Below are 68,048 nucleotides of genomic sequence, written 5' to 3'. Positions count from 1 at the left end.
CACAGAGACACCCCCCCACCACCACCGCCGCACGGGGAGAGGAAGGGGTAATGCAGACGCACGCTGGGCAATACGACGCAGTTGCCATCACTTCTGCAAGCGAGGAGGGCAGGGGGGATAAAGTGACTAGAAGCTACAGCTCCCGTGCTAGGCCTGCCCCCCAGGGCTGAACAGAGGGAGTGGCACTAAAGGCTCGTGCTGAACCTCCCCCCAGCCTCCCCCCTGTCCTCATTCCCACGTGCAAGCGCAAGCCTTCCCAGGCAGGGCCCACGCCTCTTCTGGCTAGTACCCAGCCCTGCAAGCGCGGCCTATAAACACGAGCAGCTTCTAGGAGACAAGAGATTTCCTTCAATAAAATGCAGCGTGATCCGGGCGCCCTGACAGCTCCGCGCCGCTGCCCCAGCCCAGGGCACAAGCTGCTGCCACTGGCCCCCCAATTGCTGAAGACCGGCAAGTTCCTCAGCCTTCCTCCCGCCTGGCAGGGCGTGTCCTGGGACAGACACAAGGACGTCTGAGGGACTACGAACGGCCATGGGGGAGAAAAGGGCTTCCGGCTGCGGCAACAACAGGCTGTTTCCCTCTGCTACTTGGCCAGGGAAAGGGAAAGGGCAAGCGCCCGCGGACACCCGCAGGGGCCGGGCTAGCGAGAGACAGGGCAGCGAGAGCCGCTCCCAGCCTCACGAGGGGAGGTCAGCGCAGCGCCAAGGGAGCAGGAGCTCCCCGTGCCGATTGAGGGAGCGTGGAGTCGAGTGCTGCCCTGAACCCTCGCCAGAGAGAGAAGGGGCCAACGTCCAGCAACGGGCAACCCAGTGAGCCTGGCCTTTAGCAGCCTTGCTCCAACGCTGTCCTGGTTTAACGGGCCTGCGATGAGGGAGGGAGGGGAAGGAAACGGGGTTGAGGGACAGTATCTCTGCAGAACCTGTCTGGCAGAAAAGAGGTAGTGAACAAAGGCACTTCTAGCCTTCCCTCCCGCCCACCACGGCCACAAGACTCCAGGGCTGGCTGGCACAAGACACAGCCTCTTCCATGTCTGCACTGACCTCCCCTCTAGTCCAGCCCAGGGCGCCTCTCGCCCCCTAACCTGCAGCTGCCCCCGGGCCAGATTCCCAAACCAACTCTTCCTCGCAACCCAGAACTAGAGACGCGAGTGGCAAGGGTGGCCCAGACGCCAGGCAGCCCGACCAACCAGCTCCAGCGGCGTTCCAGGCTTCGAGTCACTTTCGCAGCCTTCTTCCAAATGGATGGTCCCTCGGTTTCCTTCCTGGGGGTCACAGGTTCAAACCCCGGCCCAGATGAGCAGAGGCTCGATCGTTACCACACGCTGTTTGGTGGCCCCCGTGGGAGGGGTTCAGGTGCTCACAGGCAAGCTCCCCGGGGACAGCTGTTCACATCACAGCGCCCTTGGCCCGTTCAGTCCTTGGCCTCTGCCACCAAGCAGGAGCCCCCCCTTGCTGAGCAGGGCTAAGGGGTGCTGCCAGGGCAGTATCATGGAATAGAATCTCAGGGTTGGAAGGGACCTCAGGAGGTATCTAGTCCAACCCCCTGCTCAAAGCAGGACCAATCCCCAGACAGATTTTTACCCCAGTTCCCTAAATGGCCCCCTCAAGGATTGAACTCACAACCCTGGGTTTAGCAGGCCAATGCTCAAACCAGTATAGGGAAGCTAGCACTGACCAGCTGCGGCTAAGTACAGCTCAGTGACGATGGGTGTCACTTCACCTGCATTTCGAGTCACTGACTAGTCCCTGCTCACATGCACTGACTGGGTTAACCCGGGTCTCTTGCAACAAATTCAAGTCACATCCTGCTGCAAAGCAGGGTCACTCTGCACTGGCTCTAGAAGTTTGCAGTGGCTCCCACACCTCCTTCGAGCAGAGTCTGCAGGCCAGGCCAGGCCCCATCCAGCTGGGCTCTGCGCGGTTCCTCACCTCAGCACTTACCAACCCAGCCAACCTGCCATCTCTCTTCTCCCCCAGCTCCGTACTGCTCGGAGACTTACTGGAACTGCTCTGATCTCCTGCACAAGGCAGCAGAGCCAGGCTGCCTCATTCAGCACCTGCGATTGAAGAGGCCCCTCGGGGGCACAATACCAGGACTGCCCTGCCTTTCCCAATGAGCGCTTACGCTGCCAAGACCTGCACAAGCCGGGGATGAGCCAGCTGCATTGCGTTCTGCCGCCTCGGCCGCAGAGCGCCAGCGGAATTCCAAGCGGAGAGTTTGCTAGGACAGCGTCCGGCCCAAAACTCTCAGCAGCAAAACACTCTCCCCACTGCTATGTCAACTCAGCCGACATGCTAGGAAACCCCCCGACAGACTGTAGCCCAACGTGGCAGGAACCGTCGCCACCTCGGCTGTACACAACACTTGACTACGATCCCTTTGTGGCTCGCTTCCTGTTTGGTGTCAGGAGAGAGGCCAGCATGACAGGGCAGTGTGTCAGCCGGAGGCTGAGCTCATCATGGGGCCCTGGAAAACGGAAAGGAACATCCACAGCAAGCCAGATAAGAACAGAGCCAGCACGAATCGGGTCACCCAGGCTTTTAAGTACCTTAAGAGGCTTCCCCCTAAGTTTGCATTAGAGCTACTGGCTGCGGGCCGGGTGACTGCCCAGCAGGCCAAGAGAAGGACAGCTGGACCGCCGGCACAGGACGCGATGCTAGCCAGGAGTGGTATCAGTGCGCTGGCAACAGAGACAAGATCAGGAGCCTGCCCCTAACCCTGTCCCTGCTACTTTTGTCCACGGAACTGAGTCTCGAGGCTTGTAAATAGGGTCGATGATTTCATAGGAGACTATTACACTGAAGGGAAACCGAGGCACAGATGTGCAGTGACATGCACTTGGGATGTGACGGTCAGTTCCTGGCAAAGCCAGCAATACAGCCCAGGGGCCCCGAATCCCAGACCCATGCTCTAAGCAGACTCCCCCACCCCTCTAGTGTGGGAACAGAACCCGCTGGGAGGATTTTGCTGAGTGAGGACAGGTCTGGCTGGAGGGGGATCTGCCAGACTGGGTCAGACCAAAGGTCCATCTAGCCCAGTATCCTGTCTGCCGACAGTGGCCAATGCCAGGTGTCCCAGAGGGAATAAACAGAACAGGGAATCATCAAGTGATCCATCCTGTCGCCCATTCCCAGCTTCTGGCAAACGGAGGCTAGAGACACCGTCCCTGCCCAGCCTGGCTAATAGCCATTGATGGACATATCCTCCATGAACTTATCTAGTGCTTTTGGAACCCTGTTGGTCCCGCTCGGGCAGGAGACAGGACACCAGCAGGGGAAGAGTCCAGGGCAATTCGGACAGTTCTGAGGTGTGGATCAGACGCAGGGTGATCAGGGCCCCCGGGGCAGCGTGGTGGGGAGACTAGGTCCCAGTATGCTCGCCCCGAAGACAAAGGGGGACCGGATAACATCTCTGGAGACGGCTAAGGGCTGTTATAAAGAGGATGGTGATCAACTGTGCACCATGTCCACTGAAGGTAGGATGGGAGGTAATGAGCTTAATCTGCAGCAAGGGAGATTTAGGTTAGATATTGGGAAAAACTCTAAGTAAAGGATAATTAAGCTCCGGAATAGGCTTAATTAGGCGCACAGAGTCAGAGCATCTATGGTATTTGCTGCATTTCCTAGACACCGGGACCCGGTGACACATGCTGACGCCTCAGCTGACCCCCCGCCCCTGGCTGAGTAACATCCTTCTCCAATTCGGGTTTGAAAACGAAAGGTCAGAAGGGGTCACAGCCCAACTCCCTCCAGTCACTGGCTCCAGAACACTCCCGATGAGTCAGCTCGAAGACAACAGGATCAGATGCCCCTGCTACCCACAGACAGCTTTATCCCAGGGCTTCCGAACTCCTGACGCTCGCCGAGCGGCTCCTCGGGGAAAGGAAGCCATCCGCGTTCCCCCTCGCACAGCTTCCCCTGCGAGTTCGATGAACCTTGGTTTATAGCTGCACACTCCCTGTCCCAGACGGCTGGTGGAAATCTTCACAATGACACTTCTGCCCCCTTCCTTACAGCTTTAACTGTCGACGGCCTCGGAGTCAGCCCCCGGCGAAATGAACACTCCCCAGCTACTGCTTCACGTTCTCCCCAAGCTCCGATACACTTCACATGCTGATGGTTTCTTTGCAGCCGTAACGGCCCGAGGTTCAGTCTCCGCTCTCGTGTGAGAAGCCTGTCCATGTGCCCCCACTCGTCCTTCGCAGCTTCCCACACATCTGGGCAGCCACCTCCTAGGGAGAACAGAGCCACTCTGCAGGCCTGGCTGGGACATGCCTGCCTCATACGGGATGTTAACGGAGGGGGGTCAGGAGCGTCTTTAAAGGCAGCACCAAAGACGTGCCTTCAGGTTCCAAACACGTTACAGGTTCCTTGATGTTCACCACTTAAGACAGGTGCACGCTTGCTTCCCCTGGAGGCACGCACCTTGCGGGAGTGACTCAGCCGCGCCAGGCTCAGCCAGACAAAAGAGCGTTCCCTCCAGCTACGGGAGCGCAGCCACCTTCTCGAGCTGCTCTTCAAGAGGCAGCACATACAGCCATCAGCTGCATTAGAAGCGCTGTTCCGAAAGCGAACGACAGCCGCTGCGTCTCTCTGCTTTCTGCCTCCCCAGTTACCATACGCCCTTATACAGCAGCCATCTGTTCATTCCTGTCCCACGCTGGCCAGTCACACTAGCCAACCGGGCTCCTCTCCCCACTCCAGGAGAGTGGGTTTGCTCCCCGAGGCCACTAATGCGTCAGGAATCCTAACGCCAGCTCATCAACAAACCCCAGGCCACAGTACAGCCACTGTGTGGGGATTACAGAGACGCAGCCTGTTTCACTCCCGTCACGTCTAGTGATTTACAAACCAGCTTAGCAGGCCGGCCTCATGCCCATCATAGGGAACGAATCCATCGGTATTTTTCCTCCACCATCCCCCAGTCTGTGGAACGGTTAACGATCTTCCAACCAAAGGGAGATGGTGCAAGATTAGGGTATTAGAAGCGATGGGGGGGGGAGAAAATGCAGAGTTGCACAAACCTTGCTCAACGTAACAGTTTTAGCCTTCTCAGACGGCTTACTCAGTTCACGCATGGTGGATGAATGTTTTTTTTAAAGATCACTTCCAAATTTGTGCCCCTTCCAGGCCGTGAAAGCACCTCCGGCAGAAGGAGACACTAGCTCAGTGCTCACAGCACCTCTAGCCCCCAGCATTAATACAGTGTATGCCAGTGCCAGGCTAAGAACACGGAACCCCCGCAGCCAGCCAACGTTCAGACATCCCGCTCCAGGCGACAGTTTCAATCACTGGCTCGGGAACAGTAAATGCAGATCCACAGCAAGTCCTTGGAGGAAGCTCTGAAGCAGGGTTCATTACAACTCAGCCCGTCCTAGTTTCAGCTAGCAGTTTCCTCAAACCACGCTGACCCACTAAGCCCAGACACACCCTGACAGACCAGCGCTCCAGAGCACTTCCCGATGCCAGACAAGCTTCTCCAGGCAGACGGCTCTCCCGAGGCCCAGCACGGCCAGCTGCCCCATCCATCATGTCGGATGCTCCCCCGCCCCGCTCTAATTTCTTGAGTTGCAAACAGGTCCCAGCCCATCCCAGCGTTAACAAAGCAACCCCCAACCTTTGTCTGCTGCTGCTACGCTCCGCACCGTGGGCCTCCATGCACAGGGTGCCCAGGTGCAACCAGAAGTCGAGAGGGGGAAATGGGATGGAATGACACCTAGGCAAAGGGAGCACTAAGCAATACAGGAGTCCAGGATTCACGCAGCTGGGGACAGCCCTGCTGTCACCCCCACCCCTGTTAAAAGCACCATAAACTGCCCCCCCCCATAGAAGAGACTCCCTTTAAACATAAGCAATAATTGGGGGGAGGGCTGCACTAGACCACCACAACTGGACTTTGCATACCCTTCCCCCACCTAGTCTGAAGTATCAACGCCTCCCACAGGCGCCTGCACAGGGGAGCCCCGGGAAAGCCGGGGGGGGGGGGGGAAGAGAGAGATGCCCCGGACACAGGAGCTGCATGCACCGGTGCACTGGGTGCAAGCAGGGCGATGAATGGGGCCCGCAGCGCCTCGGCCCGTGCTGCCTGGGGCTGCAGCGGCACTCGGCCGAGGGGTGCACGGCGCTGCACGGGCCCGGCGGGGAGGGCCCTGCTCACCTCTCTCCAGCGCGGCCAGCACGGCGCCCAGCAGGCCGGGCCGGTGGCAGCCGCCGCCCACGATCACCAGCAGCGAGTAGCGGCGGGGCCCGGCGGGCTCGCGGGGCGGCGGCGCCTCCCCCCGGCTCGCGCGCTCGGCGGCTCCCGCCGCCGCCATCTTCCGGCTCGGGCTCCAGCACGACGTGCGGTGGCTGGCCCCGCCCCTCCCCGCTTTTACGTCACCGCGGCGAAAACCCCGCCCCGCTGATGTCATCGCCGGCCAATCAGGGGACACGAAGGGGAGCCCGGCTAGGCGGGGCTCTTAAAGGGGCCGGCCACTAGGAGGGGACAATGGGGGTGGGGGGTGTCAGAGGGGAAAGCCCAGGGACCAGAGGGGATGGGGATGGGGGCAGCATAGATTGGGGGCTGGGGGGCTTCAGGGCGGGGGGCATCAGGGGGGCATTGGGATGGGGTATGGGAGGCATCAGGACTTATGGAGACTGGGGGGCATCGGGGCTGGGAGATCAGGGGGCATTGGCGCTAGGGGGCATCAGGGCTTGGGGGACCTGGGGGGTATGGGGGGCATCAGGACTTATGGAGACTGGGGGGCATTTGGGACTGGGGGGCATCAGGGCTGGAGTTTGGGGACTATCAGGGCTGGGAACTGGGGAGGAAGCGGGGCTGCTCCTGCAGTGTTGCCATAAAAAGCACTTAAGTCTAGGTGCCAAGTACACCGTTATAGAAGTACATCGGAGTACAAGTACGTTGTGGAGAGAGTACTTATGTATTTAAAAGTACATGTGCAAGTGTTTTCAACTCCCGTATTCCCTGCGATTGTCTGGTCAATATATGGACAATTACGTAAATAATAAAAGCACATAGTGGAAGAGAAAGAAAAAGAGCAACAATGACTTTTTATTCATCTACACAAGGCAGCATGGAATAACAATGAACAAATCTCTTAGCAATGTAAATAAATGTATACATTTCCTTTCCATTGTATATAGCTGTATACCTTTGAATACTGCAGCTTGAGGTTGTCACAACAATCCAGATCTTGTAAAAAAAAAACCCAGTTCCTTTGCATTTTTTCTCTAATCCTGATTCTGCAGCCAACGCAACTTAAAAAAAATGACTGGGATACAGAAGCAGCAGCAAATGACTTTGTACTTCTGTTACTTGCAGCTGTATCACAGATCAAAATATTCCGAAAATGTTTTCTAAGTCCCGCCTTCACATTTTCTACCAAGCAAGAAAAAGCCCTCGCAGCCAGAACTCAGGGCCTGAAGCTCCCAAGCCAGGTTCTAGGGACCAAACAGAATATGGGATAGTGGAGAGACAGGTGATCGTTTCAAAAAACTATTTTGAAAAGGTACTCCTAGATCAAAGAAAATTATCCTTTAAGTACTTTTAGAATGTATTGAAATACAAGCACGAAGTACAGAATATGTCAAGTACTTAAGTACAAGCATGCGGAGTACTTTAAATACTTAAGTATGTACTTAATACAAGTGTACTTACATACAGGTGAACACACGGTAGGGAGCAGTGAGGGCATCAGAGCAGGATGCTGGGGGGGGCATCATGGCAGGGACATTTGCAAAGAGCAGTACTCCCCACTGTGTCTATCCCCAATGACCTCTGACCCTCCCATAGCATCTTTCATTCCCATACATCCTGACTGTCTAATCACAGCCCCACCAAAGTGCAGCCACCTCTGGGGAAGGAGCAGGACATGCTGCACAAGGCCGGCCCCATAGTCAAGTGAAGCTAGGAAACATACAGGCGGAGTGATTTCTCTACCATCCCTTCAGAGCCTTGCATTGAGTAATCCACCAGGGTCTTGAATACAGAGCCATATTTACAGATTCCAAATCTAAAAGTTTTGGCTTGACATTCTCCCAACCAAACCTTTGTTTAAAGGGGGCATTTCAACACCTTCTGTTTAACAGGATATAAAACTCCCAACAAGCGAAACTACCCCCTTTATTAATCACATGTCATTCATAATAATACATTACAGCCTCAGTTTACAGCCGCACCTCTCCTTTAATTAAAAAAAAAAAAAAGAACTAGAGAAGGGGCTTAAAGTAAAAAGCCGCAGGACAGCTGTATCTTAAAATGTCTTGCAGGGTTAAGCACAGGTTTGTAGGACAAACGCTTTGCTCTATGTTTTAATGCTGGTCTTTTGCTGATCTTCTCCTTTCAGGAACCAGAGGAATTTAGCTGGGGTCATTTTTGCCAGTGTTCATATTTTAGAGGACAAATGACAGGGCCTGTAGTAACATGGCTGGGATCCTGCTCTCCATGTGTCTTGATGTGCTTGCAGTTTGCCTGGTTGTAGCTGCTTGTATCTGTGTGGTGACTATCTATGTGGCATGGGATATTTGGTGTGTGGCTCAATGCTCGGTATTGGAGCGAGCTGGATCTGCCAGGGCTTCATCCATGAGGATGACTATTTCTCCTCCGCTGCTGGGGGTTGCAGCCTGGCCGAGGGAGGGCCATCTGAGTGGGAGTCTGCTACGTTGGGGATGGATTCCCCTACCGGCCTCTTTTCTGGGCCCATTTGCAAGGGAAGGAAGCAAGTTGGAGCATCTGACTTGCCACGACTCTGCTCGAAGAGCTACAGCAAAGGCCATCCGCCAAGAGCTTCCCCCCCCCCGTTATCACATTGCCTGGCAAGGATGCCCCAGCACTGGGAATTGCACGCTCCCCCGCCTGGCTCTGTGCATTCCCCCCGGAGGGGGGTGCAGCCCGGGTGAGCACCCACCCCCACACATACCCTAATTCCCCGTTGCCTCACTCAGAGCACTAGACAGCGGCATCAGGACAGGCAGACAGCTGCGGCTGCCACTTCCCCCGTGTTCTGCTCATTAGGCTTTTTGCAATCAGGACAGTTGAACTGCCACTCCCTCCAGGCTGGCACTGCTTCCCATGCCCAGGCCGGTTTGCATCTGCATCCTCACCCTGCACAGGCTGGCCAAGGACAGGAGACAGCTTACCCGGCTGGCAGCCAGCCCCACGCTCTGCTGGGTGTGAAAAGTGGAGAAAAGCCAGTCTGAAAACAAACCACCAGAGTGTGTGTGTGTGTCTGTGTGTGTGCGTGTGCGTGCTAGGGGTGCAAGACAGTCTGCTGTCAAAGGTCACCTGCTCCTTGGCCACTTCTGCATTTCCAGTGGCACCCAAACCACAACATGTTTGCAGAAGCGGGGCTGAAAGCAGGTTATCAAACCTTACCCCACACCTGCTGCTGCTCTGGTGCATTCTCCAGCATGCACCGCCAGGAGCCTGTGTGGGTTTCTGCCCTGTGGCAATTAGGTTAGATGCTCCCAATATGGATTTGGTTATCCTACAGCCCCAGCCCTAATCACGGGAGCCATTAAACACTGCATGGAAACACACCCACAGAACTGATATACCTTTGGGGCTAATGCAGCCCTCTCTGGTTTTGAGAGGGTGGAGACCTGGGGTCAACTCCTGCTTCTGCCGTCTCCCCGACTGTGCGTCCTCAGGCCACTCACTGAACCGCTGTGTGTTTCAGTTCCCCACCCGCCCAATGGGGATTTGTCTCTTGCGCTGGCAGGAGCGTCTCTCACTGTGTGAATATCCAGCACCTAGCACAACTGCTCCTTGAGTTCAGAAGGGGCCTGGAGGTGCTGCTGGAATATAAACCACAGCCGTGGCCTTGGGAGGGGCCAATGTGACATCATGATGCAGGTGTTGTCACGACGTGACATCCTTGTCCCAGGGGATGACGTTTGAAAAGTTGCAACCCGCAAGGTCAGGCTGGCAGTGGCCAAAACTTGTGACCGTCCAGTGGCTCTTTGGTGGGTTAGGTGGGCCTTGGTCCAGGTGGGTACCCATGACACATGGCCCTTTGATGGCAGGCTCAGCAGAGAAGTGAGGATGAAATGGGCCGTGAAGTTAAACTCTTGCATCTGATTCTGGGGAGGAGCCATGGCACAGGGAAGGTGCTGGGGGAAATGAACGGAGCATTCCTTGGGAAAGTCAGCTCCATGTGAATCCCCTCTGCGAGAGACCTTGGCCACATTCTGCGCAATTCTATTTTAAAATCTAGCAACTGGGAGAAGGGACTTGTAGCCATTATCCCCGGGAAGGCGACTTGCCCCTGGGCAGTGAAACTGGGGACTGGGGCGACGAGAGCTATAGGTAGTTACACTCCACAACTAACATCTAAAGGTCTGTGCTGAAGTGAAACTGATTTCACCACTGCATGCTAGAGCCCTTCAGTGGGAAAATACAATTGACAGCTGCCACCTGGTGATCTGACTGAGAAATGAAGTGCAAGACTGGATCTCTAGTACACACATGCCCTCGTGTGTGTGCATGTGCGCACACACACACTCTCACTCAGCTGCCCAACGGCAGAGGGAGTTTGGCATGCGCTATCCCTGTATGATCCTTCCCATTTTACAGATGGCAAAACTGAGTCACAGAGTGGGGATGTGATTTGCCTAAGTTCACCCAGAATGGGATAGACCCCCAGGCCTCCTGGCGGCCGAGCATCTGCTTTCACCCATAGGCCCCACTGCTTCCTTTCAGAAGTGAATGAAAATGTTTCCTGATGTGGATTTTAGGCATTTCCCCACACTTGTATAACCCACAGCACGAGCCAAACACCGGCTAACCCTAGGATGTAGCTCAACATCATTAGCCTCCTTTTGAGAGACAGAACCATACCAGCAAGGCAAAACCCAGTGTATTTTTACTGGCATTAAATGTATGCAACTTTGCATAAAATGCATAATCCGCGTGGATTTACATAGCTGAATACTGAGGTGCCGAGATGGGGGCTTATAGCACTGGAAGCCACCTGCCAAAGGAGCTCCCCTTCGGGACGGAGCCTGCAGTGGTTTAAGGGCTATTGACAATTGTCTTGGAATTATGGGAAGGTCTTTTTCCCTTTAAGAAGACTCACGCTGGGAGCTCCTGCTGGAGAATTGGGACTCCGCCCGCTGGGAGCACAGGCGGGCTACAGCTAAGGTGGAGGTTACGGCTGGTTGAACATTTTCCATCAAAACTTTGAAAAATTGGGTTTTCCACCAAATACTTTTTCTGAACAAGTGCCTGTTTTCTACAGACAATTTCGATTTTTCATTAAAAAAACCCCCCTCCAAACACCTGACAACCAAAATATTTCAGTTTGGCGCTGCTGCTGCAATGCCTCATGGGAACTGTAGTTCGGTTACCCCAAATCCCCATTCTCCTCTATGGGCCAGGCTCCCTGGCTGCACTGCATCTCCCACAATGCACCATGGCTATGGAGTCCCATGCTGCCTCTCCTTTCCAAGATTTTGAGTTTTGGCCGAAATTTTCAGTATTTGACTTTTCGCCAAAACATTGAAATTTTTACAGGGGGGGGGGGAAACATTTTTGAGCAGCTCTGGCAGGTCCAGCCCAGCCTACAGGAAACATGCCTGTTTTCCAGGCAAGTCAAGGCCCTGATGCTCATGAAAAGTTGGCGTGAGAACCTTCCATAGTTGCCATGGTGGCTGGTGGTGACCCATGGGGGAAGAAGGGATATAAAGGACTCCCCAGCAAGAGCTGCCTTTTTCACTTCGTATGTTGGTGCCGCTCCTTTTTCTGATTTGCTTCTCCGCACTGTGGGTCTAGAGACGCAGGTGCACGTGCAGGGAGGGGCAAAGCGCAGGGCCCATGGAGGGCATGTCTCCACATACCAGAGCTAGCTTTGATCTAGCTAACGTGGGTACCAACAGCAGCACAGGTCTCAGCACAGGCTAACCCCAGAGTAAGAACCCAGGGGCCCAGGCAGGCTTGCACAGCCCATGCCGTGTGGCTTCACTGTTCCCATCCCCAAGCGAGCTGGAGTACACCTACGTGTGCTGCAGTCACCTCCCTGGATTGCACTGTAGACGTAACCTGAGGGGGGACGGGATGAGATGAGAAAAGTGATCCGGGGGGGAAAGGAGAGGCTAGGCCTGGGGAAGCTGCAATTGGATTAATTTGCACAGATACTACTCAGATGGGGGGAGGGGGGATAAGACCGGGTCTCAGTTTACCCCTCTATAAATAATAAAACCTCCTAGCACTTTACAGACATCTGACAAAAGGAGTTCTCAATCTCCAAAGCATTCCGGCTTTCTTCCTTTTCCACACTTGTTTTTTTCCAGCCAATAAATAGCCCCTTGCCCCCTAGGTGCCCCCTCAGCCTTCAAATACTTTTTTCCCCTTTTAAAATGTTTCCTGTTGCATTAGCAAAACCTTGAGGGTCTTAACAAGGGTTTGGGGATGAGAAAGAATCAAAAGAACACTTTAGAAGGGTGGGTGGGTGGGAAGGTTTTGATCAATTTGGAGTAAGTGCAGTGAGTTTCAAATCAAGGCCCATTGGAAGGTGTAAACAGACTGCTGGCGTCACACCTGGTCCATATAGGAATTTAGACCTCAGTGCTGGCCAATCACAGCTCCTTGAAAGGTATAAGACCTGTGCGAATGGCTCAGAAAGTTGTGAGTAGCAGCATAGGTGGGTTAGTCTGGGAAGTGAGGCTGCCATGATGTTTTGGCTCTTTTGTAGCCTATTTTTTCTGAGTGGGGGGGCTCAGGGTGGCTTTAGGAATGGGGGGGTTCTTTGGGATATTAGCTGGCTGACCTGTGGGCAGAGAAGCTTTGTATTCAGCCTGCTCCCAAACCAGACTGAGATGGCTCCCCTTATGCTGAGAACTCTGGGTAAGTTGAGCAAAGCTAAACTCCTTTGGTCTCTCTAAGGTGTTGCTGGCATTCTGGGAGGCAGTATCCCCTAGCAGGTAAAGCTGAGGAGGTGCTGTGGGGTCTCTGACTCTAAGTAACTTCCTGGGGTGTTGGGTCTTGTCTGCTTGCCTCCAATGAGGGTACAAATGCAATGCATATTGACTGTCCCCAAAGCTTTGAGCTCCTCAGATAAAAGGTGCTAAACCAGGGAATACCTTAGGAGCAATTGGCCCTGTTACTTAGCAGAAACTGGCAAGTTGTCTGAAGTGGGTCACCCCCCCCCCCCCGCTTGCTGGTGCACTAACTAATCCAGTAATGCATGTGAACATAAGCTATACTGGGTCAGCCCAAAGGTCCATCTAGCCCAGTATCCTGTCGCCTGACAGTGGCCAGTGCCAGGTGCCCCAGAGAGAATGAACAGAACAGGGAATTATCTGGTGACCCATCCCCTGTCTCTGCTGGAGACCTGGCTCTGGGGTGAGGTGCACTGGATGCTGAATGACTTGGCTAATGTTATACCTCAGTTACAGCTGTAGGGGGAGAACTATCCCCAAATATGGAGGAGGAATGCCAAGCTGCTGAGGTGGTGCAAAGAGGGGTGTGTGGGGTGGGGGTGGCCTTTGTGAGGCTAAAGGGGAGGAAATGGAGTGAAACCAGCCCTAAACCACGTGGGCTGGTCCATGGCACTGGCCTGTCTCTGAACAGTCTGTGCCCTGTAAGGAAGGTTCCTACTCCATCCCCACTGCTGACCTTAACTGGCAACGCTTCAAATGTCCATGGTGGAAGGGAGGGGTCCATGGCCCCTTGAGGCCGGAGTGACCGCTGACAGCGGGACTCCTTTGCAGCACCTCCCTGCTCTGGGTCTGGCAATGGGGGAGGCAGTAGCTCTGGGACTAGGAGGAACAGGGCTGACGGTGCTTCATCTGTTGCCCCTCTTGACCTCCAGATGCAGAGGGCAGGCCCCATGCTCTGCAGAGCAACCCTGCCTGCGGGACGCGTGTCGAGCAGCACGCCAATGGCTCCGTGGTGGTCGAGGCGTTCTACACTGGGTGTTATGTCAACGAGAGAGTAAGGCCCTGTCTGGGACCCCCCCCTCGGTGTGAATGGGATGGGTAGCAGTGCTTATGAAGGGGGTGTGAGGGGACCATGCTTGGATCGGTCTGCATTTAGCCATTAGTGCATGGAGCTGGGAGTCAGGAGACCTGAGTTCTAATCCTGCCCCTGCCACTAACTTCCCATGTGGGGCAAGTCTCTTCACATCTGTGCCTCAGTTTCCACATGTCCAAGCCTGCTCCGGAGCTTCAGGAAGGCTGAGGCACAGCTGGTGTCCGCACAGTGTCCTGAGAGCCTAGGCTGGCCAGCGCTGCGAACATGCGGCATTACTAGCCGGGGGGACTTGACATGTGTTCGCTCTACTCCTTCCCCACCCCTGCCTTGGAAACACTTGCACTGACCTGGCTTCTGTCCCTGGAGCTAGTGATCTCATTGCTTCCAGAGTGATGTCACTGCAGCCGACTTGTCTGGCCCCCTGGATCTGCTGCTCTGGCCAGCAGTCACTCTGCTGGCCCAGCTCAGAGGGTGGAGTCCCCCACGCAGAGGGAGAGTTTGGCCACAGCAATGCGGGGAGGAGGATGACCCCAGTCTGTGTGGGGAGGCCTGAAATCCTCCACCTTGTTTCTTCTCTCCCAGTAAAGCTGGCTCCTGGCTCTGTGGCTCAGGGCCTGCCTGTGCAGGGAGTGATCTGGCCTAGCAGCTAGGTCAGGGAGTGAAAGTCAAATCTTGGTTTCTTGTCTGTGTTCTGCCACTGAGATGCTAAACCCGTCCAGGCCAACTGGGGCTAGGGTCTGTGACATGGGGTAATGCCGCTGACTCCTCAAGGGGAGAACATGGCACTGAAGGCAGAGTATCAAGGCTGGGGGGAGGGTGATCTTTGATCTCCAGGATTCCCAGCTGCCTACTTGTCCCCTGCTGGCAGCCCTGGTGGGACTGACTCATGGGTCCATGTGCCCACCCAGGGCATGGGCTGGGGGTGGTTGTGAATCCTGCTGTCTCCCTAAATCATTCATGCCCCCTGGCTCTCCTTGAGCACATGGTGCTGGGGAGGGACTCTAGGTGGCTTGAACCATCACTGTGGTGTATCCTCTGCTTCCCGCCTAGGATGGCAGCTTTGTGATGACAGTCCAGATTGAAGGCCCTGTGGCTTCCTACAAGGAGGAGCTGAGGTGCCCAAACCACCTTCTAGGTAAGGGGCTCTGTGGCCAGGCCAGGGATGGGACTGCACTGTCTCTGGGATCTTCCTGAAGGATGCTGCTTGGTGTAGCTGGAGGCCTTGTGTCACGGAGTCCCCGGGCGATGCTCTGGAACTGCTCCCCACAAAGCCAGTCAGGACTTTGGGGAGCCTCCTCTCCCTCGGAGCAGACTGTCTTCAGGGCAAGAAGCTCACACGGCTTCACCTTCCTGGGTCTGACCTTGGAGCATTCAGCATATGCCGCTCTGTGCGCTTCCCACAGCAAGTCTGCCCAGGTGGGGTCCTGGGAAAGCCAGAGGGTCCTGCACCCCCACTTTGCAGTCAGACGTGACTCTTAGCCAGCCAGTAAAACAGAGGTTTATTAGATGACAGGAACACAGTCTAAAACGGAGCTTGTAGGTACAGAGAAGGGGACCCCTCAGCTGGGTCCATTTTGGGGGGCAGCGAGCCAGATAACCCCCCTCTGCACTTCTCTCCTCTTTCCCAGCTAGCCCCAAACTGAAACTCCCCAGCTCCTCCTCTCTGGGCTTTGTGGCTTTCCTGGGCCAGGAGGTCACCTGATCTTGGTTCACCTTTAGCTATCCCCTTGCAGGGGGGAAGGGCCCCAGCCATTAGTTGCCAGGAGACCGTGTCAGCCATGTATGCATGCTGTAGACTTACAAAATGCATAGGGGAAACTGAGGCACCCACACAGTATTCAGAGGAAACATTAACAGTCCCACTTTGTCACACCTTGTCTCTGGGCATGCTGTACCAGCTGCCAGGAGTTAGCCACCTCCCTGAGGAGGGACTCAGCCATGGGAGATGCTGTTTCCTGGTCCCACCTTTGGGATGGATAACAGGGAGGGCTGTCTGAGCAAGCACCCGTCTTTGCCTCTCTCCCTAGCCCGGGATGCCCCGAGCCCTAGCGTGTGCTCTGCCGTCCAGGCCTCGGCTCGGCTGCCGTGCGCTGCCCCACCCATCACACGAGGCGACTGCGAAGAGCTGGGCTGCTGCTACCAGCCCGGCGACAGGCTGACTCCCTGCTACTATGGCGACAAGGGTGAGCAAGGGCTTTCCTCTGCCGCAGGGAGCCCTGGGGCATCTCTGCAGCAGACAGATCCTGGAGGGTGTCTGGGAGGAAGAAACCAGTTGGGGCTTAGGGACCAGGGCCTGGGTGGGCTTTAGGACCCAGTGATGGAGTCTGTCCCTTTGAGCCCAGGCCTGTCCTCTGTCACTCTCATCCCAGTGACTGTCAGGGGGCAGGACTAGTTCTAGCTAGTCTCCTCCTCCCCTGTCTAGAGGCTCCTGCTTCACGGTGGGGGTGGGCAGGGGTCCCCAGGCAAATGGCTCCGGCAGAGGCTGCCGCTCCCTGCTGAGGTGCTGCATGGCTCTTCCCCAGTGACTGCGCAGTGCACCCCAGATGGCCAGTTCTCAGTTGCAATCTCAAGGGATGTGACCATGCCACCCCTGGACCTGAGCTCAGTGCACCTGGTCAGCGCTCACGGCAGCAGATGTGCCCCGGTGTCTAGGAACGAAGACTTTGTTGTGTATCGCTTCCCACTCTCAGCCTGCGGGACCACTGTCCAGGTAAAGGAGGACACCAGTCAGTCCTCCCTCTGCTGGGCAAGGCACTTCCTGAACTCATCACTCTCTGATGCCACCTGATTGTCCTTGAGGTTATGGGTGGGGGGAGAGGGTGTCACTAACAGTCACCATGAGGCTGTATCTGATGTCCTGAGACTATCAGACTTGCCCCTTGCAGCCTGGGGTTCTGAGCCTACAGCCTCTGCTTACAGGTCTCCCAAGGTTTGGGCCCTACAGCTCTGCTAATGCAGAGCTGTGATGAGGCACAAGCAGCCTACAGACCCTGCTCCCTAGCAGCTGCTAATGCTTGTGAAAGTGGTTCATGGAGAGGCCAAATAGCCTTGAGGCTAAAGGGACCTATGGGCGGGAAAAGAGGGGACATGGTGCCCATTGCTCTGTCTGGGTCCCTACATGGAATGAGCTTAGTCTCTGGTGGAAGCTGTGCTACAGACTGGCCATGAAAACAGCCTGTTTGGTGCAGCTGGTGGTCTAGTGGCATGTGAACACTGGGGTGTACTAGTCCTGGAATGCCACCTGAGATTCTAGGTCGGGGGGAGGGCTAGTATATTGACAAGTTTCTGGTTGACTTGAGAACATGAGCAAAGTTGGGCTGGGCCTCTCCTATGCAGACTGGCTCAAGTCACATCCCCTCAAGACTTGACTCCTGCAAAAGAGGGGTGGTGGGGGGGGCACAGCCTGGGCCATGAGATCTTGGACCTGTTGGCTGTGGAGGGCTGAGCTGGCTCCCACATGTGAATTCTCCCTTGCACAAGAACTGAGCAGCTCTGAGAAGCTCTCCGATGGGAAGGCCTTTTCTTGTGTGTCCAGCCTGTCTTCTCCTCCTCCCTTTGCAGGCATCTGGAGACCAGCAGGTGTATGAGAATGAGCTGGTAGCAGACCGCCAGGTGCTCACCTCCCGTTCTGGCTCCATCACTCGGGACAGCACCTTCAGGTAACAGGCCTGGCAAAGCTTGGAGGCCTCTGCTGGAAAGGGAGGGGCCCCTTGTCAGCCAAGCAGAGTTTGGGTCCCCCGCTTAGGGGGGAACCTCCCCTCCCAGGGAGGGCTAGGGGATGTGCACTGGCTCTGTCAACCCACTGCTGAGCTCCCTGCCTGGATCGCATCCCGCTGGGGGAGGCCACCTGATCCCCTGCATTTAAAGGGAGGGGGGCAGGCACTAGCCACTCACTGATAAGGTCTCAGCCTGTCATCTGAGTGTGCTCTCTGGGAGAGTCCAGAGGGGACCAGCTGTCTGGCCTCTTTCCCCACCCAGGCTGACCATCCGCTGCAGCTACTCGGCTGAGGACTTCCTCCCTGTGAACGTTGTGGTCTCCACCCTTCCTCCACCGCCTCCCGTGGTCGGGCAGGGACCCCTAGCCTTGGAGATGAGGATTGCTACAGGTGACTGCACGTAGGCCTGCCAAGCACTTGAGATGCTGCTGAAACATTTAAGTGTCTGGCCCACTTCCATGCATGGCTTGCCCCAGAGGGTGACATGGGAGCCTTAGGCTGCTGAGTGGCACTGGAGACTTGGATCACTGCTCCTCGGGGGGACACCTGCCTGGATGGTGGGGGTGGCTCTACTCCCAGAGCAACTGTATCCACTGGGAGGGAAGAAAATCTAGGTCATGGCCAAGCCAGCCTGGATGGTCTCTTGGCACCGCTGCACTGGTCTCTGGCCCTTTGGGAGGCAGACCAGGAAAGTCATCTCCCTAGTGTCCCAGCTAGGCCCCAGGGCATGGTTCAGACACTTGACCAATATCAGTGGGATCTGGTCACCAGGGGGAGAATAGGAACCAGGGGAAGTGGGTGATTCTGCCCCAGCACTTGCCCTGCCAAGCCCCCCATGAAATCAGTGAGCCGGTCAGGGCAGGATTTGGTCATCTCACTTCAATCTTGCTGCAGATGAGCATTACAGCACCTACTACGCAGACCGCGAGTACCCAGTGGTGAAGTTTCTCCGGGACCCTGTGCATGTGGAGGTCCGTATCCTCCAGAGAACAGACCCGAGCCTGGCTCTGGTCCTGCACCAGTGCTGGGCCACCCCAAGCACCAACCCCCTGCAGCAGCCAGAGTGGCCGATCCTTGTGGATGGGTGAGTGAGTGGGCGGAGATGGGAGCGGGGCAGTGACTGCCAGGTGAGAAGCCTCAACCCATCCCTGCTTGTGCCCTTCCAGGTGCCCTTATGAAGGTGACCACTACCAGACCCAGCTGGTGCTTGTGAGCGAGGCCTCAGGGCTGCAGTTCCCATCTCACCATCAGCGCTTCGTTGTCAGCACTTTCACCTTTGTGGACGCCACCTCCCAGCAAGCGCTCTCAGGCCCAGTATGGTCCCACTCCGGGGAAGGGATTAGTCCTGGGACTTGCCCTGGCCAAGCCAGCGGGTCAGGGATCCTCCCACAAATGGAGCAGAGACTGACCTGAAGCTGCTTTGCTGCCTGCCCCTCTCCTGGCAGCTGGGTGGGGAGCACCTGAGTGGACAGAAGATCCTAATCTACCCTATGTAGCCTAGTGTGACCAGCACTGGCTTGCCTGGCCTAAAGCCAACCCCATCCAGGGTCTGGAGCCAATCATGACCCTGCAGGCCAGTCTCCTGGCCTTAGCTGCAAAGCCCCATGCTGGGTCATGCCTGTGCAACTCCATGACAAAGTTTCTGTTCTGAAGGGCTCTGTAGGAGGCAAAGAATCCCATTAGCTGGCTGGTTGTCTCTCCTGTGGCTGTCATGAGCTGGAAGCTCTTAGGGTGGAGGGAGGCCAGTGACCCTCTGATGCAGATCCCACCCCCCTTAATCCATCCTTGCCAACATGAATTCTCTTTGCTTCCAGGTGTATTTCCACTGCAGTGCCTCTGCCTGCATGCCCTCTGGGCTGGAACGCTGTGTAGTCCAATGCCCCACAAGCCTACAGGGGAGGAGTAAGTCTGTTCCTTCTTGGCATCTGCCTCTTGGACCTCTCAGGCCTGTTGAGAGCCAAACGCTTGGGTCTTTCCCAGTCTGTCCCCTTCACCCCTTCCCTTAGCAGACTGCTGGCCGTTCAGACCCATGGATCTGGGGTGCTGGGTTAAGACAGACCATGGCAGGAAGGTCTCCACTCCACAGGGATGCACAGGGCATGAAGGCTTGGCTACAAGCAGTCATGGCTCTTGCTAGATTGAAGCGGTCTCATCAGGCCTCCTGCAAGCTACCCCTTCAGGGGACCTCTAAGACACCCCCCCCCCCCCCACTTAGACTGGCCATAGGCCTCTGGCAAGGCACCCAGGCACTAGCCAAGGGGCTTGAAATGAGACTATGGATCTCCCCTTTCTGGATGCACAATGACCACTTCTGTGGAGCCTCCTCTGCCCCAACTGTGACCCTGAGCACCTCTGAGGTGGCATCTCCACTTTCTCAGGACTTTCCCATGAGGGTTGGAACTGGGCTGCTGCCCCATAGGCCTTGTCTGCAAAGCCCTGGGCGGTGGGTCAGCTCTTCAGGGACTGGGAAGAGAACTGTCTCGACACCACTTTACTCTTTCAGCAAGAAGAGACTCCCAGAGCCAAGCATGGGGGGAGGAGCCCCTGAGCCTGGTGACAGCTGAGGGGCCTGTGGACTTCCGTGCTGGCCAGGAAGCAGAGGAAGACCTTGTCCAGGAAGAAGGTAATGGAGCAGGCCCTGGGGGGTGGGGGGGAATGGTTCCTAGGGGTGGAATGGGACCGTAGCATCCACCTGCCTCACAGGGCAGGTGTTGAGTATTAAACTGGGGGTTTGGGTACTCTGGGAATGGCCAGCTCAGAACCTCCCAGGTCCCCTCTCCTGGAGGAGGGTGAGGGGCAATGGGCGTAGTGGAAGGAGGGGCTTGTCTCTCCCTCCAGTGGTGGCTGGGCTGCTGAGCCAGGGGAGGGGACACAACAGCCCCCCAGGCTGCTGGTGGCACCATGAGGCGATGCTTAAACCTGGCCAGAGATGTGAGGAGCCCCTTGCTTCCCATCAGGGCCTAGCATAAAGCTGCTTAATGCTTCAGTGGCTCCTACCAGCCAGTCAATCTCAGGGGGGGGCAGGTGTATCAGTCTGAGGGAGCCCCTCAGACTCCACCCGTCCACTGAAGGAGGTGCACTGGCTTGGCTGAGCTCTGGCAGGCCTAGGAACTGCAGGGGGAGGCAGTGGGGAGGACTAGGGCAGGATCTGGCTGTGTCCTTGCGCCTAACCAGCCCCTCCCTCCTCAGGTTCCCATGGACTCAGGCCCCCGGTGGAGTGGGGAGAGGTGCTGGTGCCAGTGGCACCGGCTGTCGCTGCTGTTGCGGTTGCTGTCATGGTGGCTCTGGGCCTGAGGAAGCTCTGGGGCAGGCGAGGACGTGCCAATGGGACCACACCTGCTTAAGGAATAAACAGATCAAGTGAATGATGCCTCCTGTCGTTACTGGTGTGTAGGGAAGTCTGCTCTGCAGTGTGGGTCTGGGGCAGGGGAGAAGCAAGGAATCCAGAGGGAATCGAGGCACTGGGGACCCATAGCGCCAGGCAGGCCTGGCTCATCGCCTTGAGCTGCCTCTTGGTGCGAATGGCCTTGCTGACTAGGGGAGTGGTGCAGAGGGGGACCTGCAGGGCTGGCAGCAGCTAGTGCTTAAAGGAGGCAAATGCCCTGCATGTAGAAAGCAAAGACCCATAGGGAGAGTAGGGTGGGCCTCTCATCAAGGTCTTGCCTTGCTAAAGCAGCTGGTTCCAGAGCTCTGCTGCAGAATCTCCAGCCCCCTGGGCTCCCCCTGTATGAATGGGGGGGGTGGCACAGGGGGGGCAGCAGACTAGACACTGATTCCTGCATGCTGGTGTCTGAAACTAGCGCTGCAGCCTTGGCCCGGTGCCCTCCCAAGAACACACTAATCAGCTGCTACATGGGGAAGGTTAATGGACAGGGCTCTCTGGCGGAAACTAAACCCTCCGCCTACAGAAAGACAAACGGGGGCTTCTGCACTGGCTGAGTCAGGGGCCAACCCTGCTATCTCGCTCTTCCTGCTGGCAGGAACACATGAGCTCTAAGGCACAGCAGGCCTGGCTCTGGTACAGGGGCTGTCTCCGTTATGGGGCTGGACTTACTGCTCTGTGAGCCACATTCTGCTGTTGTGATTTCCACTGTTGGAACACGTAGACTCTGGCTGTCTCTGGGGTGGAGGGGATGTGTGCTCTAGACTTGCCTATGGGCTTATTCTGGGGCCCAGTCCATTGGGGGGGGGGGGGGGGGGTTGGACTCCACTGTAGAAAGAGGCTGGCTGTGGTGTAAACTCCACCTCACTGTAGTGGCTCAAGGTGAGCTCTAGTACCACTTACCTCCAAGCTCCTGGTGACAGCTGGGGGCCTTCCCTGTCCCGTGAGAAGGGATCCAAACACTGGCCCAGTCTGGGAAGGGAGAAGTTAGTCATCGAACTGCCTGTGAGTAGCTGCAGGGAAGGTGGAGGATCAGGCATGCCTGACCCTCCAGCTGTGGTGGATTCCCCAGCGAGCAGGGCGGTACCTCAGCTAGGTGTAGGCACAGTGAGTAAAATAACTGTAGCCAAGGCTCTAGCCAGACCTTCCGCTGTAACCTATCATCCAACATGGCACCAAGCAACTCCCCAGCTCATGCTTCAGCCAGGGCACCCAGGCACTCAGCTGCTGGGTGCTGAGGGGGGGACCAGGTCCCTGAGAGGGAGTCTCTTTGGGCTGGTGTCACGGAGTGTGGGGAACTCAGGGCCCTGCACCCCCCAGCTTCCTGCAATTCACCATGACTCTCAGCCAGCCAGTAAAGCAGAATGTTTATTTAGACAACAGGAATGCAGTCCAAGACCGGGCTTGCAGGCACAGACAACAGGATACCCCTCAGTTAGATCCATCTTGGGGTCCTTGGGCACCCCAGCCCCCCTTGGGAGGTCAGAGCCCCTCTGCCTCCCAGCCAGCTTCTGAGAGTCTGCCTTCAGCGACCCCTCCCACAGCCTTTGTTCAATTTCCCAGGCCAAGGTGTCACCTGGCCTCTCACTCCTTCCTGGGTTCTCATGTTACATGCTCAGGTATTCTTCGTTGGTCAGTCTCCCATCCCCCAATGCAGACTATCCTAGCCACACTCCCCTGTCAGCATTCAAAGATCACAGTAAGAACAGTCCCAGTTCGTCACAGCTGGTTCAAGGCTACACCCTGTTCTGTAGCTCAAGGTGGGAGTGTCTCTTGTATCCTCCTTTCAAAGGGGGAAGCCATTCCCCTTAGTTACTCCAGGCCCAGGCTTGTCAGTCAGAGTGAAGCTGCTCAAGTGACCCGGCCTAGGGTAAATATCCCACTTGGCCTGGGACAAACAGGTGGGGCAGGGCCAGACTGGCCTCTGCTGCCCCTCCCTGCAAGCTAAGGGGCAGGTAATTGGTGGCATCTCTGGCACATGTGCTACATGGGAGCAGGTTGAGCCTTGCTGGTGCTAATTAACATGGGTGAGGGCAGCAAAGGCTCACTGGTAGCCCTGTTACTGGGGGGAACCAAAGTACTAGCTGGGCAGGGGTCTGTCCATTCCAAGGGCCACATGCTGGTGGGGAAAGGGCTCCACCTGCTCTGCCTCATGAGACTCTTAGGACCAGTTCAGTCCAGCCCCTTCCCGCAGGCTGTGGGGTTTCCAGCAGGGCTGTGGTGGGACTCTGCCTCCTGGCCCAGCTAACGCACCCAGCTGCTGTCTGGCATGTGACAGAGAATTGCAGCAACTGGTCTGCATGCAAAACAGCAGGTTTCAGTTTCTTCCCCCTGGGTGCATTAGGTCAGCTGTGTCCTGTGGGTGTGAGAAACAGCCCCTGTGGGGGGTGCTGGGTCCTCTGGGGGCGTGACAGACAGCAGGGCCTGTGCTGAAGAGGGAGGAGAACCTGGCCAGAAGTGGCTGCTCCCAGAGAGAACTGAAGGCTGGGGTGACACTGCCGCAGGAGCGTTTGAATTCCCTTTGCTGACGGTGATTCTGGGCTCAGGCGTGAGGCTGTGGCCTTGGGAGAAAGGAAGTTCTCTCCCCATTCTAGAGCTGGAGCAGTGCACTGACCACGTGAATCTGGTATTTGCAGGGTCTATTCCCTCCATAACTGAATGGAGCCAGGGAGGGCAGGATACCCTACCTCATAAAGTGGCAGATCTCTAACGAGTTGCAGAGAGCCTGGGGGGAGAGGATCATTAGCATTTCCTGCTCAGGCCAGCTGGTGCCTAGCCCCTGAGCAGGTCTGTGCCTGCTGCTGCTCATACACTGCCAGGGCCTGCACTCAGCCAAAGCCATCTGGGCTGGTGCAGCTCTGAACTAGGGGCCACTCGCCCTGGCCAAGCAGGGAGCAGCCTCTCCACGCAGTGATGGCCTTGGCCGGGAGCCTGGCTGCAGTGACGCCAGCAGGGACGGGCGGCTATCACCCTCCCAGCTTCACCACACCTCTGCTGAGCGTGTGGTTACTGGGTGGGAGCCCTGGTGAGTGTCTCAGGTGACTCACTGACCTGCTAATTGCCTGGGGAGCCTGGGTGGGGGCATTCAATGGAAGGGGCCGCTGGACCAGGGCTAGGCTGTGTAGCAAGTCAGGGGCTGGCTCTGTGGAGGGAAGTGAGCCCTGCTGGAGGGGGAGAGCTGGGAGGGGCAGGTTGCACCTGCACCCTTTGTTACCCATACTCCCCTCCCAGGCAATGCTCTGACAAGCTCCTTGCTGGGAAACACAGTTAGAGAAACGTGTGGCCAGTCTGACTGGGGACACAGCCATGTACTGATGGGGCTAGACCCTCCCAATCCTGCAGGGGTCACTCGGAACCTCTCCATGGGCCGGGTTTGCCCTGATCCTGAGCAGTCCCTGTAGGTGCTGCCGTAAATACCAGCTGATCCAGGAAGAGCTCGACAGACGCTTTCAAGGGGCATTTAGGTACCGTGGGCCCACCGTGAGTCCACACCTCTGCAAAGCTCCTCACGGTGCCTCCAGCGCTGATGCAAAGAGGCGCCCCGGGGGCTGGTCTAAATACACGCTGTCCTGCTTGGTAGCCACCAGTCCAACCCCCCAGGGTGGAAGTGGGGCTGGGGCCTGTAGAGCTGGTCCTGTATGTTGTATGCTGGGTCAGCCCCACCTGGTCTCTGCTAGGACTGTCGGTTTTCCCCGACTGATGCTGTTTCACAGGGACAAACTCTGCGTCAAGCAGGCCTGGGAGTTCTGGGAAACCTTCAGAGCAGGATGAGGGTCCCCTGGGATGTTGGCAGGCAGGGAAGTGGAAACGGCACATCACTGAAAAGAGCAGGCGTGAGGCACAGGGTTGAGTACAAATCATTTAATAGGGGCCTGGCGTTAGCACCCTCGTCCATGACTGTGTGGGCTCACCACAGGCTGAATGTGCTCTGGGAAACGAAGCGGGAGGGGGGTGGGATTTCAGGGCAGATGCAGCTTTTGAAAGAAACTGACGCCTACAAGGGCCCCTGTCACTATTTCTTTCCCATCTCCTTTACGCTCCCTGCCCGCCGGCGGCTGCTCCTCCCTGGGCCTGCCCCTTGTTCAGCCATTTGCACAACTAGGCAAAGTGCATAGCAGCTGTTTTACCAGGCTGCTTCGGGAACGTTTCTCGTACCCATCTGGCACCGGAGCTAATAAACACCTGGAGAATCAGGGCCTTCAGTGTGACCATTTTCCTGTTGCACCAGCAGCTCGAGCTGCCCTCCTGCTCCAGCACGGGGAGCTCTGATGCTCATTGCAATGGGCGGTCAATGTGCACACTTCATGCTGTGTCTCGGGGGGCAGGTTTCTTTGCTGCTGCTACAGGCTGAGAGCACAGACAGTGCAAACACCCCCTGTATTTCCGTGGGTGCAGGCTGTTGCTGTGGTATGCCTTGGTCTTTCTTTATTTCCCCGTGCCAGTTTGAATGGCAGGGATGGGCTAAAGCAGATACGATCTGGAAACGAGAGAAAATCCCCCCCCCGACAGGGACTGCTGCCTGTGGGGAATGCTAGAAGATTATCTGGAACCAAGTCTGATTCTCTATGCCCAGAGGTCCCAGCTGCGATGGGGGCCCTGTTGTCCGGGTGCTGCACAAACACAGAGTCAGAGATGGTCCCTGCCCCGGGGAGCTCACAGTCTAAACAGACACGATGGGCCAAGGAAGCGTTATTATCCATGTTACCGGCCCGTGAGGTTGAGTGATTTGCCCCAGTCACACCAGGAGTCAATAGCAGAACTGGGGCTTGAACCTGGATCCCAGCCCTGTGCCTTAACCCCCCAAGCCAGCCTCCCTCCCCTCCCATTTGCTGCCATTCTGCACAGCCTGGCTCTTTGCCCAGTGTCAGGGTGAGCAGGTTCAGTGCAGTAGCCAGGGAGCTGGCGCTAGGGAGCAGGGAGAATGATTGGCTGGGGGGATGTTCTGCTGCTCTCCGGTGTTTGCATGCGGCATGGTTTGCTCAGGTCCCCTCTTCCTGCTGCTCCTTCCTCCCCGGGAGAGACAATCCAAAGCCACCCCTACTGGCACTGCAGGGATGCCCCTGGTGCTCAGATAACTGAGAACTCGGAGACCAGGCCTCAGCAGCCAGCCCCTGGGAGCAAAGCTCCTCCACCTGCTTCCCTTCCCCTGGCATGAGAGATTCCCAGAAGGCACTGAAGTCTCTGTGGCTGGCTCCTATGCTAGCCTCCTCATGGCCTCTTGTGCAGGAGCCATGGCAGGGTGAGATGGGGCCAGAGAGCAGTGTGCTGGCAGCTGGTACCTCGGGGCCATGTTAGAGCAACCCCCAGGCTACTCTACCTACAGCCAGGGACCAAGCAGAGACACGAGAGGCTGCAGCCAGCAGCCTCCCCCTCTGCACTGAGCAGAGAATCTTTGGTCCCCAGATCTCCAGGCAGGGAAAGCGGGGAGAAGGGACATGGGAAATGTAAGTGGGGCTGGGAGCTGATTCTCAGAGCTGCTGGGCCCCTGCTGGCCCCACTGAGATCAGGGGCTTGGCACCGTGGAAAAGCAGACCAGGCTGGCTTCTCCTAGCATCCCTCAGGGCAGCAGGGGAGCAAAGCAATGGCGCACTTTGCACAAAGAGCTCCTTCCATCGCAGGCACTCGGATGGGGAGGGAGCCTTCAGGGCCATGGGGGAAGTGACGAGCACAGGAGAAAAACCAACCCCACCTCCTGCCAGCTGCCAAACAGGCAAGGTGGAGAGATTAGGACCAGAAGCTGCTCCACAGGCCCCCCTCCCCCCGCCCCATCCTGTCCTCCTCACAAGCACTTGAGGATGTAGAAGTTGCAGGCCGTCCCGCGGGGGCAGCTGCAGAGTCTCCCGATCCGGGCTCCTTTCCTCACGGCACACGGCTCTCCGGCGTCACACTAGGGGAGAGAAGGGCCACGCGGGTTGGAACAGCCGGGTGGATGCCCCTGGCTCAAAGCTGCCACCCGCCTGGCCCCCAGCTCATTCCCAGGCAGTGATCCGTTCTCTCAGGGCTTATAGAGAGCTGCAAATGTGCATGGGACACGGCCGCCACCCCCGAGAGCTCTCGCTCAACTCCTAGCAACACCGCAGCTGCGACTGTCGGGTCAGGCCCTTGGAGTAACCGGATCTGTGAGACTAGAGGATCACCATGGCCCCTGCTGGCCTGAGAAACTACAAATCTACGGCGGTCGAACAGGGAGTTTATATGGCAAAACCTTGTCTCGGAAGCCACGTTGGATGTTGCATTGTTTGCATTTTGGTTACTGGGTGTTGTCCCTTTAAGAATGGGGGGGGGAGCCCCCTCTGGACGGTGGACTGTGTTTGCAGAGAGCTGGGAGATGGCTGGCCTGCTTCCAGAGCATGGGAGACCTGCCTGCGTAACCGCTGGCAGGGCAGAATGGGGGGGGGTTAATCGTATCATTCAAGGAGGCAAACATGGGGGCTGGAAGAGCCCCCATTGCTCATGCTGGTGGGGGGACGCAGGGCTAGGGGAGCCCCCCCCCTTCTCTCACTGGCAGGGGCACACGGGATGTCTCCATTGCTCGCCATAGGAGCTGCTGGGGGTTGGGCACTACAGAAGGTTTGGCGTCTTCATTCAGGCTCCTGAGTGGGAGCCGGGTGCAGCAATCTGGCGGGGGCCGTGCCGAGGTGGCACTCGCAGCTGCAGGGAGATTTACTCACCACCTCCCCCGGGCAAAGCGGCCAGGTCACGTTTACCCCCAGGGCTTCGTTAAAGCCTCAGCCCTGAGCCAGACATGGGCGGAGCGAGCTGCGAGGGCCCGAAATAAAGGCTCCTTACCGAGGCCACTGAGCCCAGCTTCTTCTCTATGGAGGGCAGCCGCTCCGTCTTCAGTTTCTCCAGCACCTCTTGGAGAGCTTCAATCTGCGGGCGAGAGAGAGCGAGTGGGGCGGGCGCTCAGCGGGGCGCCAGGGTCCTCATCTCCTGCCAGCACTTCAGGGTTTCCCTTCCACCTGCCCGAGCCGCAGTAGCCGGGTCGATGGAAGAATTCGCCCACCCCCCTAGCAGTGTCGATGCGGGGGGGAGGTGGGGGAAGGTCCTCTTGGGTGTGAATTTCTCACGACCCTGAGTGATGGCGCTAGGGTGCTAAGAATTGTCAGTGGGTCTTAGGTGACTGAGGTGGGCTGGAAAGCTTCACCCCGCCTGGGGCTGCCCAGACACGCAGGGGACATCTGCCCGGACAGCACGGCTTGGCATATCTGCGCCAGCTTAAATCTAGCTCGTGCTGGTAACAGCGGTAGTGTGGACATGGCGGCATGGGCTGGGAACCAGAGTACAAGCCCACCAGCGAGCGTGGGTCTGTAGTCTAGCTGCCCCGGCTACCCTCCTGTTGTGACCCATGCTAGCTAGATCAAGGGTGTGCCGCCCTGCGCTGTAATCACATTTTACTGGCAGTATAGCTGTACCCTGAGCGAGAGATGGTCCCCGCCCCAAAGAATATACACACTGCAAGGCAGAATTATTGCACTCTGAGCGATTCAGTGACTCCCCCGAGGAACTGACCCCAAAGTGCCAGCCCTGCGCCTTAGCCACAAGCCCAACCACTTTGCTTTCAAAGCCCTTGAATCAGTATCTCTAGGGGGTCGTTTGGGTGACTGGAGCAGCCAGTGGCACCAACAAACCAGGACTGGTGCTTCCTGCGTTCTCCTGGTGCTTTAGCCTCAAACCCCCTGTCCCAGCAGGGAGGCGTGTTTATTCTGCAGCTGCACTGGCGTTTTCCTGTTGCTTAGGATTTTAGCCGTCACTCCGCAAAGGAGGACGCTGAAGGGCGTGTAATCGGACTGGGTGCTGGGGTCTATTATGGAGAGAGGGTGTTTGCTCGCTCAGTTCCATCTGCCACCCTCTGCTACCCCTTTACTTTAAACACCTGCTGGGCAACTCATGTATCTGCAACCTTGGGCAAGCGGTGTGGCAAGGCCCAGACGTAGGCAGCTAAGGATGCAGTTATAGGTGATTTTGAAAATCCCATGTGTCACCTGTCTGCACCTTTCCAAAGCTGGGCCTCACTTTGTAAAAGGGGGGTGATGCCTCTTGTTTTCACCTCCCCGTTCTCTGCCTTGGCTGCTTAGACCAGGAACTCTTTAAAGCAAGGACTGTTCTCACTGCGCATCTGTGCAGCGCCTGGCACAATGGGCCCTGACCTGAGTTCAGGATTCCAGCTGCTATGACAACACAGTAAATACTCTCCCTCTTGCTCAGTATTGATGGTCCCTATTACTGCAGTATTTAAGTGCCTCTTGAAGTATTATTTCCCATTCTATTACCCAGGACCAGCAGGGATCTCTGTAGATCTCTCTCAGGTAGGGAGAAGGTATCTTTGTATCTTTCTGGCCCTATCAACTCTTGTTACGTTAACTCCTTGAAGCTCTACGGCCTGTTGCTATTGAGACCCTGGATAAAATGTGGCACAAAAGGAGCGTTAGATGCACATGCACTAGAACAGCCATTTGTTGACAAACTTTAAAAACAGAGACCAAATCAACAGCATGAAAGCTCAGAAATTCAGAGCCCTGAGCCATATTTCTTTAGCCAATAGCCCGCCTCGAGCACTGAAAGTCTAGTTAAAAAGTTTAAAACACTAGCTCCAGAAAAATCACCCATTCTAATACCTTTGCATCCAGGGTCAAGAAATGAAAGTGACACTAAAGCAGTGGGATCCATTCATTTTCTTTATGCTACCGTCTGTACCAGGTGGCTGTGTGTGTTTGAATCTAATTATAATGGCATATTTACTATTTGTTTCATGTTGGTTTTAACCAAACAACGGCTATAAATCAGCGCAATAAAAACCAATCCGCTTTTTAAAGAAAGTGCCTGGTTTTCATCGGAAAACCCTTTAGCAAACCAACAGCCGTGACTGATTTCTGTCTGGGAGAGAGGAGAGTCTAGTTGTCACTGTTACGTACCTAGACACTTGCCAGCCTGTTTGTCCTGGACGTAGGAAGCCCCTTTCTAGCTATCTGATCCGATTGCAGTAGCATGCAAGCGCCTCCCGAGCATCAACTTTATCCTTGCCATACCCAAGCATTACCCTGGTTCAGCAAAGGACTTGAGCCCATGCTATTGAACGGGGGCCCGAAAGAGACCAGAGTACATCTACCCTTTGAGCTGGTGCTGTGATTGCCAGCCGGGGTAGAGGTGTGCAGGCAAGCACTGATGGACCCAGCATGCTAAAACCAGCAGTATCGACCTAGGGTCCCAGGCAGGGTTGTGCTCGGGGCAGCTAGCCCCAGCGCTGGCCTGATCAGCGCTCGCGTGCCTACGTCCGCGTGAGCTGGAAATCACACCTCCAGGGGCGGCGGTGAAGGGACTCACAGCCAGGGGTTTTCAATGGGCGCTGGGCACGGCCGTAGAAAAAAAATCTCAGCCTAAGCAACTTGCCCAAGGTCACCCGGTGCCAGTGGCAGAGCCGGGAAACGATCCCGGAGGCCCAGCTCAGTGCCGGAGCCACACGCCCCATCCTCCCACCTCGCCCTTGAGGAGAAGGGCAGCCCCTTGCACGCTGCCCCTTCCCTTGGCTCCTTCGCCCCTTACCAGGTCCTTTTCTTCTTGGCTTTTGCTGTCTGCAGCCCTGGGCCCCAGGGGCTCCTGGCCAGCGGCCAGCAGGAAGAGCAGCGAACAGCCCAGGCAGAGCCGGCAGAGGCGGGAGCTGGCCATGGTCCTGAAGCTCAGGCGTGACCCCCTTGGCTCGCCACGGGGCTGCAGCTCCATCGGCGCTCGGCTTTATAGCGCCTCTCGCCGGCACTTTGAATGCGGAGCGACACCTCCTCAGGCGCCGGATTGGTGGAAACGGCTTCTCCGGGGGCGGGGGCGGCCTGGGGGGGGGGGGGCTGGCCGGGGAGCCGGGGCTGTCTGGTAGCACCAGGCCACCTGTGATGGATTTTAGCCTCCTGGCCCCAGGGCGCCGCCCCCGCATCCGGCTTCCCGTGGGGCGCGGTGACCATGTGCCAGGAGCACCCTGCCGCTGGGCCCCAGGCACAGCGCTGGGCACGGGCCCTGCCGGGGGCTGAAGCAAGCCCTGGCAGCAGGGTGAGTAGGCCTGGCTCAGGGGGTGCAGCACAAGCCAAGGGGCTCGGGAACCAGCTGGGTTCTAATCCCATTGCCGCCAGGTAACGCGGCCAGTCCCACCGTTCCTGCCTCGGTTTCCCCAGGCTGTACAATAGTTACTGATGCTTGAGCCGCCTTTGCAAAGCGCCGGGGCCCCCGACTGCTGGAGCCTGTTGAGGGGAGGCGAAACCCCTGTTTCATGTAGGCGCTAAGCTCTGCGAGGAACCCGGACGGATAGGGCCAAGGCTGCTTGAGAGACAAGCCATAACTCAGCCTGCCTGGCTCAGCGAGTCTTAAGTAGGTGGAGACGAGGCCCAGGTGCTGCGCTTAGCAGCTTAACTCCAAAGGGTGGAAAATCAATGGATGAAACGGGCCAGGGCTGGGACACCCAGAGCCTCATCGCAAAGCGATTCCACCTTGTCAAGAAGCATCAGGGCTGATCCACCAGGACGCTGTGTCCACGCCGGTAAATCACTGGAGCTGTCCGGCCCACACGCACTAATGGCCCTGCGGGGACCAGCCAGTCCCTGAGGCTGGAGCACGGGATTTCCTGGGCGCGTGGTGGGGGCTGGAAAGTGGCAGACAGGCCAGGGAAGGGATTTCTCTTTGAAGGCTACATCCTGGCTCATCCCTCAGTGCAGAGTGATGGGGCTCTGGCTGTGTGACGTCACCCTTCAGGGGCTCACAGATGTTAAGGTCAGAAGGGCCCATCGTGATCATCTGGTCTGACCTCCTGCACCTCGCAGGTCCCAGAACCTCACCCATCCACTGCTGTAAAAGACCCCTGACCTCTGGCTTAGTCACTGACGTCCTCAAATCACGGGTTAAAGACTTCAACTTACAGAGAATCCACCATTTACACTGGTTTAAACCTGCAAGTGACCCCTGCCCCGTGCTGCAGAGGAAGGTGAAAAGCCCCCAGGGGGAAATTCCTGCCCAAGCCCACATATGGCGATTAGTTAGACCATGAGCATGTGGGCAAGTCCCAGACACCTGGGAAAGAATTCCCTGTAGTAACTCAGAGCCCTCCCCAGCTAGTGCCCCGTCTCCGACCGTTGGAGATATTTGCTGCTAGCAGTCGCTGATCGGCTACATGCCCTTGTAGGCAGTCCCATGAACCCGGGATCTAGGGGCTGGGACATCCCGGGCCCCAGGGGCTAGACATACTCCTGCTTGGACCACAATAGGTGCATCTTCGCTAGAGGGAAAATGGGCTTGCAGGACTCACAGTAACACCTGCAAGGTAAAATCCCGGGGCCAATGAGGCAGGTTATAGTTTTCACATGAATGAGTAGGTTGAAGTACAGACACTGGGGGAGTGCAGGGCCTCAGGGCAGGTAATCAGCCCAGCCGATGCTGGGCAGAGGCCTCAGGCGGAAGCCGGGTATTACGGGCTGGCTGCAGAGGGGAGCTGTGGGGCCGGATTTGGCTGGAGAGCTGAGCTGCCAGAGTGGGCAGCCAGTCCATCCCTTCCGGGCACTCCAACGCTCCGTCTACACTACGAGTGTGACAAAGTGGGACTGTTCTTAAAGTTTCCTCTGAATACTGTGTGGGTGCCTCAGTTTCCCCTATGCATTTCTTAAGTCTCTAGGAGGTAGGATAAAGGCCAGTGTGCATAAATGGCCGACACACTGTCTCCTGGCAACTAATGGCCGGGGCCCTTCCCCCCGCAAGGGGATAGTTAAAGGTGAACAAAGAGATCGGGTGACCTCCTGGCCTGGGAAAGAGACAAAGGCCAGAGGAGGAGGAGCTGGGGAGTTTCAGTTTGGGGCTAGCTGGGAAAGAGGAGAGAAGTGCAGATGGGGGTGTCTGGCTCACTGCCCCCCAAAATGGACCCGGCTGAGGAGTCCGGTTCTCTGGACCTACAAGCTCTGTTTTAGACCGTGTTCCTGTCATCTAATAAACCTCTGTTTTACTGGCTGGCTGAGAGTCACGTCTGACTGCGAAGTGGGGGTGCAGGACCCTCTAGCTTCCCCAGGACCCTGCCTGGGCGGACTCGCTGTGGGAAGCACACGGAGGGGCATATGCTGAATGCTCCAAGGTCAGACCCAGGAAGGTGAAGCCGTGTGAGCTTCTTGCCCTGAAGACAGTCTGCTCCGAGGGAGAGGAGGCTCCCCAGAGTCCTGACTGGCTTTGTGGGGAGCAGTTCCAGAGCATCGCCCGGGGACTCTGTGACGAGCGAGGGGGTGAGTCCCCTGCCCAGGGGCACGTGCTCTCACCGCGCTGATCACACGGATCACACAAGCCGATGAGCTAGCGTGAGTATAAATAGCTGCATCGCTGAGCAGGTACCTACCCGTGCCAGGTGGACTTGTACCTATCATGGGCTCAGCCGTGCCCCCAGGGCCGCTACACGACTATTTATAGTCCTGTTCACTCCCCTGCACCTGCACACAAGCAGGGGGATCACGCCGTAGTGTAGACAGCGCCTGAGCCACCTGGGCCACGGGTGAGACCAGGGAAGCGCCAAGGGGGTGCAGGCCGGGGAGTCGGTTCTGTGCACACGGGGCTTGTGCTGGGGCTGCCAGGGAGCCGTGTGTCGGCCTAGACCTGCTACCTGAGGAACTACAAACTGCTCAGGCCTCACTAGAATTTTGCCTCGTGTCGTTCCCACGGCGGGCGAAGACGAGGCCCAGCTGCCTGGCAGGAGGAGGAACGTTCCGCTGCCGCAGCTGGTGCCGGCTGTCGCTGGGCTCTGCTCCAGGCTGAGTCCCGTGTTCCGCTCACGCCTCGCGGGCGCTGAGGATGGATGTGAACGCCCGTGTGTGGCCACCGAGCAGGTCGCCTCAGCAAAGGGCCCTGGGGCTGCAATGAAACAAACCAGCCAGACTCCCCCTCCCCAGAACATCCTCCCAGGAGCAAGCAGCAAACAGTGACGCAGGCTTTCTGCGCAGCCAGCACCCGCGGGAGCAGCGAGGTCTGCGCACGCCCCCTCAGCCGCCATCACCCTTCCAGGGCAGGGGCAGCCAATTCACTGAGCAAACATTACTTCCCCCCGCCACCGCCCTGCGACTTCTCAGCCTCCTGCCCCCTCGCCAGCAGCCCCAGAGCTGAGCCCAGCAGATGGCTGCAAGCTTCAGCCACGCTGCAGCCAGGGAGACCGCGGGTGAGTAACTTTGTTTGTCAGATGCCGGCAGCACGGCCTCATCTCCCCTGCCCCCGGGAGCCCTGTGCTGAGAGCTGGGCCTGGCACTCTGCTCTGGCTGGGCAGATCAGCCCAATCTAGTGGCAGGGAGTTCCCCACACCCAGAGGGTTTCACCCGGGCCAGCGTTCAGGGAAGGCCGGCCGGAGAGCAAGGCAGCCCTTTGTGTAGCTAGGACAGTTGCTTTGCAAGTGGGCCTGTGTGGGCATCTTCCAAGGGGGAGCTGGTGACACCCAAGCAGCTTGGGGTTTCGGTTCCTTTGCAATAGATTTGATGATATTTTCACTCTCCGGGGGCAGGGGCGGGGCACTAGCGGCTGGGGTTACAAGGCCTGAGTGCGGAGCAGGGTGAGCAGGCTCCCGTAGGGCCAGGCCCCGTGCGTCATGGGCAGGCGTCCCCAGCCCCCCGGCCGGCTGAGATCAGCGCTGGCTGTAAACACGATTTGTTTTGCTGAGTCCTTATTGGCACCTGCAGCCGGGCCCTGAGCCATAAATCCTGGCAGCAGTTAGCCGCTGAGCACCGGAGGAATCAACTGGCCGTCCCCGAGGGGGGCGGCTCCGTCAGCCTCTCCCGGCTCCCGCCCCGTGCTGTGGCTGAAGGATCCGGAGGGAGCAAGCAGGGGCTGAGGGCAGATTCCCTGCTGGGCCCCCAAGCTAGAGCAGCACTGATGGGGAGCAACCCAAGGCTACTGCTTCCCGGTGAGGATGTGGGGCTGGGAGTGGGGAGGAAGTTACCTGTCAGCTCTGTGTTCTTGGGGCACCAGGGCGCAGCATCCAGCCTGTCTGGCTCACAAAGGACACCCCCCTCCCAGCCTCTGCTTGGACCAAAACCGATCCGAAGACAGACTTACAAAAAGCAATGAAAAGGCCATGGGAGACACCTAAACCCCTCCGGACAAGGGTGACGAATTAGCCGCGTTTGCATCAAAGAGGGGACAGGGAGGCATGCCCATTAGCATACAGAATGGAGAACAGAGATTCCAAGGCAAGAACCGCCCAGAACTCTGGGACCAGAAAAGCAGGGAAGCAGTGCATGATGGGGGATCTCTGCTCCAGATGTTAATGAACCCGCCTGCACACCCCCAGCTCAGTAGTTATCAGACCGATTCTAGTAATAAATCTGTTACTGGGATCCAAAATACTGAAGCCCCCTAATTGCATTGTGAGCTCCCGGGACGGAACACCGCCCCTAGCCAGGAATGAGCAGTTCCTATTGTCTAGCCTGAACAAAACAACTTTGATATACTCCTCTGAGTCATCAGTTTACCCACAAACAAATCTAGTGTTCTCCCTTGAACCACTGTTCTTTCGCTACAAACACCCCGACCCACGCTCCAGTAAGTGCTCTGACGCCTGGATGCAAAATCTGCATCAGTTCCATGGGGACTTCATCTTCTCCTGACTGATCGTGCTGGGGGCTCTGCCTGTCTCCAGCACTCCGCACCCCCAGCTACCACCACCACCTGGGACCCCCGCTCGATTCAAGCTTCACAGAGCGGTGAGAATCCAGCTCTCTCTCCCGCTCTCTTTTTTTCCCTACTCTAGGTGTAGTTTTCTAAACCTGATTTTTGTAATCACATTTAAACTAGATTTACTATTGTAGCTGTTTTGTTTGTTTGGCTCCCCTTGTATGGTTATTCCTGGCACTAAATCACTTTTATGGTTAAGCTGGTTGCTTCCCTCCCTCCCTCTCTCCCTTTTGTGTTTTACTCTCGTACCTAAGCTAAAGACCCCTGCAGCGCCCCAAAAATCCTATGGGGTTTGCTCATCAAGTGGGTTATGACCCGAACAATTGTAATGTGAAAGGGGACAGGGACGTGCTGAACCTGGGGCATAGGGGGGTGACAGCTGGGAAGAGCTGCTCGACCCAGCCCGCTGAGTCCAGGGGCACATAAGGGGTCAGCTTGGGAGTGCTGCCTGACCCGGTCCGCTCAGACACGCTCTGTTAACGTGTGTGTCTCAACCTAGGTCCTGCAGGAGAGCTCCACTGGAGAACACAAGTGACACAACCAGCACATTGAGAGAATTACAGACCCCTCCCACTCCAGAAGAGTAACCCAATGAGCGTGCCCCAAAGTAATGGGAAAAGCTGACAACAGGGAGATTTAAGGCACCAGGGCAAACCCTTGCATTTACGAAGGGCTCATGATTGTACAGGCAGGACTTTGGCTTCCCCTTCAAGCCAGGCGCAGAGAGCGTGCAGCCCAGGCCTACGCTCACAGGCCCGAGAGGGGCGAGGGGCTGATGCGGAGTCGCACCCCGGCAGCTTCTTGAGGCACCGCAGCGCTGGGGGCTGCCCAGACACAGCTCTAGCCACAGGACGAAGGCAGGAGCATTCTGCCCATTTTACAGAGGCCCGGAGAGATGCAGCGACTTGATCAAGGCCACCCAGGGAGTTTGTGGCAGAGCCAGGACTCGAACCCAGGACTCACAGGGACCATCCAATTGTCTAGCCTGCTCCTTCCATGTGTCATAGGCTCGAGAACTGCACCCAGTGACACCCCCCCCCCCCCATGACCTCTCCCCTGAAAAGCCACCCAGCCTTGGAGGGGTGTGAACTCCTATGGGTGTAGGGCACAGCCCAGCGCCTTAGCCCATCTCGGTCCCAGTGAGCACGTTTCAAACGCGGGAGCCCACCGCCATCCCCCCTCCTGCTCTGCCCGTCCAGAGGAATAACCTCCCTGGAGCACAGGCTCTGACAAACCCCTTTTATTGGAAACCGCCGACGGGTGCCAGCCATCCCATCTGCGCACGCCCGCCGCTGGGGAGCGATGCCTCCACCCCCAGGACTCCAGCCGGGCTCGGAGCCAGCACGGGACGAAGGCTGCTTCCGGCCTCTCCCTCCCCGGGGTGCCCGGTGAGCGGGTACCCGGCACTGCAGAGTCCCAGTCCTCGAAGCATGAGCGCCGGCGCCAGCGCGGAGACCTCTGGCCGACGGTGCCGCTGCCTCAAGCCCGCCAGGGGGAGCAAGGAGCCAGACCCAGCTGCAAGGAGGAACGGGGGAGGAGACGAGGTGACACTGCTGCCCCCTGCTGGGGGGCTCCCCCAGAGCTTCCCCGCTCAGACAGGGGAGGAGGCAGCAGAGGGATGGGTTGCCCTAGAGATCCCTGGGGGGGGCGCGCACTCATCCGCTCCCAAGGGTCTCAGTGGAGGGTTAGCCACATCATGACGCAGCTTGGCACAACTCGCCACGTCCGCAGGCACCTGGTGAAATAGCTGGGGGGGTGGGGAGGGGAATAAAGACTATGGGGCACTGGCGGATCTGGGGGCGAGGAAGAGCCCTGTGCCACTCAGACCCGATCACTTCCTGCCCCACAGCTGGAAGCCAGCGCCCGGTAAACACCCCCAGCAGCTCATCTCCCTCCACCCCCCCGCCCCCTGATAGCCACACGGTGCAAACCAACCTGCCCCTAACTGCGCGGGGACGACTTCTTCCACCGTGGTCCCTGCTTTGGAGGGGGGGTCGCCGCCTCCGCCCGGCCTTGTCTGAGTCCCTGCAAGGCACGAAAGGGTTAACGTGTAGCACTCAAAGGCTGCTAGTTCGAATCCAGCCCCAGGCACGTGCCAGCTCAGTGCCTGGATGCACCCCCATTCCTCTGCCCACTAGCCCCCCCCGCCAACAAGCCCCCTACAGTGAGGGGAGCCCCTCAGGACATCCAGCCCATGTCCCAGTGAGCCCCTCCCCCATTTAGCTTCATCCCACGAGGCTAAACTCAGAGCTGCAGGCAGCACGGCTCACGCCCAGCACCGCCAGCCACCCTCCGCAGCAAAAGGGGGGGGGGGTACCGCCAGTGGCCGGTGCAGCCCCGGCCCCCACCCTGCAGCACCGGGGAGAGGGGCAAGACAGCCCCACCGCCAAGGGGGCAGATCCCCACCTGGCCAGGCCTTACCATGTAGAAGCCAGTGTGGTACCCGCTCATGTACCAGGCCAGGAGCATGCAGGCCAGGGCCCCCACCTCTTCGTCCTCTGCGCACAGCGGGTCCAGAAGCAGTGGCGGAGGGGGAGGGACGACCTGGAAAAGCCGCAGCAGAGTTCCTGGTCAGGGACCTGCCCTTGCAGAGATCCCCCGTCCCCTAGGGGAGTCGCTCATCCCGGGAGCTTCATCTGATCCCTCCTGCCCGAGTGGCTCCAGAGTGGGGGCTCTGGGCCCCCCTCTCGCCTGCCAGGATTGCCCCCCCCCCCCACAGTGACCACAAATCAACAGCCCACTGGCACCACCTAGTGGCTTCTTTGTGCTCAAGCCTGCAGGGGGGGAGGGCTCCCCCCTCATGTCCCACAGAGGGTAGTGACAGCCTGGGCAAAGCTGGGGGTGCAGCAGCTGGGGGTCCATGGCAAGCTCAGGGGGGTGGCCACTGGCTTCATAGCTCGGGGGGCTGGCAACCCCGAGATCGGATGCTGCAGGATGGCAGCTGGCCCTGGAAGTCTGGCCAGAGCGTGGACTACCAGAGATGGCCGTGGGCTACCAATACTGCCCTTTAACAGCCCCCAGGCTTTGGGTTCTGCAATGGTTTGCCCCCTCCTCCAGCCCAGGACCTTTCCCGCAGGGCGGGATTCGCGGCGGCTCTGGGTTTGCCGTAGAAACGGGTCCCCAAGGAGCGCGTACACTCACCGGGGGGCAGGCGGATCTGCGGGGCAGGGGGCCAAAGGGCAGCAAGGGACCGGGCCACCAGGAGCCGCTCTGAAAGGGAGGCAAAGAGTGCGCCCAGCGGGCGTGAGCCCAGAGAGAGGACAGGGATGCGACCCCAGCGAGCCAGGGATGGAGAGGGCCCCACAGTGTGATCCCAGCATCTCCCGTCAGCCGTTCCAAAACTCCAGTAGGGCCACCAGACCCTAATGGGCTGCCCCATCCTTCCCCTCCCCTCCCCCTGGGTCTGGGCTAGGTGGGGAGGGGGCCCTGGTACAGGGCTGTGACATTTAAAGGGGGTGGAACGTGGCCAGGGCAGGAGAAGGGGCTAAGCCCCTGCTCGAAGGGCCATGGGCCCAGGCCCTCCAGCGCACTGCTCCCGTGTGATGGCAACACTGACACAGCGCCCCTACGGCACGGGTACAGAACTGACCCCCCCCCAACCTGCTCCCAGCAGCACAGCACCCCCCAGCTCCACCCTGGGGTACTGGGGCAGCACTGATTGCCAGGGGAGAGCGCCCCCTAGTGCCATGCTGCGCACTGGAGTCAGCACCCACTCCAAACGGACCGTGCCCCCTATTGGGTCCCCTGCCCTGCTTCCTGCAGCCCAGTGCCCCCTAGCACCACCCAGGGGTAGTGGGGTCAGCACTGACCCCCCCCAGGGAGAGCTCCCCCCTCTGAGACACCTCGTTCCCAAGCAGCAACCAGGGCTTCCCCCCTAGACTCCCCCAGTCTCCCATTCGAGTCCTGTGCAGACCAAACCCTGCTTAGCTGCAGGGCTCTGAGGTTGCAGCTTGCGTTCGTCTCCCTGCGAGGGGGGCGGGGACATGTGGGGAGGGGGCTGCGGTTTAAGCTCCCCCAGGTCACTGTCCTGCTGGGGCAATCCCAGGCACTCACCTTGGGCAGCGGGGGGAAGTAATGCGCCCACTCCCCTTTCGTGCTCTGCCTCCTCCAGCCGTGGGGCAGCTCGCGGGGGAAGCTGGGGCTGCGTCCCCTGGGCACTCTGGGGGTGTCCGCTTCAGCCTTGCCAAGGAGACACAAGGATCAGAGCAGAGTGTGCCCCTGCCATGCCCTGTGCCGGGTCTGGCACTGCCACCAGCACCCAGCAGGGACAGTGCCAGACCTGCGACCTCCCTCACCTGCCCCAGGGGATCCCACAGAGAAGGGGGGAGGCACAGAGCTGGCAGGGGATCAGACAAGGGAGAGAAGCAGGGACACTGACTGCAAGGGAGAGCGCCCCCTACTGAGCCCCCCACCCTGCCCCCTGCAGCACAGCACCCGCTAGCACTGAGCTTTGGGGGTAATCGGGGGGACAAAGGGAAATGAAGAGAAAAACAGGGTGGGGGAGGGCGCATGAGTGGGCAGAGTTAAGGGGAAGGGAAGTTAATGGGGGACTCGGGGCTGCTGCAGTGATTACAGCCAAGATCTCCCCTCCCACAAATCAGTCCCTCACTAACAGAGCCCCCTTCACACACACCCCAGCCACTCCTTTAATGGCCCTCACTCCCCCTCCCATGGGGGGCCACTCACCCTCCAGCTGCCCAGGTCCCCATCCACGGCCCCGCACGGGGGCAGCAGCCCCTCCAGCGCCTGCTGTTCCTTGTTCCCGTAGCCGACAAACTCCACCAGGCATGTCCCCGCCGCGGCGTCCACCGACCGCACCGTGGCCAGGTAGAGCAGCCCGTCCTCCGACCAGATGGCGCTGCAGGCGTCACCCGCCTTCCACTGGGGAGCGGCACCAACCGGGGCTCACCCGAGAGCCCATCACACAGACAGCCTGGCTGCTAGGGACCCCCCGGGGCCCCAGAGTCTGTGTCTGCCTCGGGGTCCCAGCCAAACCCCAGCTCGGGACAGCACCTTCCACCTCCCCCTGCAGCGTCAGAGGGAGGCAGAGCTCTGCGGTGTGTCGGGAATCGGACCCAGGTGTCCCGAATCCCAGATCCGGGCTCTGGTCACGAGGCCCCGTTCCCCTTCCCGCACTGGGAACAGAACCCAGGCGTCCTGACGCTCTCCCCTGCTCTAACCACTCAACCACACTCCCCCCACCCCCGAGAACAGTCCTGGCTCCCAGTCCTGTGCTCTAACCACCACACCACACCGCCTTCCGTGGAGATGGGTGAATCTGTGAGCAGATAGTTCCCCCGTAGGGTGGGCGAAGTGCCCAGGTTAAGGGGGGTGAACCAGGCCCCCCTGGCTAACCCCGCCAGTGCCCCCCCATGCCAGGTGGCTCCGCGCAGCCCCACCCTGCAGCATCTCACCATTCTCCGGGGCTCCAGCGAGTCGTCCGGGCTCCCATCGGGGGGGAACAGGTCCCGCAGCCTCTGCTCCTCCCGATTGCCGTAGTGCTCATACTCCACCACGCAGGCGTCCCCCTCCTCGCTCAGGGAGACGACGCGGGCCGGGTAGAGCAGCCCGTCTCCGGACCAGACGGCACAGCAGGCGTCACCCACCTTCCACTGCGGGGAGACACAGGGAGGGGCCTCAGGGCTGCGGCAGGGACGCGCGTCAGCACAGGTAACGGATGGGCGGTAGCCCACACTACCCAGCATGAACCATCATTGTGCAATGCACCCGCTAGTGCAGCATTTGCTCTATTCCACGCTCTGCCCCCACCCCAGCGCTGGATCCTGCAGCCTCCTGCAGAACCCCAGGGATAACTCCTTGCCCTCATCCCCTCTCCAGATTCCCACAGGGCCCTTCCTCTCTGGGTGTGCACAGTCTGTGTGGCCAGGAGAGGGCACATGAGAGAGCCCCACCCACCATGGGGGCAGAGCCAAGAGGAGTCCCTCCCCTTAAAGGGACAGAAACCAGCACCCCCAAGGCTGAGTTTACTACGTGATGCCAATGGTTTCTCCTGTCCTGGTGGAGCCAACAGAAGTACGATGGGCTGGTTCCACAGCAGGTAACAGATCGCTTCTTGTTCTGTACTCACCTGGGAGCCTTCCTCCTCTTTCTCCTCCTCCTCCTCCTCATCTCCCTCGCTCTCGGCCCCGCTGGAGGCTGAGGACTCAGAGCTCTTAGATGCCTGGTCCTTGTCGCCAGCACCCAGGGTGTCCTGCAATGTTGGAGATACTGTGGCAGCTGAGAGAGGGATGGGGATTTGGGAGGAGCAGCTGCTCTGTCTCCCCGCCCTCCTGAGACAGGCTGGAAGGACCAACCTTTCCCCGCAGGGCTGGGGGAGCATCAGCCATGGAGAGGGAGGGGACATCCCAGAGCAGGCGGGCAAAGGCAGCTCTCAGATCTGGGCAAGTAGCCAGGTCACTGCCCCATAGGGAGCACAGACTGCAGCCTCTGCCCCAATCCTACGGGGGCTGGGGTCAGCGAGACCTGGAGCAGGCAGCTTGGGGGGCACATCCAACAAGGAGGGATGGGGGAAGCATCCCCAGAAGTTTGGTTTGGAGACCCCGAGTGCCTCACCTTATAGGAGCGGATGGCTCGGTCGTAGGAGCAGATCAGAGCGCGGTCGTCGGACGCGGCGCAGTCTGCAATCTGCAAACAGCACACACCTCGTCACAGAGGATCGCCTACATACACAACACGGGGCTGCGTCCAGCCACCAGAATCAGCTCCCCAGAGAGAGTATGACATACGCTGGCAGGCAGAGAGGCAACCGCATGCCCCGATCCTGTACCGGGACCTGGTAACGCCAACTCCCGCAGAATCAGGCCCTTAGCACTTGCAAGGAGGAACGTTCTCTTTATTCCCAGCCAACTCACATGATTGGTTGGAAAGTTCCCAAGCTCTTGAGATCCTGGGATCATAAGAGAATTTCGGCTTCCATTTAAAAATCCGAACTGTTTCTAGCCCACCGAGTTGCAGAGGAAAGCTTGAAAGCATGAGCCCAGAAATCTCAAGCCTCAGAAAGCCAAACAAAAAAAAGGACCCCAAATCTTATTATTTTTAAGGCAATCTCACGTTTTCTGATTCATGATTGTGTATGCTGGGGGTCGGTGATGCTGAGATAAGAAAGTAAAGGCATGCCAGTGGGAGTTCACCCAGAGCAGCCGGCACCTCCCCTGAGTCTTACCCTGAAAAGCTACAGTCCTGATTAGCCTGGACACGTTAAACCATCCCCCCTGGAGAAACTCCGATCCGCCGGAAGTGGATTAATGACATCTCAGGCTTCGCCATGCGGTACAAGGCAGGTACGCGTTTCCCCTTTTACAGATGGGAAAAGTCCAAAGCCACACAGCGTGAAACCGGCAGAGCTGGGAATAAAAACCCAGGCCACTGCTCTACCCACTAGGCCATGCTGTAAATACGAGTGCTGCCTGAACTCAGCAAGGCTACTCACAGGCTTAAAGTTAAGCACCTGCTTAGTTCTGTGTAGGATCAGGGCCCCTTGTAAACAAATCACAAAGCAAGCTGGGCAGCAGTCTCCCCCACCCTCACCTCACCCCCCCCCAATAACATGGGCAGGGGCTCATTCACTCCTCTAAAACCCCGGACAAGAAAAACCCCACAAGTAAGAAGGTTTGGCACTGCTGAAACCTTTGTAACAAACCAATCAGTGTCACTGATTCAAACCAAGAAGTATATAGGCATTTCTCCATCGGGTACAATCCTCAGGGTAGGAAATAAATACTATACTGATGCTAATAATAGCCACCAGGCTTCTGCATCCGCTGGTTTCCCACTTCTCCAGGGGGTGCAACCACCCCACTGCACCCCACAGCTAGGGCTGGATTCCAGGGTATTCTAACCAGCCCCCAGCGGCTAAAATCCCTTCTGGGGAGGGGGCAGACCCAGCTCTCTCATTTCCCCCTTTTGAACTCAGGGTAAAGCAGCAAAATAAATGACTCCAGTCTGCAGTCAAGTGCAGATTTTTCAAGTGCAGATTCTTCACCTTGTTTTGCAAGAGGGAGGGGGAGCCACACTGAGTCCTATCTGTGAGCTTCCCCCTCCCCCAACAAAAAAAAAGTCTGAGGAGGAATCCCCCCCCTAGGATTTTAGAGGCCAAACTCTGGGGGCCTGAAGCCCAGTGGGGATCTCCAGCAGTTCCAGAGTCTGACGCATTTGGGTTGCAACCTGCCCCCCCCCCCATCACTTACCTGGTGCCCCTCCTTCTGATACACTATCTCCCCCGCACACTCAGCCATTGCAATGGAAGCCTGCACCCCTAATGCACCATCTCAGGGCAGGAGCAGCCGGCCCCCAGCCCACAACTTCTTGCAAAGAGTCCATGCATGCGTGCAGGGACTGCCTCAAGGCTCCCTGGGAAATGTAGTTTTCTTCACCCTCACCCCTGGCCGCGTTCTATAGCGCAGCCGGGGAGGCTTGGACTACAGCCCCCAGAGGGCATTGCTCTCCCGCCACAGAGTGGGGGCTGGCAGGCGGAGCGCCGGTCTGTTCTGCACAGCGCCCCCTGTAGGTAGGAGGTACTCGGCGCCGTCTAGGGATGGCAAATGTTCACAGGCTGTGCTGGGTGGGGGAGGGAGAGGGTCCATCGGTGTAACGAGCTGTGTCGGTGCTCAGCTCAGGCTGGGTTATCAGGATTAGGACGTGATCTCAGGCTCCACACAGGGAGGCTAAAAAACAGAGTTCCCCCTGGGAGGAAGGCTTCCCTGTGGTTCGGGGCTAGATGGAACCCAAGAGACTGGGGCCCAGGTCTGCTGCAGATTTCCTGGGCGATGCTAGGCGAGTCACTGCATCTCTTTGTGCCTCAGTTCCCCATCTGTAAAGCGGGGATAATGATCCTGTCTTGGCTAGTTAGATAGCAAACTCTTTGGGGCAGAGACTGGGCTCTCTAGACCCTCCTGGAAATGTAAATAAAAATACTAAACAAATTCTAGCTGCCATGAAACATGACGGCGATTTAATAACATGCAGCTGTGACCACTGCAGCCCCTCTGCAAGGAGAAGAAAAAGCTCTGGCCCGGGTGAAGCAATGGCTAAAGCTGCCAAAACTCCGCAACACCCAAGGCTGCGTGGACAATTTATCCAGGAAGCTAAGGCACCTCTGTGTGGCCTTCAGTCAACTGCTCCCTGGGAAGGTTTGTGCCGGAGAGGAGGGGATGCCTCCCTTTCTCCTTGTCCGAGCAGCATCGCCTGCTATGGGCGGGCCATGGATGGGGCTCCCAGATGGCTGTACATCTCGGTAGTCTATTCTTCTGAGCGATCGCTGAGCTCTGAATTCATCAGGAGTGAAAGGTCCACAGCCCTGATGAAAATCAGGCCTCAGGTACCTGAGAGCTTCCAACATTTCAAGTGGCTAAAGCAGGATGCATTTAAAAAAAAAAATCAATCAAGTAATTACATTCTGGGGAAGGTTTGGTAAAGCGGCTATTAGTTTCTTTTGTTATTTTGAACATGTTGTAATAAGTCCAACAAATGTCTCTCTGTCTGTCTTCACCCCTGACCAATTCTGAAACGACTGTCAGCACCCAGATTTATTTCGTTAATGAATTTTACAGCCCGTTTTGGCTAGAACAAAAGTAAGTATTCACCCCAGCAAAACAGCAGCTTCCGTTCCTCTGCAGAGTGTTCCCGGCGGCTGGACAAACGGATCAATGTGGCAGGTTTTGCCTTTTTGAAGTTCAGGTGAAGGCTGCTGCTGCTGGCACTTCATGTGGGAAAAGATATTGGTTTGGCACAGAGTGTGCATTCCTCACCATCCACGCCTCTTCATACACAGGGGGCCAGGTTGCTAGGCGAGAGGATTTTTCCCCAGATAACTTCTCATGTCAGTTATTATTTCCCATCCAATGCTGAATACAGCATGGCTGTGGGTGATCAAACAGGAATTTTACATGTTCTGGAATCACAGAGAATCTTGACTGGCCATTTACTAAGTCATTCACTGGAGATATTTTATGCCAAAATTCATCTGTTCTCATAGTGCATATTCCAGAAGTGCATCACAGATCTGAGCATCCTAAATTCAGAAATTTGGTGCGCACTGATCACAGCAGGAAATCGATCAGTTATCTCTTCTATTTTGCAGAAAGATGCTGATAAATGACTGGTTGGATTCACAAAAGCCAGGCTCTTAAATTCAGGGTCTTCTAACAACATTGCCATCTTTGTCATGTAACCTAGCGCTTTGCAAAAATAACTGCACAGCTTCAACCAAGAATGTTTGATATGGGCTTGGATGGATCATGTTTTCCTTTCTTGCCGAGTTACGTGTCCTAAAGCCCATCAGATGCCGGCCACGGCCCAGAAGAGCCCTTGTCATTTAGTTTTAACATTTTCACGTGCAGTTATCCCAGAGGGTGCACACATATCTCTGTATAGCATCATCATTGCTGGGGCCAAAGGCGAATCTCCGGCACTTCGGTTTGGAGAAGTGCAGTGAACCTGTTAATCATGGGCCACACTGCAGGCAAAAACAATACATGCACCTGCATCAAAGGACCCTAGATGCTCACCAATGTTCCCGTGGTCCTGCAGCAGCTCTTTGCTCTTCCTCATCCAAGGTACTGGCAAAGGAGGAGTACCGCATATCCCAAGTAGCCAAGGTACGTTCAAATCTCCCCAAAGCCCACCAGGGCATTTCCACATGCTTCACAATGAACTTCAGGCTGGCATTGCAAAATGCCGTGTATTTATTCAGCGAGGCTACCATTTTGACACTTCCCTGACAGTGACCGTAAATGTCAATGATCGAACCCTCAACTTTCATCGCCAATGATTTTCAACGCGTGCTCTGCCATTAAGTGCACGAGGTGGCAGGGGCATACGCTCCTTGGTTCATTGTTTGCTTAGTTCTCATTCGAGATAATACACTGTGGTGCTTACCGGACATGTCTGCAGCATTAGCTGCCAAATATGTAGAACGTTTATTCCAGGCAACGTTGTGTTTTGATAGCACACGGTTGGTTCCATCCGAAACATTCCTGAGATTTATTTGATGTGCAAAGTAACCATATCTACAAACTCCGTAGCTGTGAGACTGTATGTTTCTGGGTGTTTGCATGTAACCAAGAATGGAAAATACTTCCCGACCTCGTCCGAACTAGCATCCAAATGATGTTCGTTTGCAAGTAGGGTAACCAGATGTCCCGATTTTATAGGGACAGTCCCGATTTTTGGGTCTTTTTCTTATATAGGATCCTATTACCCCCCACCCCCTGTCCTGATTTTTCACACTTGCTGTCTGGTCACCCTATTTGCAAGTGCTTTAGGTGCGATTGTCCCTTGTATAACAGGGGTCACTTTTGTGGAAGCACATGCATAGCTCTTGGCAATTTGGGAGTCTGGGAGCATTGGTTTAAATACAGGACTAACATGATCACTGCTAGCACAAGGGACGTTATGCTCCAAAAGACATTCTGTAAATCAGACTGCAGCTTTGGTTATGCTATCACTCATTTTTGACCCAGCAGATGGGAACAAAGTTGCCCATGATTTTTGACTGTCGCAGCCTTGGCACCGCTCGCACGTTTCTCCATAGCGATATGTCTTGAAGTATCTTTGTATTCGCCGTGACTAGCACAAAAATCAACTCTGCAACGCTCACGAAAAGCAGACGTTCGCCCTCCCCTTGATTATTGTAGAAAATGGTGCTGGGCCTGCCAAGTGTCTTTAAACGGACAAAGACTTTCACTTTTGTCTTGGACCAACCCTCAGTGTCTTCATCAGTCATGGCTGTTGCCGAGTCTTTCGGTGGGGGTGGGGGGTAATTTTATTTTTATTTATTTATTTGATAATCCTGCAATTTCTGGCCTATGCTCAAGTTGCATTTTTAATCATGCGAGACTCTGCTACCGATACGATAACCCAATCCCATTTTCACGCTCGCGCGGTGCAGCCGGTTGTGGCTTTCTGAACTCCTTCTCAAATTACAACTCAACTCCTCCTGGGCATGGCGTTCCCGGCGGAAGTGGGGGGGTTTAATGACACACAGAGGGTGAGAGTCATAAAAAAACCCATGAGCATGACCACCTGTCACAGAGTCACCAGGCGATGCTCTGGAACTGGTCCATACGAAGCCAGTCAGGACTCTGGGGGAGCCTCCTCTCTCTGAGCAGACTGTCTCCAGGGCAAGACGCTTACGCCGCTTCGACCTTCCTGGGTCTGACCTCGGAGCATTCGGCCTCCCCTGCCCCTCCGTGCGCTTCCCGCAGCGAGTCCGCACAGGCGGGGATCCTGGGGGAGCCAGTGGGCCTGCACCCCAATTCCGCAGTCAGACGTGACTCTCAGCCAGCCAGGAAGACAGAAGGTTTATTAGATGACAGGAACACAGTCCAAAACAGAGCTTGTAGGTACAGACAACAGGATCCCTCAGTCAGGTCCATCTTGGGGCCAGGGAGGCCAGAGCCCCATCTGGCCCCCCTCCATTTCCCCAGCCAGCTCCAATCTGAAACTCTCCAGCCCCTCCTCTGGCCTTTGTCTCCTTCCCGGGCCAGGAGGTCACCTGATCTCTTTGTTCTCCAACACCTTCAGTTGGCACCTTTGCAGGGGAGGGGCCCAGGCCATCAGTTACCAGGAGACAGGGCGTCGGCCATTCTCTGTGCAGACACCATCACACTGGACCCTCTAGGGCTCTGCAACAATCACACCCCCTTATCCCACCACCTAGATACTTAAGAAATGCATAGGGGAAACCGAGGCACCCACACAGTATTCAGAGAAAACATTAAGAACATCCCCACTTCGTCACACCGCCCAGGAGAAACACGTGGAGTTGTGACTTTGCACAAGTGAAATACCGCTTTGCGGCTATGCTTGCACACTCAGTTTGAATTGTATTTTCGTTCACTCATAGTAACTGATTCTACTTTAACGCAGCAAGCTTAATGCGGGAAATGTTCTGCTTCAACCAGGAGAGAGGGTTGTGGGGGTCAAAATGGGACAATCCCCCCAAACCCGCAACGGTGTCTCAAGTCTCTAAGGTGCCACAAGTACTCCTGTTATTTTTGAGAAAACACTGGGGATCGCTAGCTAGATTGGGCCTCCTTCTCAATTTCCTTGCACCTGGTGTAGTCACTTACATTAGTGCAAATTGGCTCACTGGCAGCGTGTCACCTCCGTTTTGCAATAGTGTAAATACCCACTCACGGGGCAGGTCAACAGAGAACCAGACCCAATAGCTCTGGTTTGTTTGGTCTCCTACCTCCCCACGAGCCCATATTTTAGGTGAGCTTTCCATACACGCGCAGAAACTGCAACATTTGAAACGACTGCTGTTCATTAAACTCCGCTCCATGTGCTAATCTAAATACTAATCAACAACTAATTTCCTTTAACGAGCCGGGGACAGGCTTTTTACTCTTCCCTGCCAAAAAATAATAAGTCATAAATATTTATTTCAAGTGTAATTGATTGGAGTCATGATTTTATCCTTGCCTGCCAGGTTCTGAGCAATCAGAATAACTGCAGATACAGCCAGGAGACGGGTTATGGAGCAGATGCCGCTGTCCCAGGCTTTCACCCTGGAAAGAAAAAGACACAAGGACTGAAAAGTGACGGTGGGGATATTTTTCAAATGCGGGAAGTTTCTAAGTCCATATTTGGGCACCTGAATAAGTGGCTGGATCTGCCGAGGTCCTTTAGAAGCGACCTCAGTGAAATCGTGGTGAGCAACACCTTTTAAAATCAGCCTACTTCTCTCATTCCCTAAGTCTAGTCTCAAAGGCGCCTAAGGGAATTCGCTACTCAGCACCCAGGGGGATCTGGGCACCCAACTCCAGCCTTAAATGCCTATTCATTTTAGGCACATTTTGGAGTGATTGTTTCTGAAATTCCAACCCATCAGCCGAGCTGCCCCCACGGCCTTTGCATGAGTCACCTTGATTCCAGTCTCACCCCCCTCCTCGGAGTAAATCCAGAGTAACTTCCCTGAAGCCAACGCGGTCACAAAGCCAGTGAGAAAAGAATCAGGCTCTGTTGTCTTTATCGTCATTGCTGCATCTAGCACCAAAAACCTGATCTTATATAGACCAATAAGCCATCCCAGGAGACACCGTCCATCCGTCCCTTCCTTTAAATCGGGGTTAAAAAAAACAAGTGATCAGCAATACTGCACAGTGCCTCGCTCGGTGTGTCTGGTTTTCAACTGACTGGCAGGAGTTGGATTGTCCCAATGTTCCAAGGACTCGCTGAAGTTCTTGGCGTGCTGCCCAAGGTCCTCAGCGTGATCCTCCCGAGGCAGCTGCAGGTTGTTCCCAGTGGTCTCACAGCTAGCTGTGCCCGTCTGGTTTTGAAATGGAATCCACAGACAGCCATGTTGATTGGCTCTCCTTTGGGCCAGAGGCTAATCTCAGTTAGGCTGGACTCATAGAATATCAGGGTTGGAAGGGACCTCAGGAGGTCATCTAGTCCAACTCCCTGCTCAAAGCAGGACCAATCCCCAGACAGATTTTTGCCCCAGATCCCTAAATGGCCCCATCAAGGATTGAACTCACAACCCTGGGTTTAGCAGGCCAAACCACTGAGCTATCCCTCATGGCGTGGATGTCCACAGTCAGCAAAGAGTTAAGACTGTGGACATCCATAAAGAGAAAGCAGCTCGCAGAGAGATAGGTATTTTGACAACCAATAAGACCACATCAAGAACTCATAAAATTATAGCGCCGGCGAACATGGAGCATCCTGTAAGGTACATTCGAAAACCTATTGACTATACCGGGCTGGATGATGTCGGCCATGGAGTAAAGGTGAGAATCCATGTAAATTTTGAAGACTTATTTGAACTGAATGCGGTGGGAATGTTAGTTGAGATTAAAATACTTAGTGCTTGGTGCTGCCATGAGGAGTGAGGGGTTGATCCAACGTACCCAGGAGCAGCACGGGCACAAAGTGAGATTTTTATGTTGAGGTCTTGAGCAATTTCTGCTTATAAACTTGTGATTGCCCGAAGTAACCACAAACCAGGAAACAATGGCTCATGATTCTGATAATGGATATTTCATAACAATGCAATTGCACTAATGACTCCCTCCGGGGGAGTCACGGGGGTGACTCCGGCTTTGCACCGGGGTAACTGAGATCAGCCTCCAGCCCTTTACCAAGCTGCCATGCGAGCCGTGAATGATATTTTCAGTTCCTCTCTGAACAATGGTTGTTCGGCTCAGCAGGGTCTGGATGAGATGTGGAACCAGCCCGTCTTTTCTGGAAGAAATGCGGACGCTTTCTGTCAGATGCAGTCGGGAACTAGAACTGAGCCAGCCCCCTGCTGCAGGCAGACTGTCCTTTGTGCAAAGCTGAACTGAATGCAGAGAGGGTGGCCCTGGCTGTGGCTCTAGGCTGGGACCCAGGATAGCTGGGTTCCCTTTTTGGTTACCTGCATGACTTTGGCCAAGTCTCTTTGTCTCAGCTTCCCTGCTTGGAACTGGGGATAATAATCCGTCCTTTCCTCCCACGCTTTGTCTGTCTTGGCTAGTTAGATCACAAACTCCTCAGGGCAGGAACTGTCTCTTACCATGGATCTGTGTAGGGCCGGGCACACCGGGACCCTGGTCCCAATCGGGGCCTCTCCACCCAGCTCTAATACAAACAATAATGACTGAAACTTTGACATGTGCTGAAAATGCCACCTGGGGCGCTGGCCCATTCCACAGTCGACAGCCAGGGGAGGGAGACGACAGTTCTGCTGGATTTCAGACCCACTTGGAAAGCTTAGGGTGAGAAGCTTGGACATGTGGGTCCCAATCAGCTCTCGCAAAACACAAGAGACCAGCTGCTGCTTTTAAAAATCCCGGGCAGGCTCCACAGCGGGAGGAATTCGCCAGCACTCTGGGGGTGTCAACGTTGCTATGCTGGTGGTTTGCACTGATTGGTCCATTTCCCCGGCTGCCCTTGCAACCAGATGAAAATGATTTGCATCCACGTCACAGAACAGAATCATAGACATGCCGGGCTGGAAGGGACCTCAAAACGTCATCAAATCCAGCCACCTGCACTGAGGCAGGACCAAGGAAACCTAGACCATCCCTGACGGGCGTTTGTCCAACCTGGGCTTAAAATCCTCCATTGACGGCGATTCCACAACCTCCCTAACGCTTAACTAGTCTTCTAGCTAGAAAGATTTTCCTAATAGCTAACCTAAATCTCCCTTGCTGCAAAATAAACCAGTTACTTCTTGTCCTGCTCTCGGTGGACATAGAGAACAATTGATCCTCGCCCTCACCATAATCGGGATGTCTTTTCCCATTTGTCAGTGGGATACTGTGATGGTTAAAGTATAACAGGGTTCAAACAAGTGCTCCATCAATGGCTACTAGCCAAGGGGGGGATGACCCTAAACCTCTGACTGCCCGAAATCAGGAGGGGAACTCAGGGGTGGATCGCTCCAGAATTGCCCTATTCTGTGCATTCCCCAGGAAGCTCTGACCAAACTGGGCTAGATGGAGCATGGGTCTGACCCAGTACAACAGCTCTTATCTTCTTATGAGTCAGAAATTCCCTTTCCCTTGGAAACCAAAGTCAAAATTGAAGCACATAAGTCTGAGAACCTGGAAAACCCCTCAGCTCTATTCTTTTTAAAAGTACCAGTGTTTTTCCATTCCATGCGTTCTTCTGGGCCCAGGATTCATCTGCTAGCCCGGCCGTGGGACAGCTTTATGAATGGCAGGGTGTACCGGGCAGCATCCTGTGCACTCGGAGATGGGGACATAGCGTGATGTGCCGTGGAGAAGGCTCATGTGGAGGAGCCGGTGGCTGTGAGAGCGGAGCAGCGACAGAGAGGGAGAGACGTGGTTACAAGAAGAGACTTTAAGGTGGAGCTGCAGTCAGAAAATTGGCTCTAAAACGGGCACCCAGCGGGGACCTTTGTGATGTGTAAATGAAATAAATATAACAGTCAAAACGACGTGCCTTCCTGCCACACACACACCACACCCCCTTGCACACTCATGGTGTGCACCATCCCCTGGCACGTCCCTCACACACTCACGCTGTGCACCACCACACCGCACATACTCACCCCGTGCAGCCTGGCCCAGCACAGCCCCTCGCACACTCATGCTATGCACCATCGCACAGCACACCCTCCTGACACACATCCACACGCTGCAGAAACACATCTATAATCCTCCCACCCTCAGTCCTCCCATTCTCGCACCTTCTCACATGCACCCTCCAAACCCTCACACAGCACGCCCTTGCACACTCACAAGCCCCCCCCCCACATCCTCCACCGCATGCTCTCCCCTTGCACACCACACACACATACATGTAACCAGTGAGAGAACCAGCCCTGCCACCTCCCCCAGGCACCTATAAATACCCACGGCTCATAACCTGTGCTTTGCGGGCAGGTGCTTCCCACACAATGGAGCACGTCTGTGCCTCGTGTCCGTGCTGGACGCACACACCCAGCCCAGCAGCCCCTCCCCCTTCCCCCCAGCTGCTCACACTCCTGCCACGCTGCTGGGAAGCACTGGGGAGTGAGCAGCTGCCTGTAGCTAATAGCTGCCTGTAGCTGCCCGTGGAGCCCATGTGCTTGTTTGTCCCTTCTGGCACATGGCAGCAAGCATGGCTGGCCACGTGACCCCAGCGCCCCCTCCCTCCCCCAGGGTGGGAGACCTGGCTCAGAGCGAAGGGCTCAGGTGGATGGGGGTGGGGGGGATGACGCTGTCTGTCTCCATAGCAAGAGGTAACTGGTTCATGCAGCTGCTGCCAATCCCCTCTCCAGCCAATCTGGCCTGGAATCCCATCTCCAAAGCTCGCCTCCCCGTAATGCCCCTAATTCTGCAGCTCTATACGCTGATGGGCGAGGGGTGGTTCCTTCCTGAGCCCTGCCCGCCCCCATCTCACACCCTGATTGGTGAACACCGAGAGCCCACAGCTGCAAACATCCTGGCCCCCCGCCAAGGACCCCTCTTCTCCAGGGCTGTTTGCCTGGCTCAACCCCTGCGGCAGTGAGTTCCACAGGTGAAAGCGACAGCACGGGGGCTGAAAGTCACGATCCACCCGGGGTCAAGATGGGGGCAGCCTGCTGGGAGCGGCTTGTTTCTTTCCTGCGCCCCGCTTGGCCGAGTGGCCAGGTGGCCTTTCACTCCGGGTTGTGGGGTGGCAGACACAAGTTCCTCCCGGACCTAGCATCTGTTTGTGCCAAACTCCTCTTCCTGTAACACCAGCTAAATGGGCCGGGCCTGATCTCCCAGCCCGAGGTCACTGTCAACAAGGCTGAGCTGGTGCCCGCGGGGTCTGGCTGCTAGGAGCCGCGCTGAGCTGGTGAATAGGAATAGGATCCGTGCGGGGTCTGGCTGGCCTGTGACTCCTCCTTGGCAGGATGGCCACTGCAGCTGCTCATCCTTTGTGCTCGTCTCAGCGCTGAGCCGGGCAGCCAGTGGGAAGCCAGGGTCAGACTCCCCGGTGGAGACATTCCCTGATGCCAGGATCTGCAGGCAGGTAACACGTGTCCATCCAGGAATGGATGGCCAGCCACACGCAAGAGCAGACACAACACACACAGCTGCACCCTGACCCACAAACAACACATACGCCCATACACACACAGACAACACTCATGCCCACCTGAGCGCACACACACGCATGAGGGCACGCAACACATACACTTGCCGCCACCCGTGTGCACCCCACACTCAGCTGCCCACCCAACGCGCACACAGCCCTGAGTGCATGTAACACACACGCGTGCCTACTCAGCAAGTGCCCACACCAACCGTGCACACAAGTGTGCACGCTCACCCACCCACCCACGTGCATGCAAGTACACACTGCCTGCCCCCCACCTCCCTGACCATTCCCCAGCTCAGCCCCTCAGTCCCGGGCCCTGGCAGCCCACATGGGTGCCACCTGGCAGCCCAGAGACACGTGTTTCCGGCAGGCACCTCAAATCCAGGGATTAAGAACAAGAATGAAGCAGCCACAGCACAGCCGGTTGCCTAGAAAATCTGGGCGGGGGTCAAGAGGAGTGCAGGGTAGAAGGGGGGGTCTTCCCCCACATGCCCCACACATCACTTGGCCCCGCACACACTGCAGCTGGGACCGACACATGCCTGGCACAATGGGGTCACTCAGGCAGCACCAGCTGCCACTCACCCAGACACACATGCTGCTAATCAGCCCCTGCAGCTGGACCAAAGCCAAGTGAATGGCCCCGGGGCTGGATCCACAGCTGGGGTCAGCCAGCCTCGCTCCGGTCCCCCAGATGTTCCCAGCTGCTGGCTCTGAAGTCCCCTCTGTTAACCTCTGTTAACCTCCGGGGGCCACTGGCTCTAAGGTGTTTGCTGCTCTGGGCAAGCCAGGAACTGACGCAGGGAACTGACAGGTTCCAGGACTCCCCTGCCCAGACCAAGCCCTGCAGCCTCCCACGGGGAAAGCAGGTGAATGGAAACTCTGTCGCCCTGGCAACCAGGTAGGAGCCCCAGATGTCACCTGAGCACCTGAGCGCCCCACCCAGGAAGCACCGGGGCTCCGGCACCAGGGGAGCAGGCCCTGCAGAGCGGGCCCCAGGCAGGGCTGGGGGGAGCCAGGCCGAGGCCTGGGAAGAGCTACGGGTTTGGGGGATGAGAGTCTGTCGCAGCCCCCCATGCCTGTGGAAGCGGCTCCCCAGAGCTGCCTCCTCGCAGGAACTGGGCTCTGGCTCCAGATGGCACCTCCCAGGGAGGGCTGAGTGCCTCCTGCCGGCTCTGCCGCGGGCAAAGTCCCCTGCTCACGTGGTCCCCACCTGGCTGTTGATAGCAGCTGCATGCACTGACGTCCCAGTGTCCACGGGCACAGTGCAGCATGCCTGCACCCACCACTACTCCGCCCCCGCCATCCCTCTGCACCCAACGCTGGGCCCTCGCCACGGGGCCACGCTGCACCCCTGGCATCTTGGGGAACCTCCGGCTGACACCAGACACACGCACTTCCTGCAGCCCCAGAAACATGCCAGCTGCAAACTGCATCCCCAGCGCCGTCTCTGGGCTCAGGCTGCTGCCTCTCTGCAGCTCCCGGGCCGAGTTTGCTGCAGGATAAATCCCGATCAGCTTAAAGAAAAACACTGCGCTGGCCAAGCCAGAGTGCGGCTGGCCTGTGGCAGTGAGCATGGAGCTGGCAGGCTGCCCTGCTCCTACCCTGGGCCGACACAGAACGTTCTCTGACTGCAGCCGGAGGGAACGGAGAACAACAGGGTGGGGAGGCTGGGCCTTAAAAACATGCCGAGCAGAGAGGGAAATCGGATCCGCCTGGGGCGTGCAAGTAGAGGCGGTTTCGGTGGGTCTCTGCCTGCCTGCGGCTCGTATTAACTAGATAATACAGCCCTACGAACACGGCTCAAGCCAAGCCCTTCGCTTGTTCCACCACCAGATCTGCCCCATTGCACAGAGGGGGAAGGCCTTGCCATACGGCAAGCCGTGCAGTACCCAAACCTACACAGAAGAGAACTGCACAGAGAGCAAAGGGGAGGCCAAGTCCCTCAGTTCTGGAGCTCTCACCTCAAGACACCTTGAAGAGGGGCACCTCTGAAAACCAGGCCCCTTCCAGATGTCTCAAGTTGCACCCCCAAAATCAGCACCCACTTTCTGTCCCCTTATCTTGCCGTGACAGTCTGTGAGCTGTCACCACGCTGGGTCAGCAGGTGGCAGCAACCAACCACAGTTCCATCCCGGTGAAATGCCCTACCCGGGCATCCAGCCCCCCACTGCAGAGGATGGCGCTGTCGGGGGGGACCGACACGGGGAGACGCGTGGCAAACTAACAATGCATGGAAACAACAGGAGGTTTTAACTGGAACATGGCCCGGAGCCTTCGCCGCTTAATAGATCTGGGGCTTGAAGACTCAGAGATGCACAGATCCCAGGGTTAGGAGGGACCGGCATGATCACCTAGTCTGAGCTCCTGCACATCACAGGGCACAGAACCTCGCCCGCTCACACCTGGAACCGCCCCCAAATAATTCCCGTTGGAACTAGAGCAGATCTTGTAGGAAAACAGCCAGGCAGGATTTTAAAGCGGCCAGCGATGGATGCTTCACGAATTGCTCTGACGGCTACGCTCCCGGTACGAGATGCACGTCTTATGTCCAGTCCGACTCTATCCAGCGTCACCTGACAGTCATGTGACCTTGCTACACCATTGTCTGCTGGGGGGAAAGCCCATTAGCAAAGGTTTGTTGGTACTCGCAGACTGTGATCGAGTCACCCCTTAGCTACGCGAAGGAGGTTTGTCATGCTCGGGGCAGGGGGCAGCGTTTCGATAGCTATCGCCTGAGAGTCTCAGCTTGGACCTTTGTAGCCCACCCGGTGGCAGAGAAAAGCTCAAACACGTGGCCCCTGCAGGCTCGCAGACCAGGAGCCAAACGAAAAGGATTTTGTGATTTTTTAAGTCAATCTCATGATTTGGAGGGGGTGGGGGGCGACTCCAGATTTTGGGACGCTTGGGGACGGCAGTACTCCGTGTCTGTCCAGCACCAGGCCTGGCTCAGGAAAGTCACTTTGAAGTGCCACGATCCCGCAAGGAAAGCAGAGGAAGGTTGCTAACGAGGAGCATGGCTCATCAGCAGGGGTAGCCATCCCCAAGCCAGGACGGAGGGTGACTCCCCCTACGCCCACTACAGCCCGGCCTACCAGCGGGGCTGTCTGCAGGGCCGGGGATGGCCAGCGTGAGTCCCTCAGGACCTGCTGTTAGCTCCTATCTTTGCAACCTCCTTATTCACATGACCCAAAACGCTACAGCATTCAGCGAGGGTCACTCACCCCCACCCAGGATCTCACCGCCTCAGCTTCTCCGGGGGCAGCACTAGGGTGACCAGACAGCAAGTGGGAAAAATCGGGATGGGGGTGGGGGAGTAACAGGCGCCTATATAAGACAAAGCCCCAAATATTGGGACGGTCCCTATAAAATCGGGACATCTGGTCACCCTATACCCCACCGAGGGAGGGGTTGATGAGTCAATGTCTGAAGGCACTTTCAGAATAAAAGCCCCTTGTAAGGGCTACTACATGTGATTAACTTATTGTTATAATTGCTGCAATAGGGTTACTACGGAGTCTGGATCTATCACGGTGTTTAGATACCTTATCTATCCATCCCCATACACTTCCCACTGTCTATCCATCCAGCCCCATATGCACCCCTCTATCTATCCCTAGACACAGCCCTCTATCCATCCATCCATAACCCCATCCGCACCCATCGATCCCCATAGACACCCCTCTGCCTATGGATCCATCCATTGATCTCCATATACACCCATCTATGTATCTATCCCGTGCATAACTATCCACTGATCTCCATACGCACCCCTCTATCTATCCCTCCACACCCATCCGTCTACCCATCCATCCCCCTACACACCCTGCTATCCCTCTGTCAGACCTCTAGAGTTCCCATCCCAGCTGTCTCTCAGGCCCAGAGCCGCCTAGGGATCTGGGTACCTCCCCAGCCTGGGGGATCTGGGCCGATGCCCACGGAACTCCCACTGAGATCAAGGGAGGGGGTTTGGGGGGCGCAACCCCCCAGAGCTGTTTGCACTACAGTCCCAAGCCGATCCGCCAGCTTGCTCTGCGCGCCGTGCCCGCTAGGTGGCGGCCTTGCCCGCCGCGAGCTCCCTCCGCCGGCTGGTGAGGTAGCTGTATGCCTGGCACTGCTGGGCGCTAAGTCAGCGGCCCGGCGGGTTTGCTCAGCGCCCGGCAGCTACCGGCGGGGTTTGCAATAACACCCAACCGCAGGGCGCCGAGCAGCCACCCCCGAGCGCCCCAGGCAGGAAAGGTCAGAGGTGGGAGAAACTCGCCCCTCTGCAGCCTGAACCCCAGGCCCTCAGCGCCCCCCCCCCCCAGCACCACATAAATGTCATTCATTGCAACCCCCGGGCGGTCCTCGGAGCCAGGGGACGCGCCCACCTGCCCTGTGCCTGCAACTCCAGAGAGACCAGCCGGGCAGCAAGCTGCCTCTTGCACTTTCTGGGTTGGTTTTTTTTGGCAAATCCAGCTGGGGCTAATCCTCCCCCCCCCCCCCCCCCGTTAGCCTCGAGCCTATTGCAACATGCGCTGTTTTGCACCGGGGACCTTTTACCTCTGCAAAAGTTCAGGCTCCAGGCTCGACCTCCCACCTGCTTTGCAGAGCGGAATGTCATGCGAACCTCGCAACCCCCCCAAGGCCAGCAGCCCTCCCTGCAAGTCTCCTGGCAGCTCCGCTGCTCGGGAAAGTACACGGTGTCTTGTTTGAGTTCCCGGGTTTGTGAGGTTGGTTCATTCTCGGCCTGAAATAAATCTTGCCACCCAAGCGGCGCCCATCGTGAGCGCGAGCCCGAAGCGAGCCTTGTCTGCAGCGGGCATCAGAAGCAGCGCCAATGAAGTCTGTCTGCACAGCAGAGGAGGAAAAGAGAGGACAACCTAGAAAGGCCCCAGCCAAGGAAACATGATGCACGCTGCAGGGGTTGTTGTGAAACGAGTCACAACGTTTTTGCAAGCTGCAGAAACCATGACTGGCTCGAAAATCTCATGATTAACTCATCCTTTCCCCTCCGCCGCCTACACAACCCACAGCTGGGTGCTCTTCGTTTTCTGCCTACGAGGTGGAACGGGTATCGCCCTGCTCAAATGGGGGAGAGGGGAGGCAAAGGACCCTTGCAGAGCAGGGAATTCATTAGACAAGTTTGCTGTTTGCAGCCCCAGCGCTCAGTCCTAGGAATATAGACACACACTCAACTCCAGCAGCTCGGAATTTGCTCCGGAGTGGAAGAGAATAACGATTCTCCCTTTGCATAAAACGTCCCTGCTTTTCCTTTGCAAAATGCATCCTCGCCTGGATGTGATTTTTGTCCCCGAACAGCTGCAGAGCAAGCCCGGGGACGGATGGCCGGGGGGTGGGGGGATTTCCATGGGCATGCATTTGAATTCAAACTCTTGGGATATTTATTTCCTCTAAAAATAGCCCATCCAAATTCTCCAGCAAGGGATCTCGCCTAGGTTTGTTTTCCCCTGGACAAAACAGCTTGCAAACCTGCCCCCCTCGGCTGCAAGCCCAGAGCTCTGTGGAAATCCCATGCCTCTGCCCAGCACAGGAACAAAAACTGCTGGGAAATTTCAATCGAAACTCTCTCTCTCTCTCTCTCTGTCTCTCTCGTGTGTGTTTTTTTTTTTTTTTAAGCAAATCCAACCCTTGCAAAACTTCCCCGCCCCACGTGGGGGCCACTTGCTATTTTCCCCAGAGCGAAAACCAATCAGCTGGCACCGGGTTTTTTTCCTTTGTGGCCGAAGAACCAATAGGAAAGGAGAGGCCACGCCCCCTTCGGCAAGGCAATAAAAGGCGCCTTCAGCTGTTGCTGTCTCTAAGACTGTTTGGCGGAGCCGGGGTGTTTGATTCGCAGCGGCACCGGATTGACTCGCAGGTGGCGTTTCTGACATCGCGGAGAAGATTGAGCGAGCCTGGTTCCTCCAGTGGATTATTGCACGGTTCCTGCCTGCTGGGGGGCTGCTGGGGGGCTACGGGTGGCTGCTTCTCCCTCCCGACTTCAAGCCATTGTGGATTATAATTGCAACATGACCCTGGAAGAGCTGGTTGCTTGCGACAACACCGCCAAAAAGTAAGTGTCTCCCTCCTTTGCAACGCTGCAGGAGCAGCCGTGGCGTGCAGATGCCCAAACCCTTCTTCATGTCTCTCCGCCCGCGGGCCTTTCCAAAGCCGCCCAGCCTTAATGTGGTTCTCCCTCCTCCCCCCCTCTCTTTCCCCAAGGATGCAGACGGTGAGCGAGGCGGTGGAACAGCTGCTGGTGGCCGCTCAGAGGCAGGACTGCCTGACAGTCGGCGTCTATGAGTCGGCCAAGCTCATGAATGTGTAAGTATCCCCGGCCCTGGCGTGTGCCGGCTCTGATCAGCTGACGTGGCTGGTGGAAAGGGGTGGGGGGGGTTGTGCCTCGCTTACTTAGATCTGTTGGAGCTGGTGCGGTGGGAGGGATCTGTGTGTGAAAGATGCGAGAGAGGACAAGCTCTGCCATTGGCAGTTGCTCAGGAACAGCTGGGGGGTGTATGAGACTCATTTCCTTAGATGGACAGTCAGTTTGTGGGGTCTGTCTCCCCCTGATCCTGACCCGCCTGCTTCCTCCCCTGGCCTGCAGGGATCCAGATAGCGTGGTGCTTTGCCTCCTCGCCATTGATGAAGAAGACGAGGGTGACATCGCCTTGCAAATCCACTTCACCCTCATCCAGGCATTCTGCTGCGACAATGACATCAATATTCTGCGGGTGTCCGGCATGCAGCGGCTGGCCAAGGTCCTTGGGGAGAGCTCGGAGGACAACAACGAACCCCGGGACCTGCACTGCATCTTAGTGACGGTGAGTCCCCTGTGGTGCTGGGTGCCAGGGGTTGCCGAGCAGGGTGGGTGTCCATCACCTGGGATCCAATCCTACCGCCTGTAGGGGAGAGCTTGTATTGTGCAGTGGTGCTGATGCAGGGCTAAAATTGGCAGCCATGTGACCTGGGGCTGAGCCAAGCTGCTTCAGTGATGTGTGTATTCCCGAACAGCCAGTGGTGTGGGTCACCGCTCAAGTATGTCTCGTGAATGGGCTGGGGTGACGTCCAGGAAGTTTGTGTTTGTTGCTAACGGTTGGATCTGTGTGTTCTCTCCCACCAGAATCCCCACACGGATTCCTGGAAGAGCCAAGGGCTGGAGGAAGTGGCCAGTTACTGTGAAGAAAGCCGTGGCAATAACCAGTGGGTCCCCTACGTCCCGCTGCTGGAGCGTTGAGCTGGGCACCGCCGTCTCGTTTTGTGCTGAATTCCTGTTTTTTTAACCAAAAAAACAACATTTTAAAAAATAAAAAACCACCCCATCAAAATCAAAGCTAAGGAGTAACGGAGAGGAGCGAGCATGGGCCGGCAGTGATGGTGTGCGTGGAAAGGGAGGTGCGCCGGGCGACTGGCCGTAGCAAAGGGGCTGTGACTGTGTGGAGACCGTTAAAGGAGCAGCTCGCTGGAGCAGGCTGGCAGGAGACGCGCTTGGGGGAATGACTGAATCAAGGCGACTCGCTCCTCGGATGTGAGGAGCGCTTGAATCCTGTACGCAAGGCACGACGTGTCTCTCTGACTGCATGGGGTGTGGATGCCACTGATCCATGGCAAGGGACTGGATTTCCCTCCGCTCCCTTTCTCTGCAGCGGGAGCGGGCATGGCCACGTTTTGCCAAGGACTTAATGTGGCAGGGTGGGGAAGAGACTGGATTTTTATTTTTTTTTTGCATCTGCTTTGTGTTGTGGATGGAAGATGTGAGGACTGAAAAGGACAGTTGCAAATGAACTCTTTATTTTTCAATGGACAGAATGTCTTATATTTATAAACTCAAGATTGCAATTTTTTCTTTGCACTCAAGCCACTAAGAGTCTGATTCTATATATTCTTGTACGATGAACTTGCAATAAATTTCTGAAATCTAAATATCACTTCCTCTTGCATTTTTCCTCCCCCCCCCCCCCCCCGCCCCTTCCAGCTGTGACACTTCCCGGTCCCTGCATGTTGCATCAGAGCAGCATGTCCTGTACTTGGTGATCGGATCAGGATGTAGTTGTGTTCTTAAAGCAGCTTCCAGGAGCCAGCCCTGTTCTCACTCTTTGCAAAACACTGCGGCTTTCTGGCTCCGAGGCGCCACCACTTCTGTAAATTGACAAAGAGGCTTAAACAAGCAGCAATTAAGGGCTGGCCTGTTGCAAAATGCCATGTGAGCACCTGGCTGGTGCAGCCTCCTGCCTAGTCTGCAGCGAAACAGGATTTCGTCTGGTTTCAGGGTGTGGAGGAAGGAGCACAAGCCAAGTGCTAATTAGGTCCTTAAATTGACACTCTCAAAGCCTCCTTTTCTCCCCCTCGCGTGTCCCCCCCCCCAAAAAAAGTGGGATCTGAGATCATCAGCTTGTAGGTTTGACTAAAACTTCTGTGCACCTCAGTAAGTCTCCCAGCCCCACCCTGTCAATGAGCATGCACCCCACAACGCAAGGCTGAGTTGAAAGCAACCCTTGCTGGCTGTACATTTCCTGTGCAGGGTTTGGCCCCCACAGCTGCTGCTGCAGACCTATTTCTGCCTACAGTTCTTTCTACAGGAGCCTGGTAACACAGGGGCTGCCACTGACTCCTGGCAGCTTGGGAAGCACGGAGCAGCTACAGAACAAGCCCCTAACTCATGCTAGCCCCTTCCTGGCAAAGCAGCTGGTCAACGGGGGCGGGCACACCCAGCCTTTGGCTTAGCACAGGCTAGCTGGGCCGTGGCAGCGGGTCCAGACCCTGCTCTGGGTCCTCATGGAGCACGGTTAGATGGGGCCCCAAGGATGGGGCAGGGTTGGTCCTAGGGCAAGACTATTTCTCTCTTTCCTCCTCCCCCCCCCCCCCCCCGCATGCAGGCAGAGTCCTTATACCTGTGGTTTGCCTGTGCTGGGGCATTCCTAGCCCAGTGTTGTGTGCAGATTGGGAGGGGAAAATACACTTCTCTAGTCCTTTGAGCCTTGTGGGCAGAAAAGCCCCCCCATGGCTCTGCTGCAGGGTGGGGGCAGCTAAACCAGCCCCTGCCTGTGCAGCATAAACAGGGAACTAGACACTGGGTTTTTTTTAGAGGCCAGGTATTTAAAAGGGCACCAGCCCCAATTGTGGGCTACGGGCAGCAGTGACTGGCTAGCAAAAGTAGCCTTTAATTTAAACAAGCTGTGCACGCAGGCTCAGCTAATGGGAGATCTGGCCTAACCTCCCCTGCTGCGTCAGTGTAATGGGGGGGCCTGTCCCACCCAGTCAAGAGCATGCTCTAGTGCTTTAAAGCTATTCCACTGCTGGTGTCCCCATTTTGCAGGTGGGAAACTGAGGTACAGAGGGGGGGCAAGACTGGGGTAAGTGCAGCCTGGGTCTCCTGACCCTGAGCCTCACGCTGGTTCCTCCTGACTGGCTGAGGTAATGGGTCAGGAGGAAATACAGGAGTGAGCTGCCCTGTGGTTTGGGGGCTTGTTTGAACCAGGGGTTAGTGGGGGGGAGGGGGGGGGGATGCTAGGGTTGGCTGCCCAGAGGCATCCACCTTTCTCCACTGCTGCAGCTAGTCCCCTTGGCTGCCAGTCTGCGATGGTTTATACTTGCAAGCCCACCGGGGCTGCAGAGAAGACACACGTACTGATAGGTGGGCCTGCGTCTTTCCATGGGCATAGGGAGCCCATGTGCTAGGGCCATGCCTCAGCACTGAGGAGAAGGTGCGCCCTTCTCTCCCCCACTCCCCCCCCGCTGCTGAGAGCTGCCTTCAATTCCCGTGTCCTATCTCGTACTGCGGTGAAGCCGACCCTCGGCATAGCTATCGCTTTCAATTCTGGAGTGTGACCTGCCTCCAGAAAGCGAAATCCAGGCTGAACAGCTGCTTTCCTGTGGTCCGGGCTCCCTGGGGCAGGGAGTCAGGCTTGAGGGGAAACCCTGATGCTTCTGCAGGGAGCAAAGTGTTTGTGAAGAGCTAAGACAAGAGGAGGGTTTCTAGGAAGCCGACATGAGAGAATCTAATGGAGTCAGGGTTCCTCTGCACAAAAATACTCTTCTCCCCCCCCCCCCCCAACCTGCAAGATTTGCAGCCCCCCCTGTCCTTGCAGCTTTGTGCCAGAGCTTGAAAATCAGAAAATACAACCCAGTGGAACCCGCAAGAAACAAACATGAAACTGACGAATCTCCCCAAACTGGAAGAACCTAAATAAATAATATGGAAGAAAATGGGGGGGGGCTGTTTGGGGAAAAAAGGGTAGGTGTATAAAATGCATATGCAGTGGCACAGGTAGATGAGGGAGTCATTGTGCACCCCCCCCCCCCCCCACACACACACACTTTTGCACATGCAGCAGTGGCAAGGGCACTTGAGGCACCTGTTTGCAGCCTGAGGGTGAGCCCATCCCGTAGGTGTGCAGCTCCGTATGTGCTAGCCCATGCGTGTTCCCGTGGGCATGCCTGCGTGTGGGTGTCCATGGGCGTGTGCTCATCTTGTGTGTATTGGCCTGCAGTCGCCACTGCCCCTGCACGCCTGTCATTAAGGCCCCAGTATGTACTCCCAGCTCCACCCCCTCCCCGGCGGCTGGGAATGGGCAATGAAGCCTTGCTCCCCCACTTAGCCTGCTGGTTAGACTCCAGCCAGGGGGACTCCAGGGGGTGACCCCCACCCAGAGATCCGCCCGTCTCCCCGGCTGGGCAGCCCCCGGCTCGTGGGCGTGGGGAACGAGGGGGTGGCGTGGCGGGCGCTGCCATGCAGGAAGCTGCCCTTTGAGCACAACTCCCCCAGGCTGTGTGGGCAGGGGGTGGTTCTGAGCCCTGCCAGGAGCAGGCTGCCTCATCCTCCCCGGGCCAGGGAACACCCCCCCACCTCAAGCTCCTGGCATACCTGCTGGCTTCTCGGCACCCACATGCCCGCCCCCTCCGCGCCCACGCTCTGTGCTTGGGGGGGGCTTCTCCCAGCCACATGGGCTCAGCAGAAATCCCCTGCGCCGCCTCCAGCCGGAGGGACTCGGAGCCCAGTGTCTCCGTGATGAAGTCACCACAACCACCAACCACACAGGAGGCAGCTGCGCAGCGAGTGATGCTCCCAGCCCGGAGGGACGGAGGGGAGACGGAGGCTGACACCATCTGATCCCCAGGGGCCAAGTGAGGGAGGGATGGAGGAGAGGGGGCGTCCACACCCCCATTACCAGAGACACGTCCCCGCAGCCTTATGCCCTCCCTGGGGACCTGACCCCGAACCCACGGCAGCCGACAGGAATCTTTCCACCCTGGATCAGGCCCCCTAAGGGAAGCAGCCACTCAGGAGCCGCGCCCACCTCTTCCTGCCCTGCCCTGAGGCTGGTTAGAAACGGGGCGGCGAGGTGTGTCCGCGCTCGCAGGCCGAGGGGGGCGGGTGGCACAGAGGAATGAGTGTATGGGGCACGGCTTTGCCCTTCTGTGTTGCGGGGTGGGGAGTTGAGCCCTGGAGACAGAGCCCCCTCCTGGCCCTACGGCAGGCGGGGGGCTGCCACGCAGGGCTGAGAGCCACCAGCATAGAGCAGGCTATGAGGGACATCAGCCTTTGCTGCACCCATTCGGGGCCTAAAGAGAGGGTTGGGGGGGAGGGGAGAGCATTCTCTAGTGATCAGAGCAAGGGCCTGGGAGTCAGGACTCCTGGGCTCCAGTCTCAGCTCTGCCACTGACTCACTGCGTAACCTTGGGGACGTCCCAGCCCTGCTCCGTGCCTCAGTTTCCCCATCGCTGAAATGGGCGCGATAACCCTACCTCCCCCACACACCCTCCCTTCTTCCTGGGGAAGGAGCAAAGGCTACATGGTGCTCTGAGTGCCTCAGTCGCAAGACGCCGGCGGCCCGTGCAGTGTAGCTATTTAATGACTCAGGCACCAGGGCTGCCGGTTTCCCCAGCACAAACTCCATGACCAAGGCTGGGCTGGAAGCATTCAGGAAGGGAGGGAGAGCTGGGGATTCCCCTGGGAGAAGCCACAGGGAGAGGATGACACGCAAAGCCGTGAAGCATTCTGCGCCTGACCTGGCAGCAGCTGCCGAACAGGTGGCAAGGGCTACGCAAATAGAGCCAGGTGGCCAAACAAGCCAATAAGGAAGTGATGCAGCTGATTCTGGCTTAGCCCTCACCCAGGAGGCCCTTCTGGGGGTCGAGCCCCACTCTTTCTGTTCAGCCCCTAAAGCCTCACTCATATGTGTAACTCGGTTTGGTGGGTCTCAGCCTATCCCCTCTGGCTGACACATGCCCACAGCATCTGGCCTGATTAGCCAGCTCCCCCTGGGACTATCCTGGGAGCAGGGTCAGGAGTGAAGTGCAGCAGGGAGCCTGGGACTGGACAATCCCAGGGTGGGTAGGTCAGGAGTGAGGTGCAGCGGGAAGCCCAGGGTGGGGCCTAGGATCTCTGGGGAGGCCCAGTGGCCACGCAGCCAGCACATCTGATAGCGCTGCTCACTCATGCGCCTAGCCCTGCTACAGGCAGGGTCATCGTCTACTCCAGGGGTGTCCTTGCCCCCAGGGCTCCCGCTGTCCTTTGGAGCAGGGCACAGGGCGGCCGGCTTGTCACATACCACCTCAGAGAGCCCTGATGGACTGAGATGGGCTGGTGAGAGCAGGCCCTAGTGTGCAGAGGCACGCGCCTAGGTGTGCACACATTTTTCACGTGCACCTCCACCTGCCGTCTCCCCTTGCACATGCACAGAACATGCACGTGCATCCCCAGCGTGTGCACAAGCATCGGGGGCTGAGGTGTACTGAAGGGGCAACCTTTCCCTGCTGCCGCCCATACTTACCGGGATCCCAGGTTACTGGCTGCCCATTGCCGGGGCATCAATCCAGCCCCTGCGGGAAGGGATGGGTTAAATGACCTAACAAACCTTGAGACACATCCCCTTATTTCACAGGAACAGGGGTAAGCAAAGCTTTGAAGCAGTCAATGGAGCGACACGGATTTCGCCCTCTGGTGATCTGGCCCATTGAGGCCAGTGGAGCTGGGCCAATTTACACCATCTGCGGCTCTGGCCCCAAGGTCGGTTTCCAAACACCAGTCTCTGCTGTCCCTGCCTCAGGGAGCAGTCGTGCACGTAATGGAATGTTCGCATTTGCAAAGGCAGTAACACGTTGCACGAGCAACAACACTTTGCACGTTTGCGCCATGGCTCTCAGAGCAACTGACAAAGGTGCCATTAGCCTTAACTTCCAAATGGGGAAACCGAGGCATGGGGGTAGGATTTGTCCAACATCACCCAGGGAATCAGTAGGAAAGCCAGGAAGAGAACCCGCCCTGCTCCAACCTCTAGGCAACATCATCCTCCCAGCATCCAGGGGCGAACCCAGGAGTCCTGGCTCCCCATCCCCTGCTCTACCTCTGAGAGCCAGGAATAGCACCTGGGAATCATGAATTCTAGTCCCCCTGCTCTAACTATTCACCCTCATTCTTCTACCAGAACCCAGGTGTCCTGAAGCCCCCCCCCCCCGCACTAGTTATTAGACTAGGTGTCTGCACTATAACTGCCCGTTGCCACTTGTCCACCTGCAGGAAACATGCAGCTTAAAAACCCTGCTCAGTTCCAGCTCTGAGCTGGCTCTAACGTGTCGCACGCGAGGTCAGCACTTCCTCCTCATTGGTTTCACTCCTGCATGTGTAGCTTTCCTCCTCACCCTCCCCCGCCCCCCCCCCGCGCACACACACACCTCACACTCACACCTTTCCTTCCTCGCTCGCAGGTTGTTACGCTGCCTTGCCAACGTCAGTGCTTCTGATGACAATAACCCTCATTAGCAAACAGGGTGAAACAGTTTGGTGTGGGAGGAGGGAGAGTGGGGTCCGACAG

At 57.0% G+C, this 68,048-nt stretch overlaps 5 protein-coding genes across 5 annotated transcripts in view; 2 read left to right on the top strand and 3 right to left on the bottom strand.

Annotated features, from left to right (window-relative positions):
- The window catches only part of MAP1S (microtubule associated protein 1S), a 20,395-nt gene extending 14,082 nt beyond the window's left edge, over positions 1–6,313 (bottom strand). Inside the window, exon 1 of the mRNA XM_065422354.1 lies at positions 6,157–6,313. Coding sequence (XP_065278426.1) covers positions 6,157–6,313 — 157 coding nt within the window. The remainder of the gene's footprint in view (positions 1–6,156) is intronic.
- A 6,293-nt stretch (positions 6,314–12,606) lies between these two features.
- LOC135894289 (zona pellucida sperm-binding protein 4-like) lies at positions 12,607–21,028 on the top strand. The gene is made up of 12 exons (XM_065422353.1): positions 12,607–12,637; positions 13,808–13,929; positions 15,019–15,103; positions 15,996–16,151; positions 16,491–16,678; positions 17,530–17,627; positions 17,947–18,074; positions 18,579–18,768; positions 18,851–18,998; positions 19,499–19,594; positions 20,205–20,307; positions 20,874–21,028. The coding sequence occupies exons 1-12, from the start codon at positions 12,607–12,609 to the stop codon at positions 21,026–21,028; spliced, it is 1,500 nt and encodes a 499-aa protein (XP_065278425.1).
- A 5,817-nt stretch (positions 21,029–26,845) lies between these two features.
- LOC135894179 (cocaine- and amphetamine-regulated transcript protein-like) lies at positions 26,846–30,732 on the bottom strand. The gene is made up of 3 exons (XM_065422232.1): positions 30,610–30,732; positions 27,856–27,939; positions 26,846–26,953 (listed from the first exon to the last, which is right to left on the bottom strand). The coding sequence occupies exons 1-3, from the start codon at positions 30,730–30,732 to the stop codon at positions 26,846–26,848; spliced, it is 315 nt and encodes a 104-aa protein (XP_065278304.1).
- A 6,229-nt stretch (positions 30,733–36,961) lies between these two features.
- On the bottom strand, positions 36,962–44,089 carry LOC135894196 (survival motor neuron protein 1-like). The gene is made up of 10 exons (XM_065422248.1): positions 43,941–44,089; positions 42,307–42,378; positions 41,822–41,944; positions 41,148–41,345; positions 40,420–40,614; positions 39,787–39,912; positions 38,875–38,943; positions 38,155–38,277; positions 37,669–37,758; positions 36,962–37,248 (listed from the first exon to the last, which is right to left on the bottom strand). The coding sequence occupies exons 1-9, from the start codon at positions 43,986–43,988 to the stop codon at positions 37,675–37,677; spliced, it is 1,038 nt and encodes a 345-aa protein (XP_065278320.1). The 5' UTR covers positions 43,989–44,089; the 3' UTR covers positions 36,962–37,248; positions 37,669–37,674.
- Positions 44,090–60,057: 15,968 nt separating this feature from the next.
- Positions 60,058–62,157, top strand: GADD45B (growth arrest and DNA damage inducible beta). The gene is made up of 4 exons (XM_065421990.1): positions 60,058–60,310; positions 60,460–60,561; positions 60,842–61,058; positions 61,358–62,157. Exons 1-4 carry the CDS (start codon positions 60,267–60,269, stop codon positions 61,469–61,471), a joined length of 477 nt encoding a protein of 158 aa, XP_065278062.1. The 5' UTR covers positions 60,058–60,266; the 3' UTR covers positions 61,472–62,157.
- Positions 62,158–68,048: the final 5,891 nt, after the last annotated feature.

The sequence above is a fragment of the Emys orbicularis genome, chromosome 24 (genome assembly GCF_028017835.1).
Source record: "Emys orbicularis isolate rEmyOrb1 chromosome 24, rEmyOrb1.hap1, whole genome shotgun sequence".
Classification (NCBI taxonomy): Eukaryota; Metazoa; Chordata; order Testudines; family Emydidae; genus Emys; species Emys orbicularis.
The sequence above is the reverse complement of the archived record's forward strand: the minus strand, read 5'-3'. Positions and strand labels throughout refer to the sequence as shown.

Coding starts and splice junctions, on each gene's coding strand:
- LOC135894289 (XM_065422353.1), top strand. CDS start 12,607: ATGGCTCAGAAAGTTGTGAGTAGCAGCATAG. Junction 13,930..15,018: donor GGTGTTATGTCAACGAGAGA/GTAAGGCCCTGT, acceptor CTTCCCGCCTAG/GATGGCAGCTTTGTGATGAC. Junction 16,679..17,529: donor CCTGCGGGACCACTGTCCAG/GTAAAGGAGGAC, acceptor CTCCCTTTGCAG/GCATCTGGAGACCAGCAGGT.
- LOC135894179 (XM_065422232.1), bottom strand. CDS start 30,732: ATGGCCAGCTCCCGCCTCTGCCGGCTCTGCCTGGGCTGTTCGCTGCTC. Junction 27,940..30,609: donor GCCAAGAAGAAAAGGACCTG/GTAAGGGGCGAA, acceptor TCTCGCCCGCAG/ATTGAAGCTCTCCAAGAGGT. Junction 26,954..27,855: donor AGCTGGGCTCAGTGGCCTCG/GTAAGGAGCCTT, acceptor TCTCTCCCCTAG/TGTGACGCCGGAGAGCCGTG.
- LOC135894196 (XM_065422248.1), bottom strand. CDS start 43,988: ATGGCTGAGTGTGCGGGGGAGATAGTGTATCAGAAGGAGGGGCACCAG. Junction 42,379..43,940: donor ATCAGAAGGAGGGGCACCAG/GTAAGTGATGGG, acceptor TGCTGTTTGCAG/ATTGCAGACTGCGCCGCGTC. Junction 39,913..40,419: donor GGGACCTGGGCAGCTGGAGG/GTGAGTGGCCCC, acceptor CTCCTTGGCAAG/GCTGAAGCGGACACCCCCAG.
- GADD45B (XM_065421990.1), top strand. CDS start 60,267: ATGACCCTGGAAGAGCTGGTTGCTTGCGACAACACCGCCAAAAA. Junction 60,311..60,459: donor TGCGACAACACCGCCAAAAA/GTAAGTGTCTCC, acceptor TCTTTCCCCAAG/GATGCAGACGGTGAGCGAGG. Junction 60,562..60,841: donor TCGGCCAAGCTCATGAATGT/GTAAGTATCCCC, acceptor CCTGGCCTGCAG/GGATCCAGATAGCGTGGTGC.